We start from the raw sequence: 72,089 nt of genomic DNA on the forward strand, positions 1-72,089 counted from the left end.
TACATGTGCAAACCAAAAATAAGATTCAGAAATGATTTACAATGAGGTCCAAAAAACTGCATGCATCTAATATTTAGAGAGATTAAATCTTATCAGACAGGGTTATATGAAATTAAATATCAAGACAGATCGGTAAATGGCCTAGTACTTCAAAATAACCCTCACAAAGTACACCAGAGTTGTAATGTAATCCAGCTCACGAGGGCCCACTATAGGTTTAGCTAGGGTATAATGATTTTAAGATAGTCACAAATTACTTTGTTTCATTGAACAGTGTCTAGAGTTCATTTCTCCTGGTTCTAAATGAAGTAGAACATAGTGGCTGCCCTTTTCACTCTGACTAATAACATCTAGTGGAGGAAGCAAGAGTTTCTGGCTGATTAGAGCTAGTAATATATTTATTAGCATTTGCAGGACAAAGTCAATCCATCATAGATAAGGTATGCAGGATAAAAGAGAAGAGTGATTGATTTTGGCTTAACTCAGCTGATCCGAACAATGAATCAAAGATGCAGTGTGGCACGATAAAATGACTGAGACGCAACCTCCCTTTTTAACTTCCCCTGCATTGACGCTCTTCATTCTTCTGCCTCGCATAAATAATGTTTTTGAAATAATAGTCTGAAATATTTAAACACTTTGAGGTATGTACAAATCTTTAAACTTTCAAATGAGGTGTGTTCAATTCTCCCATCTTATAAAGTGCAGAGGTTGGAGTTGATCCTGAAGATATTATGATCTGCTAACTTTTAGATTAATCAAAATTACATCAACTCTGTCACACAGCTGTCTTACAGATAATTAAATTAGTTCACTTTCAAATTAAAATTTCCTGATAATTTACTCACCCCCATGTCATCCAAGATGTTCATGTCTTTCTTTCTTCAGTCGAAAAGAAATTAAGGTTTTTGATGAAAACATTCCAGGATTTTTCTCCTTATTGTGGACTTCAATGGAGCCCAAACGGCTGAAGGTCCAAATTATAGTTTCATTGCAGCTTCAAAACGTTCTACACGATCCCAGACGAGGAATAAGGGTCTTATCTAGAGAAACCATCACTCATTTTCTAAAAAAAAATTTAATGTCATACGTTTTAACCATAAATGCTCATCTTGAACTAGCACTCTTTTTCTTCTCTATTTGAATTCCAGCAGTTTAGACAATGCTAAGTGTATTACTGCCCTCCACAGGTCAAAGTTTGAACTAAATTGTCATATACAATATGCTAGTGCAAGTATATAACAGTTAGTTCAAACTTTGACCTGTGGAGGGCAGTAATGAGCGCGAAGTGGAGCTGCAATATCAAGGTCCTGCCCACACTCCAGCAGGATCAGTTAATACTGCAGAACAGCTCATTATGTCTGCGTGAAATAAACAGTTCTTGAAATGTAGAAATTAAAGTTATAGCTCCAATCTCCACCTGAAGACCCAGAAAAAACTGTTGGTGCTTCAGTGACTACTTCGCTCAGAGAAGCTGTCAATCATGACATCAAAATCCACATTTTTATTGCATCAAATAACTAACTAAAAACAAACTTATTTAAAGAACAAACACTTTGCATAAAATGACAGAAACCATCTTTGGAAAAACATATTTGATGTGTGATTTAACTGTTTAGTTTGTCTCACGTCCCATTACATTACATGGAGAGGGCGGGGTTTATGCTGCATCCAGACACCTGGGAGCGATCGAGATGCTTTGGCTTGACTTTTCCTGACTCGTGTGGCATGCTTGGATAATACTAGTTGCTCTCAATTATCAGTGCAACCTTACAGAGTTACTAGTTGTAAATATAATACAGTACTTCCTCAGGCACTCTCTGTGTTTTCTGCTTGTCTTACGGTCTAAATGGAAAATCCTGCCAATCTACATAATATAATATAATTAAATTGCCTTGTACATACATTTTTCTTATGTCTTTGTCATTTGGAATGGTATAGTATTGACAACCCCAACTACATGCATATTATCTTACAAGAGGGATTTATTTTACTTTATTTCATGCTGTAATGACGTCTCCACACTTAATTGGTTTGCTAGCCTATAGCATTATACCACTGAGATGAAGAAAATCAAGATTAAAAGCAAATAAAAGTTTTTCTGTTACAAATAGCTCAAAGGGTTTTCGAATTCTGAGTTGGACTTGAAAATCCCCTAGTAGATGCACATCAGCCTAGAGCCTTCTCAAGATTCCGGTCATTTGCTGTTTTTTTCCCCCCTGCGGTGAATAAAATGGAAAGATTGGAACCTTCAAAGAAACATCTAAAGTGTGAGCACACTGAATTAGAGCTAGTTCGAAGTTTTAGAGATTAGTTTGCCGATGCAAGAAAGCTCAATGCATGCACCAATGTGCTGCACTTTGTATTGGATTTCATGAACTTATTCTAAATAGAGGGCAGACTCCCAGCCGAAGGTATGAAGTGGCAGCCTTTTTTGTTAGTGTGCAATGGATATTAGGCATCTACTTTAGCCATTGTAGAAGCAAACAGTTCTTCCTCAGTTGCTTTCCAACAATTTGATATGCTTGTCAAATGTCTGAATACATTTCAAATGTCTAAATGGGATCTGGAAATGTTGGCAACCATGTCCTCTTTCCTGAGATCATTCCACCAGATATACAGCCAGTAGTGTGGATCACATAAGGATTAAGTAAGTGTACCTCTCATGGAAAGGTGGGCTTCTCTCTGAATCTGTCACTTGCTTGAGTTCTGCATTAGTGGCAAATTGATTTCTTGGTGCAGTGAAGGCACAGCCTGTGGGGATGCGGGCTCAAACCCAGAGGGGACTGCCATCTGTGGACACTCAATCGATGTGAGATTGTGGAGTGGAGAGAAAAATTGACAGCATCAGAAATAACGAAATAGGGCAAGCATGTGAGCCATGTGATATGGCTTAAACTTATAGGTGGGAAGTTACAGAGTTGAGTTCAATCCACAGTCCTTTGTTATGGGCTTCAAAGGCATTTAGATGACAAACATTTGCACAATATGTCAAAATATTCAGTATAGTAAAAGTCTGCCAAAAAGAGTTGGATTCAAAATATTTAATAGGTTATAGGATATTGGACAAGAGATTTCAGCTGTTGGGATATACTGAAATCATTTTCTGCCTAAATGACTTTCACAAGGGTAGAGAATTTTGCTAATTACTATATACTGGTTCTAGTGACCTTCTTTTGTCAAAGAAAAGAATTAAAAGGAGAGGAGTGGGCCCTTAAAACCCACTTTTAGCTCAGTGAAGGTCAGAACAAAGTGGCTGTGTCCCCTCCCAAGACTATCAATAATTTATACATTTGTAAAGGTAAGTCTCAGTTTTAATACCCAAACCAATTTAAAGCTGGATCTATTCACATGAGGCATGCAGATATATCCAGCCTTGAGGGGTGCACGGATTTAACCCATGGCTTGACAAGAAAGAAGACTTTACAAGCTAGAAACAGTCACTGATATGTTTGAAAACCACGTTTGATATCTTTTGTAAAATATTGATTTCTATTTGTATATTAAAACCATAGAGGAAAGGAAACTTTAAATGATTAACTGGACCTAAAGTGTACTTTTTTAAAAATAAATCAAAGCTCTGAACCATTCATAAAAAGGGATTTGCATTCAGGCATCTTAAACTGTATGAGATGTGTGCAGTTGCTCTGAACAACCAATGACTAATTGGCTGTAAATAGCTTTATTCAGCATTTGAATAACTGACTCTGAAGTTAAAGAACATATGGGAAAATATTAAACCTTCAGTACAGGACTACCTAATCATTAACTTAATTTCACAATTTCATACAAACCCGATTCCAAAAAAGTTGGGACACTGTACAAATTGTGAATAAAAAAGGAATGCAATAATTTACAAATCTCATAAACTTATATTTTATTCACAATAGAATATAGATAACATATCAAATGTTGAAAGTGAGACATTTTGAAATGTCATGCCAAATATTTGCTAATTTTGGATTTCATGAGAGCTATACATTCCAAAAAAGTTGGGACAGGTAGCAATAAGAGGCTGGAAAAGTTAAATGTACATATAAGGAACAGCTGGAGGACCAATTTGCAACTTATTAGGTCAATTGGCAACATGATTGGGTATAAAAAGAGCCTCTCAGAGTGGCAGTGTCTCTCAGAAGTCAAGATGGGCAGAGGATCACCAATTCCCCCAATGCTGCAGCGAAAAATAGTGGAGCAATATCAGAAAGGAGTTTCTCAGAGAAAAATTGCAAAGTTTGAAGTTATCAACATCTACAGTGCATAATATCATCCAAAGATTCAGAGAATCTGGAACAATCTCTGTGCATAAGGATCAAGGCCGGAAAACCATATTGGATGCCCGTGATCTTCGGGCCCTTAGACGGCACTGCATCACATACAGGAATGCTACTGTAATGGAAATCACAACATGGGCTCAGGAATACTTCCAGAAAACATTGTCGGTGAACACAATCCACGGTGCCATTCGCCGTTGCTGGCTAAAACTCTATAGGTCAAAAAAGAAGCCATAACTAAACATGATCCAGAAGAGCAGGCGTTTTCTCTGGGCCAAGGCTCATTTAAAATGGACTGTGGCAAAGTGGAAAACTGTTCTGTGGTCAGACGAATCAAAATTTGAAGTTCTTTTTGGAAAACTGGGACGCCATGTCATCCGGACTAAAGAGGACAAGGACAACCCAAGTTGTTATCAGCGCTCAGTTCAGAAGCCTGCATCTCTGATGGTATGGGGTTGCATGAGTGCGTGTGGCATGGGCAGCTTACACATCTGGAAAGGCACCATCAATGCTGAAAGGTATATCCAAGTTCTAGAACAACATATGCTCCCATCCAGACACCGTCTCTTTCAGGGAAGACCTTGCATTTTACAACATGACAATGCCAGACCACATACTGCATCAATTACAACATCATGGCTGCGTAGAAGAAGGATCCGGGTACTGAAATGGCCAGCCTGCAGTCCAGATCTTTCACCCATAGAAAACATTTGGCGCATCATAAAGAGGAAGATGCGACAAAGAAGACCTAAGACAGTTGAGCAACTAGAAGCCTCTATTAGACAAGAATGGGACAACATTCCTATTCCTAAACTTGAGCAACTTTTCTCCTCAGTCCCCAGATGTTTGCAGACTGTTATAAAAAGAATAGGGGATGCCACAGAGTGGTAAACATGGCCTTGTCCCAACTTTTTTGAGATGTGTTGATGCCATAAAATTTAAAACCAACTTATTTTTCCCTTAAAATGTTACATTTTCTCAGTTTAAACATTTGATATATCATCTATGTTGTATTCTGAATAAAATATTGAAATTTGAAACTTCCACATCATTGCATTCTGTTTTTATTTACAATTTGTACAGTATCCCAACTTTTTTGGAATGGGGTTTGTAGACATGTTTGTTCAACGGTAAAAAAAACTGTAATGGCAACATTGTAAAAAAACAATGGCAACATTTCTGTGGATCTGTGTTGGTACATTGACCATTAAGCTGTCCAGAAAACCAAACTCAATAAAATACATTTGTGACCCTGGACCACAAAACCAGTCATAAGTCGCACGGGTATATTTGTAGCAATAGCCAACAATGCATTGTACGGGTCAAAATTATGCCAAAAATCATTAGGATATTAAGTAAAGATCATGTTCCATGAAGATATTTTGTAAATTTCCTACCGTAAATATATATAAAAAATCTATTTTTGTGAGTGGATATGCATTGCTAAGGACTTCATTTGGACAACTTTAAAGGCGATTTTCTCATATTTTGATTGTTTTGCACCCTCAATTGCCTCATTCTATGAAACATTTTTTTTTTTTTTTTTTTTTTAAACCCATTCTTACAAATTATTATGCACTGAATTGTCAAACATATAGGCTACTCTATGTACAATTAGAAAAATAAATGAGTTACCTACTTGACGACAGAAGCAATATAAACTGAAACATCTCCACTTAAATCTTTAGGTTTTGGGTTACTAATATTTCCAAGAATTAAACACTTTTTATGTTTACATAGACTACCACTCCAACTCAGTCACATAGTGATGGCATTATAAAGACCTATTGAAATGTCTGATAAAACGACCACCCTTACTCAATGGAATTTCAGAGGTCTTTTGATAAAAATCCTGAGATTCTGATACAGGTCATTAGACTTCAGCTGGCTGGGACCAGACAAAGTGACCATAAGCCATCAGACTAATCAAATGATAGTGATGTGACAGAGTAGCCATTGTGACATTCCTTTTCTCACTTCCATTCCACAGAAGATGAATATATCACCAGTGTTTCCCATTAGCAGGGGCCATGAGCTCATTTCTGTATTCACGCTGTCATTCACCCTTCTTTCTTTCTGAGGTTAAAACAATTTGTACTTTCACTCAGAACAGCTGAAGGTTTCTTATCCAGCATTTAATTGGAATTCAGTGGTCTATTAGTGATGATCCTAGCCTTTATCTTTCTGTACTAAAACTGTAGTCTAAATCTTGAAAAAATATTGCTATAAATGTCACGTGTATGTTCTGTTTTGGTTTTGTTGTTATTGACATATAGGTCAATAACACCTCTGTAATAAACACAGAGGTGTTAGCCCTGTCCGAATCGGTACATGAAATCACAGACGTTGAGTGATTAAAAAAAAAAAAAAAAAAAAAAAAAAAAAAAATATATATATATATATATATATATATATATATATATATATATATATATATATATATATATTTTTTTTTTTTTTTTTTTGCATTACTGTCTTTGTTTTTGGTTTGTGGCTGGAATTATATAAATCTCCTTCCTTCATCACCAACCTTTGATGTGACAATAAATAAATATGCACATAAATACATCCATGTTAAAATTTAATTGAAAATTAGGGAGAATGTTAATATATATATTTTTTCACTTTTAAAATAAAATTGCTATAAAACTAGGAACTATTTGTGGTTGAGTGCTAGGTTGGTAAAAGTTAAAGAAAGCTGTTCATAATACGTTGTCCATTACTGGAAATGATTCTAGGGGAGAGATAAGAAGAGATAGAGAAAAAAGAAAAAAAAAATTTGCTGGTCAGATTGCTTTGATGATACAGAGCTGACTTATGCTTAGGTGGCATTAGAGGCAAATAATTCATTCAGGCTTAATGGCTTCTTGAATTTAAACTCTGCACCTGCTATGAAGACTTTTTGAATCTCTTTTTGATTTCATAGATTTAGGGCCGTTCCAACAGAACATATTGTTTTCAAAAAACGGCTAGACACAGTGGAACAGAACAGAGTGTGGGGTGTGAATGTGCATGCATGCGTGTGTGTGTGTGCGTTTGTTCATTTATTTGTTCATTCATTCAATTAGACTTATTTTAAGTTCCGAAAAATCTTTAAAATGCAGCACTGCACAATGCTGTGAATAAAACAGTGAGGTGTGACAATAAAACATTGAGTGAATAAAATAGTGAATAAAACAGTGATAATCAAAGATGCCTATATAATTACAACCTATTTTTATCCAGTGTTAATTTAAACACATTTTCCTTAAATTTAATAAAACAAGTGTTAGAATAAAATTAAGACTTTATTCCATATAGCATTTTAAAGCAAGCTTACAATGCGCTTACACAAGCTTTCCTGAAAAAAAGTCTCAGTGCATAATTTATGTAATTAAATAAAAAATGCAATTAATATAATAAAACAAATCTTTCTTTTAGTTTCAGTTTATGTATTATATTATCTTAATTTGTAAGGCTTTACAGAGTTAATTTAGGATTAATTAATTAATTTCTTAAATATAATAAAAAATAGAATAAAATTAAAACATTATATAATATATACTGTATACCGTGGAGGTTAATGTGATTTCAAGTAGAACATGTTCCTGGATCAACATCCTTGGTGATTGCTGGAAAAAAAATTCCAAGATTGGAGGGATTGTTTTTTAGTTAAATTTCAAGTTTAGACTTAAAACAAAGGTTAGGGACTTCTACACCATTCTTATTCACTTAACATTTTCCTCTGATTTTTGGGATAAATTAGGTGTAAAGTTTAGGGGTAGGGTTAGGGCAGGAATGTTGCAGTATCAACAATAGATGTTGATCCAAGACCATGTCTTACTTGGCAAATCGCGGAGACCATGCAATTCAAGCTGATTTTAGTTGTTAAATTAATTAATATATATATTCAATATATGACAAGCCATAGCATAAGCAGGGCATTGAGTGTTTCAAAGATATATGTGCACAGTGTTCATTTCACAATGTAAGTAAATATGTAAGGTCAAGCAAAGACCATCATCTCTGGACACTTGTTCAACCAAGTGCATTCGTAAAGCGGTCTGAAAATTATTTTTAATGGGCCATTTCCTTAAGCTTTCTAAATATTTAATTATGACTGATTGTGTCCTCTGCTTTTCCTACAGTCAATAAAGAACATTTATCTTCTTGGAGGTTTGACAGCTTCCCAGACTTGTGTGATGCTGTTACAGTGTGTGTTGTGGTTGGTGGGGCGAGGGGGGGAGGGGGGTCTGTTTTTGTGTTCTTTGTCCTCTGCTTTGCTTTGATTTCTGATGCTTTGGTTTAAAGAACCCCTGCATGGGCACAAATGGTCACACTATTTAATATGTTGACATAAAAGAGGAATGACTTTATTCTAACACTATGCACAAACAACTGAAATGGTTTTCACTGTATAGAAAAAGAAGGATGATCGATAGCAGAGGGCCCATCTTGAGCCAGTTGCTATGTGTTTGATCTAACTCCAGTGATCATTAACTAATCCCTTCCAGGTGTCCAGTTTGCACACAGACTTTTGCAGAGTAGCAATCAACAGTGTTTGAGACTCTCCTAGGAGAAAGGGAGAGAAAACTTTTTAACTGTCTGGCTTTGTGGCAATTAATTTGCTTCTAGCGCTGACAGGGAATGGGTGGATGTTTTGAACATGCTTCACCTCCGGAAATGTCTTTGTGTTCTTCCTTGCAAAGGCTTGGACTTAACACATGGGAGGTCTCGTGCCCTGGTTTTTCAATTCAAAAATAGACTACTCCTTTTTTAGAGCAATTTTGACAAATTACACCAAAGCCGAAAACCCCTGGCCACAGAATTGCTTTTTAGTTAAATCTTGGATGTGACCTACAGCTCAGGGGAATTCCCACTGAAATTAATATCATTACATTCATGCATTTGGCAGACACTTTTATCCAAAGCGACTTACTTTGCATTGTATTTAAGGTATACATTTTATCACCTCTCGTTTTCCCTGGGAATTGAAACCAATGACCTAGCGTTGTTAGTGCCATGCTCTACTGATGAAAATAAAATATATAAATCCAAAAATAAGTAAAATTGAAAGTGAAACTGTAAAGAGAATCAGAATGACAATTACGTTAAGAGGATAACACCACTGACAGAGATACATTGCCACTGAAATATATCCACATAGGTTTAAGACCGACTACGTTAGAGCAGCAGCTTCATAAAGAGCATTAAAGCAAGTCTGTGCCCTCAGGAAGTGACCTGTCAGAAGGAATAATGGCTGCCCGCAGCTTCTCCAGCAGAGATACGAGTTATTTGTCACCTGGATGTACTTCCTTGGCTCCTCTCCAACTCCCATGTTAACTTAAGCAAGTCTCTTTATTCTTGCCATGATTTGACTTCAAACGAAGCAATAACTGACACGCTTTATGTACAGTCTAACGGTTTCATTTTTTTTGCCCCTGTCCACTTTTGTGTATACCAAACCATTCCTGAACAAGTCATCAGATCTATAGTATGGCAAATCCTGTAGACACAGTGATCAACGCATATTGTACATCAGTAAAGAATTGCCTCTTATTGCAAAGGTAATGGATCATTTGGGTAATCAGAAGTGGCTTGTCTCGTTTTAGGATGATAATGGGATGGGTGTGGATGGCAATATTGTGAGCTGTCAGCTCTGATGGATGGCAAGGTTTGCTGTCAATATTTCCTCATGGCAAAAGATGAATGATGCATTTAGCTATAGATAAACTATTAGCCTGTGATCTTTTGTGTGACAGCAGGGCTAATCTGATACCTGAAATAAGTTATTGAAGATAAAACAAAGCCTCTGAGGACCTATTAAACCTAGGTTGAGGGTACTACTTCATTAAATATATGGCAGCAGTATTTTATAAACAGAACAAAGCAAACGAAAAAATCTTCATATGGTTCACTTGCAATCATCTAAGTATTCATGCACGGCCTGTACTTAGACCACACAATATTGAGCTTTATCTCTACTGGAATACAACTTATATGCATTTTTCAACAGGTATAGACTACACCGCCGTGTTTATCAATTAAATGCGATCAGCTGGTTCCAAGTGAATCTCCATAATTTTTAACGCATGATGGATAGAATCATATTGTACATTATTTGACACAAATGCAGGATAATGAATATAAAATAAAGTGCTTAAACATTGTCCAGTTTTAGTCATGCCAAGTCAACCATGAGTAGAGTGGCTGGCTGGATTTGGACAAGTTAGGCTATAAGCATCTCTTTAGCTTTAAATGGAGAAAGATGGGCTTTAGTCCAGTATCAAGCAATTCCCTGTTTTACTGCACAGAGTGCAATCTTTCTTCAACCCAACCCCCAAAACCAGGCTCTGAGTATATCACTCACACACACACACACACACACACACACACACACACACACACACACACACACACACACACACATATATATATATATATATATATATAAAATGCAAAAGTATTTTAAGGGGATATCTTCATTATAAATAATTAAAATAATAGCGCATCAACATCCTACCACACACTAGTGTAATTTGTCTCTCAACACTGCACAGTGAAAGCACTCGGCCACTTTTTAATCGACATCTTTGGTGTGGAGGGACCCTGGTGCAATAATGGCAACATAATGCATGCACCATGTTCCAACGGCTCAAGGCACCAGCCATATGCCAGCCTTTATCTCAGGAGTGAGGCAGAGAGTGTGATCGATAGGGCATATCTCACTCAGGGGAAATAAGTACCTTTCGTTTCCTGCTGGAGCTACCATGCATTGAAAATCATGCTGAAGTCCACAACTTCCATCCCCTTCCATCCCTTTTACCCCCACCATAGAGCAGTGTGGAAACGTACAGGATTCCCCTGATCACTCATAATTGCCATCCTGACCTAATTAGTTGAAATGACTAGTCCATCTCACTGGATGCATTCACTTATGGACCTTCTGTATTTGCATGAAATCACTTGAAGATCTCTACAGGCTTTCTCTTTAAAAACTCTGGTTTGAAATGGAGTTTGATCACTGCATAGTTAATTTGATTAGATCTAACCTTTTAGTAATGAAGGTTCACTGATCCAAATTAAAAAGCCTTAAAGTTCACCCAAAAATGAAAATTCTGTCATCATTTACTCATTATCATGTCATTGTGTGCACTGTAAACCCTAACGCTCAAAATACTTAATTCGTTTGAGTAGGACAAACTTAAATTAAACAAATTAGTTCAGTTAAATTAACTATATACATGCAAGTATATATTGACAATCTCTTTGATAGTTATAATAGCATGTGTTTTTTGCTAACTAACACTTAACCAAGATCTGAATGTGATGTTTATGTAAATTAACTACATGTACTTGAGTGGGGCGAGGCTGAGAACTGTGGGAGTGAAGGAATGCCAGTGATGTGATTGCTGGCCTTGCTCCACTTCCATGGCTCTCGGCCCCACCCCAATTGCCACAAAAAAATGAAATTCTACTAGCTTAAAAAAAATAAGTTAGTTAACTTAAATGTTTCAAGGTAATAAGTTTCTTCAAATGTTTTGAGTATTCTGAACTTATTGAGTTTTACAGTGTGGCTGTGATTTTTTTTTTTTTTTTTTTTTTTTTTTGGGTACATACAATGAAAGTCAGTTGCGTCTACAATGTTGTTCTGGACAACCACTGACTTGTATTATATTGATAAAAGCAATTCTTTAAAAATATTTTATGAGGGTAAGTAAATGAGAGAATGTAAAAAAAAAAAGAGAATTTTCATTAGAAGTATCATGCTCTCAGAAGCAACAAGTCTTTAAATAGGTTAAAACATTAAAGTGGGATAGGTCACTAGTGTTGAACTTGTCTAACTTGACACAACATTTGTGTTAAACGTGTGCAAATGAAACATTAGCCCAGAGGACACAGGTTTGGCCCTTCAGAGCTTTTGGAAACTCAGGCGGCACAATGCCTAATTTGCATTACAAGGACGCAGCTCCCCCCAGGCCAGAAAGATGGCAGAGTTATGCTCCACACCCACACTGTTCTGATGAATAAATAATATTTCTCCACCTCACATTTGAATGATCAGAGTGTAAGTTCTTCAGGATGTAAATAGCCAAGTAATGGAGTGACATCTTACAGTAAGTATTTCTCTGTCAAGGGAAGAGGGTTGGGTCAGGTTGATAACAATAGTTGGAGGTTTGGGAAATCAGCGGAAGTGATCCTTAAGGTTTCCCCCTTAAGGCTTCACTGAAAGTAAGACATGTCTCTTGAGTGTAAAATAAAATGATGTGTATCAAAATGGAAATGGTGCAGGTGAGAAGTATGAGTCTGTTTAACTTTTAAGCAGTGTGCAAAAAGTGTTCAGACACTTTGCCTCTAAATGTATGTCAATATTCAGATCTCAAGTGATTTCATGCATTTTTACACTATACGTTTAAGCTTAAAAAATAGTCTTACTTACAGTTGCGTTAGTGTAGTTGAGTGGGTGAGTATAAACCCTGTAAATAGTTGCATCCATTTCCACTGGCTAATCTGAGGACAGAATGTAAGCATTATAAGCAGGAATTATGTCAGAGACATGGTCAGCTAATCACAGAGCCTTTTTTTGTGGTGACCTTTTTAAATTGTCCTCCGAGAAAGTATTCCTCTGTGAAAACTTTTCCAATCGCAGAGTACAAAAATGAAAGCATAATTAATTCATTGGCAAGTTATTACTCACAATAAAGCACATCAAAGTTATAACAAATGGTCTACAGCCAAGAGTGTAATGAAGTTGTGGTCATATGCAAAAAAAAAAAAAAAAAAAAAAAAAAAGTCTGTGTATATACAGGCATGTCAGTATAGAAAGTCAGTCCATCTAAGATTTTATTTATTTATTTATTTATTTGACAGTGTGTGCAACTTATTAACCAACTTATTACAAGCATATTATAATGACTGACCACTGTACTCTTCATAAAGTATTTTACTGGGTAGAATTCACTAAACAGTTTTGAGCTGAAGTTAGTACAAAACCCTGCAAATTGCATTCAGCACAATTTTTGGGGGCATGTTTGTTGCATTACCTGATTTGCATAATTCCTTTAGTGAATCTGTTACTAAAACAATGCAGACAGCACGTGCAAATAAATGACTCTATCAGTGGGGCACAATTTATTCTGAATTCCCCCCTACAGAAACTACTTTTTCAAATGTTCACTCTAGTTTTAACAATTACTGAGCAGTTTTGAATATTGATTCTTGGAATTTAATTGGCCTATTTTCATTGTCAATCTCCCAGGTCCTAAAACTGTTATTTCCCTGTAGCCCAGTATGTTATTGAAAAAAAAAACAAAAAAAAAAAAAAAAATACCCTGGAGAAAGGGCTTCAGAGGTCAAAGCTTCACATCACTGTCATCTATTAAAGATAGCTGCTCTGTAATAGCCAAATGGATAAACAACACCTACTGTTTCAATTTTCATTGAATGCAGTTTACTGTACCTTACTATTGACAATTTATTGACAAAGACTATAGTTTACACAGAACGTGTTTTTGTAAGTTAAATGATGCAGATGCTGTAGATGTAGATGCTGTAAGTTAAACAAAGCTTTTAAAAACACGTCACGTTATGTGGCGAATGGTCTTGAATCTCTTTGGTGGTCGCAATAAATCAAGATGATCAATTATGATCGATTATAATTAGATTCTAAAAAGGTAATTAAATTCTTGTCCTTCTATATTGCTCAATACTAAGACTCTTCCTGGGTGTCATCCATCAAAAACACTGCCTCTACCTACAGTATAAAAATGTCTTGTGTTTTATCCAAGGTTATCCAAAGCTAGAGTGCGCACTGCAGCTTATGTGCTGCGTTTGTCACTTCCTCGACACAAATGAGCACATGAAAAAAGTGTAGGCCTATATGCTCTTAGCAAAACCTGATAATGTATGAAAATAAAACATGACAACGAGCGCTGTTCATCCACTGGCCTCTCCCAACCGACAGTCATAATAATAGAGTTCTTTGTTTTGCAGATGATGCACTCGGTATTTCAGGTGAGTTGGACAGTTAGGTAGCCTGTAAGCATTGGTAAGCAACAACGAGACAAGACAACTGAAGTGTGGAAAGTGACTGCTTATAAAGGGAGTGCTGGTGATTGGATGCAGGTGCAGAGAGTTAGTATTCAGGTGATTTTGAACAACGCAGGGTGGAGCTGTGCGATCCAGTGTGTGTTGACTGGCTCTGTTAAGAATGTCTTTTCTGTTTTGTATGTTTGGGGTTATATATATATTGTATTTTAGGTTACAATTCATTTTGATGGTCCTCTTTACACACTCTTCTAACTTTAAGTAATGTGTCAACTAACTCTCATTAGAGTATTAGTAGACTGTCTTAGACTGTTAGGTTAAGGTTTGGGTTAGTAGAAAACTGACAGTTGCAAAGTTACTTATAGTCATTAGAATGTCTGTAGGGGGACTATCAAAATAAAGTGTTAGCAGATATTAAGCAGACAGTCAACTAATACTCTAATGATAATGAGTTGACATGTAGTTGCAAAGTTAGTTAGCAGAATGTCTAAAGTGGACCATCAAAATAAAGAGTATTTTAAATTATTGAGCTTTTAACTGTGATCTGTGATTTGTGCAGAGTAGCAGACATGTTTATGCAAGGTTTAGCTCCAATACCTGAACCAGCTAACCAGGGCCTGTGCCATGAAGCCAAATTAGCTGGCTAGCCAGGTATGTTTCAGATTAGTTTGCGCCAATCCTGGGTTTTAGGTACCATGAAATTGACTTGGCTTTTAGCGGTGTTCATCACCATAGTAACTTACGCTCCACGACTAACCTGCTCCGGGGCAGGTTTTATTTGGTAAGAGAGCTCAAACTGAAATTGGACCAATCAGATGTGAGCAAAGTGACACTGACACATCCAAGTCACTCCCCCAGATTCTCTTCCTCCAAATTAAAGGTCACCTTATAGTAAAAACAAATATTTAACAATTGTCTGGCTTTAATGATAATTAGAATTGTTTTATGATTTATATACTTATTACATGATCTATATTATTATGAATCCATTACACACAAGCAAGTTTAGTTTAACGGTTATTATTAAGCATTTAGTTTAAATGAGTATTATAGAGATCACATGTACAGGGGTGCACATAAGTGGTGCGCAGGTGCGCATGCGTAGGAAGCGCATTTGAGTACCAACTTTGGGACCAGTTCGCAGGGACACATTTACTTACTGGAGTAGGATATTCCTCCATCTGTGGTAAGATAGCAATCATGATGATAAGTGTGTTCTTTAATTATTAGGGGTGCAATGGATCGCTGTTAATCCGTGATCCGTACGGATAAGGCCCAACGGTTCGGCACGGATGTGATTCGCAGATTAACTGCTAAGTTTAACCATCACAGAGTGAAAGTTTATCATTTGTATGTGTTTTGTCTCACCAATTAACACATTCAAATGATTTTAAAAGCGGAAGAAGAGGCAAAATTCGGGATTCGCGAGCTGTTATCTCAAAGCGCACACACGCAGAGAGAGAGAGCGAGAGAGAGGCACGTTTCAGATAGCGCTAGAACACTGAATTGATTCCTCTTTCGCATTTAATTTCGCTTGAAGGGAAACAAAATTATGTCAAAATACCTGTCTCGGCAAGTATTCTCTCGGTTATGTCATTAGCAGACAGTTGAGAAAGAATATGGGTGTGTGTCAGTATTTTCAGTCCATGTGTGCATTCCGTCTTAAAGGCAGGGTAGGTAAGAAATTTTGTTCCAAATTTGTTTAAACTTTCTATATATATACATGCATAATTAAAATGTAAGAACTCTGATAAAAAGAGTATAAAAATCGAGTGACTCTAGACCGTTTAATCTGTATTAAACACAGCTCATTATTTCCATCCGGGACGAAACATAGGATTGGCTTAGGCGGCTGTCACTCTCTCGCAACCATGGCAACCACCCTTTTGCCACACATGACCTGCCCACTTGCGCGCGCACGTTTGATTTGGGGAATCCAAGAGGCACGGATCCTAGGAATACCAAAACAATGGCAGAGAAACAGCAAGCTAAATTCACAGTATCGGCCTATGCAGTTAGTGAAGGCAAACCAGGCAAAAAAAGGAAGACAGTAACAGTACAAGAAAAGGCAATGAACAAAAAGTCTTTGGATAAACAAAGAAATAAAACGCGAGTTAATATCGGCGTGGCTTTCCAGCGATGGCGAGAACTGAGGGAACTCAAGGGGCTGAAAAGTGACTCCTTGATGGCTTTATTTCTGCTGGACAGGTAAATCTTTCTTTTTGTATTTTGATCATACATATTTTTTTGTTTATTTTTTCATGAAGCATGTGTCATTAGCACACGTAGCTGCGTAATATAGCTAACATAACATTACTTAGCGAGCCGTAGTAGAGACGATAAATAATGATAGCTATAGTGTTGAATTGTGCATAATTTTACCCTCTGTCTAAGTCTTTTACCATGTTCACCTGCAAGTTTACCTGCACGTTTTTTTCGCCTTTGTTTTGTTTTTATATTCTCTACCTATGTTTACTGATGTCTTTATCTTGTATCTGTGTGTGTCGTACACACTTTGTTGTATGTGTGTGTTATTATTTTGTGTCTGCAATGCAGTTGTGAGTTGATATTTGAGTGTATGTTACTCTGTTGATCTGTAGAACAACGTATATGTTATGAATCTTACACGAAATTCATCTTCATCACAGTGTAAATGATGGTAATGGAAAAACGTGTATCATGCAACCTGTTTTTAGCTTTGCCTTATAGATAACTAGCTCGTTAGCGAATCAAAAAATATATATTTTAAACTTTACCAATATCAATATGCTAGCTTGATAGTGAGTACTAAAATACATCTTGTTTGTTTATCTTCATAATTTTAAAGTTATTTTTATTACATGTGATTCTGACATGATGTCACTACATGCACTGTGCTCCTTCCTCTCCGCTCGTCTCAGGTAAATAATGCGTCTTCCAGCTCAGTGGTCGGAGTCACACGTTCATGCGTTTTGGGGGCGTGGCTTTGGAAGGAGCCCAGAAGGGAGGGGGTGGAGTGAATGGAAATAATGAGCTGTCTTTAAAACAGTCGTGAGAGGTCTACAGACACTCGATTTTTATACTTTCTTTTTCAGAGTACTTACATTTTAATTATGTATTGATATATAAATAAAGTTTAAACAAATTTTGAAAAAAAGTTTTTTATACATTTTTTTGCCTACCCTGCCTTTAAAGTGACAGCAGCTTAATATTCTTGCTGTTGTCTGTGTTGTTAATGTTAATAAAAAAAACGAAAAAAACAACAACAACATCATTATCATCATCTACAATGTTCGAGAGAAAATAAGATAGTGAGGAGAGCAAAGTGTTGAGTACCAAGCAACATCTCCAGGTGCTCCCTTGAGAACCAGACCAAAACATGTTATGTGTACCCCTGCATATGTAATATAAATATGCTTTAGAATCAATAGATAACTCTTTAAAAATGACTACATTGTTGTGACCTTACATGTTTGAATCTCCATCGCTATATACTGTATTATCAACTATAAACTAACTTCACAAGTTTCACTTGCACTGCTAGAGCAAGATCATTTATTTGTCCTCTTTCATTGACAAGTATTTTCTTTAGTGTAAATGTGTTTAAATTCTTAATTTTCTTCAATCTATTAACGTTCAGCAAAATAGTTTTTGAAGTGAATCACAGTTTCTCTCTGTTGCAAGGCATGAGATTGGCTGTTTGGCACTGCCACATGAATGCATGACGCAAACTCAGGATCAAAGGCTGAGTTGACAGAGAAAGCTGATGATCAGCATCAAGCCAGATTGGAGTGATTTGGTTTTGTCAACTTGAAACTAATCCTATAACCCTGAGTTTGTTCAACTACCATCATGACTAGGTGTGTTGGAGCAGGTTGGATAAGCTCTGCAGGAAGTTGGACCTCCAGGAGTGGGACTGGACACCTCTGGTATTATACTGTAGATGTAAAATGGGCCAAACCCTGTTGTAAATATGCTTCGTTGTTTTATCTTTAGTATGGTAAATAGTGTTTAGAAGAGATGGCACTTGCTGCTGTGCCCTTTCTGTTGTCTACAAGGTCGCTGTAATTATGTATCACAAGGGATTGTTATTATTCATATTTGCTGCCATGAAAAATTGCTTCAGAACCACTTTTCGACCGAATGCAACGAGCGGCACAAATGAGTAAGTGCCTATCATCCCTACCATCGTCAAACACTCCAGAGGATCCTCTGCCTATCTTCACCCAAAAGAAGGTCAACACATAATAATTGTGCACTCCAAATGGCCTTTTTTATTCATTTGTTTAGTCTGACATCTGAAAGTTAAGGGTGTATGGCATTTGAGTTAAAACAATAAGTGATCGATTTATTGTGAGCTTCACGGACTTTACTGCTCAAATAACACTCACTGGAGTGAAGACTTTGTGAGCCGTAAACTGACACACATTATTGTGCTGATTTTTAGAAGCCCTTGATAGGGAGCGCTCCTTTATAGGTGGACAAAAGCCTGCCATCAGTGAGCAATGCTAACTGCCTGAAGGCTTCTCTCTAAGACACAGCAGCATTATGCTAAGTCTGCTTTGGGGAAAAAAAGGAAAGGGAAAGAGAAAGGAGACCAAGAGAAGATTACAATTCTGCTCTGCAGCTGCGCAGAATTAATGCACTCGCGATTGGTTTCAGTCGAGTCAAAGAAGAAAGCCCTTCACCGGGGCTTTGCTCGTATTTCATGTTGTCTCCCTTTGTGGCTGACATCAGTGAAAATTAACGTATTCAGAGATGTCCTGAGTGCTTAGCAAGTGATTGATAAGATGATGCAGCTGAGGAGGTTTAAATGCTACTCAGGGAACAACTGTAATCCCAAGAACGTAACTGTCATTCCCTCTCTTTTCTGCCCCTCTTTTTGGGGATTAAATGGATGTTATTTATTCCCACTGCATTTCAGTAACTGCACTGGCTGGTGATAATTCTTGCATTAGCGATCCTGCAGTTTGTTTATTCCATTTTTGTCCAGACCGGTCTAAATGTGTAAACACGAGGCCGTGTTCTGTGAGACCTCTTGCTTCTGTTCAGAATGGCACTCAGATTTGTTTACATCCTGGTGTTAATTGCATGCACACTGTAAAAGTTTTTGTGGTGAGTAAATCAGGGGCAGCAGCTCGATCCTGGCTTGTTTTGATACCTGTGTGTTTGGGTTGTATTGATTGCTAGGTCAGCTTTTAGCGGTGGGAAGATAAATGACCGTGAACATCGTGGCCTGCGGGTGTTTTAGCCACTGACGTGAATGATGCAGATTTTTACTGATCAATACTAAACCTACGTGTGACCCTGTCAATAACAATTACATTTTAAAATCTGACCCACACTGGCAGATAATAGATCATAGTTCAGGATATAGAGCACAAAAGCACGACCTACTATATGTTTGAGTACGAAAACGAAATAAGTTACGCTTTCCATGCCTGCGAGGACAACGGGGACGTGAAAATGAATATAAATGCGAGTAGTTTTGATGGCTCTCTAAAAATCATTCTCATGCAAACTCTCAGTTTTGAGTGTGGACAGGTGTGAGAGTGACCTCTGCTCTCATGTTTAAAACACAAGAGCTCTCCTCTGCACATAAACACTTTAACAGCTTTTGTTAATCGCTTGCCAGATTCACACTTCACTTTTCACCATGTTACTGTTTCTTTTGCAAATTTATCCTAGAGATCCTTGTTACTGCGATTTTATTAGATTATAAGAAAAGCCTTTATTAATTTCCAGTATGGTAATTAATTAATATCAATAACATTTGTGACTAGTTGTTGCTAAAGGGAAGCAAAATAAAATCAAGATAATGAGCAGTCTCAAAATTTGCACATAGCATATCATGTGCATTGTCATAGATAAACTAAAAATACTAAAGATTATTAAAAATAAATAAACAAATAAATGAATGAAAAGAAATGCATCATATTCTGTGGAGAAAAAAAAATTGCTTTCCATCAGACACATTTAATATTATTATTACATTTGATTCTGTTAAACTGTTAAAATTTGATTCTTTTAACTTTGTTTGTTCTGTTCTATTATTATGTTATTTTGTTCTATAGTGATTATATAAATACTGTATAGCCAAATAACTCTGCCTCGTTTGATTTGCCTATTTTTTTTTATTAATTTCAATGAATAAATGATTAATAAATAATTCAAAAATTCAGGAAAGGTATTTTTTTCCTAAAGCATGGTGAGAAGAGATTGAAAGATAGCTAATCCCATTATGCATGGCGTTTTTTCGTATATATGTAAAACTCTCCAAATACTTGGACAGAGGTGCATTATGAGAATAACATGCACATATGCATATGCAAATGATCCACGAATACAGAGCTTATGAAATGCTAACTACTCCCACCTCGTCATGGCGATGGATATGATCCCACTGGAGTGTTTGAGTCATATCAGCTTCCTTTCTTTTGTTCTTATCTGCAGTTCCTGTGCATGTCTGTCTTTTAGGGTATGATTTGTAAAAGAGCTATCATAAATGAGTGGGTTGAAAGTAGGGGGCTAAATCTCTCATGATATGTAGCTTGTTCTTATCGTCAATTATAGAACTGAACCTGGTTGAAGCTGTACATCTGACAGAGTGTTGTTTTGTTTATGTGTCAAATGAACGGATGCCAGAGTGGATCTTCCTCGCTATGCCCTTTGAGCATAACAAAGTAAAGGGCATGACTGGAAGGACACATTCATTTCAGGGACGGAATAACAAGGTTATGAATGCCACTGCGTCTTCAGAACACTGCAACTCTCTTCAGTAAATGTGTTTCTTTGTAGAGCCTATTCAGCTTGGTTCAGAAAACCAACGGCATCGTAGCAACAGGCCTATGGATGGCAGATGAGAGTAAAAGGGGACAATCAATGGCAGACACAAAGCAAGGTGCATGGACTAAGTTTTCTTTTCACAGGCAGCCTGTCAGCAGAGAGTGCGAGGTTAGCAGGGACCTGTTATGAAAAAAATAATCCATTCAGGTGTCTTTCTGTGAATGTCAAAGACAAGCTTTTTTAATACATAATGGTTTGTGCTATTGGCGCAGGACGTGAAAATGATAACTGCGTTGAACTGAAACTAGCAAAAAACACTTGCGTCGCACCTGCCGCCGCATTGCTCCGAGTGTATGATAGGGCCCATACATTGTACTTAAGGTCAGCTTGCTTCTTTTGCTCAAGATAACGATTTATTAAGTCCACATGTCATAAAAACATGAAACTATGCTTCTAACCACAGCTCGAGAGCTGCCGTTCCAACCACACAAGTTTGCGATGCAGTTTGCAAATATTTGTTTGAACTATGGTTTCGGGAAACACCAAATCACTGAACAATGTTAGTAACGACGGATCTTGCGATGTTAGTTGGCTAATGATGCTTTTGGGAACGCACCCCTGTGTGCAAATCTTCTAAATGTACGTCTTAACATTTAATATTTTTTATTTAATGAGGCCTAATAAAGACTCTTAAAGGAATAGTTCGCCAAAAAAATAAATAAATAAATAAAATACTGTAATTTACTCACCCTCATGTTGTTCTAAACCTGTATAACTTACTTTCTACTGTGAAACACAAAAGAAGACATTTTGAAAAAATGTCTCAGTGTTTTGTTCCTTGTTCTTGGATGCCATTGACTTTCATTGGACAAAATCATTCTTCAGTATATCTTCCTTTGTATTCAACAGAAGAAAGACAGATATAGGGGTTTGGAACGGAGTGATGCAAATGATGACAATTTCTATTTTTGGGTTGAAGAATTTTTTTTTTTTTTTTTTTTTAGCAAAAACAAGGACATTTTGTTTAAAAGCTCCAAAATGCTGTTTCTGTGTTACAGCACATCTTGATAGTTTATGTGATTAGCCCCTCTTTTCAAGGAAGAATAGTCTTAAATGATGTAAGCTTATTGTATTGTATGTAAAGAGGTGCCAGTTTCACCTCACAAAGACACAGCTGCTTTCAGAGCCCCTTTTCAGGAATTATGAGTCAAAATGGACCCTCTAGCTCTACACTACAGGCACTACAAGCGCATAACGGTTCTCTTCAGCTGTTACCCAGCAACAGAAAAGATAAGAGCACACTGTCCATTTAGAATGACTGAACAGAATATACACTGTTATTGATAATTCATGTAACCCTTTGGCATATATGCTGAAACTGTTGCTCCCAGAGGAGCGCCGTTGTTGTAAAGCACAACGGCTCAAACGAGAGCTCTTGACACAGCCCCGGGATTTGTTGTAAGCCATTGCATATTCACAGAATCAACTCAAGGTTTTTATCCATCCTCATATAAAGTCTGGGTAACAAAGGCAGGCTGAGCCACCCGGCTTTGAAGCCTGTTTCATTTAGTGCCATTCTTCAGCCGCCGCACGCGTCGTCCATTTAAATGCACTGGTATTGTTCTCTGCAATGTCAGCTGCATTTTGATCAGGGTCATGATGCAAAATATTTTCTCATCTGAAAGCTGCCCAATAGGTGAAACAAACAAAACAGAGAGTAAAAAATGAGGAGACGGTTGCTGTCGTGTTGTGCAACCTCATGCTAGGGCCTGTTTTGCATTTTAATTAGTTTCTTTTGCACTATTTGAGCTAATTTCTTAGTACTATAATGCATTTTCAGCATGGCACATTACGACATTGCACATGTCCTCCTCAAACTTTTAAGTGTTATCTTTAAAATTTGGGATTGTGGTGTGTTTTTGAATTGTGAATTTCCAATCGGCTTTTCAAATTCTTTGATTATAATACTATGAAAACCATTAGTCAAATGATTGGTAGAGCCACAAATGATTTCTCTTCATGCCCCATTCCATTCTTTCAGACCAGTGGGCGCCTAACTGTACCCAGAACTCTCCACAAGAGATAAATTTCTCCCACTGAGTGTTGAGGTTGTGCCAGCATAATTAGTCCCCCATGCACTCTCCTCCAGCTTGAGTGAGACACGCAAGAGACTTTCTTTGTTGCTTATAGTGGCTAAGCATTAGCCCTGGAAAAGAATGCAACAAAGGCTTCATTTATTTATTTGTTTGTTTATTTATTTATTTAGCAAGATATGTTTTAAAGTAGATGAAGCGTGCTTGTTGGATTTATGAAAAACTGATCCAAGTTTCCGATACTAAAAGATGGAGCTGGTGAGTAAAGCAATTCCATCCTCATGGATGTCTCCCCTTCAACTTGGCAAATCTCCAGTCCAGTTAGTCTTGCACTGTCCTATAAAAATTAATGATTTTCATGCCGTGCATATTCTACTTTTGTTTCTGCATAGTTGGTGCAACAAAAGCCAGTTCTGCAAAATTTCACTTTGATTACTCTTTTTATTTAAATGCATTTACATGAATTAGATAAAAAGAGCAGTGCTTGCAAACGGAATTAAAAACCCAGTCTCCAGGCTTCTCTTTGATTTATCTAATATTATGATAGACTTGACTTAAAAAGTGAAAATTGGTAAATTAGCATTGTTGTTTTTCAGTCTTTGTTTTTGAAACCTCAATAAATAAATTAAATATCTAATCTAAAATAAATTGCTTTTAAGATGTTTAATATGTTTCATTACCATTTTTAAGGCAAAACTCTTCTCCATAAATAAATGACAATATGACAGCAGTCCATATCATCATCATGAACATAATTTCTGTCACCTATCATCAGCGCTGTTATCATCATCATTATCGTACATTGTTAATGTTATAATATGTGAAAAGACTAGTGATATAGTGGCCATTAAGCATGTGTGCAAGGGAGTCTTCCTGTGAAAAGGGATATGATGTGACCCGCGGTGTGTCTGGATGAGAATGGATTTGAGTATATGATATTGGATGGCAGCTCTCAGGTGCTAGATATAGTCTGTCAGCCTTGATGAATGAGACCGTATATTCCTCTTGGAAAAGCCTGAAACTCTAGACCAGATTACCAGATTACTAGCAGTCTGTTTCAGGTCTGTTTTCCCACCTGCTGCTAAAACCATCACGGATATCTGGTGGTTTTGCACCATTGTACTGATGATGAACATCCAGACTGTGTTTTGGTGTTTGTCTTTACGAACACATTTGTGTGACACTTGCGGCGCCATGAGCATCTGTGATGCTCAAAATGAATCTATGATTCTCAAAACAAAACAAAAAAACAAAACAAACTTTAAAATGCATCTTTTTGACACAAAAAAAAAATACATTGTTTTGGTGCTAGAACAAGTCTCTACGGAACCCTGCACATGACATGCAATAAATCGCGCGCACGATTTACTATTTCGTTCCCTCGATTTATAAATCATGTGCATGATTTATAAATCGAGGGAACGGAATAGTAAATCGTGCGCACGATTTAGTAAATCGAGGAAATGAATTAGTAAATTGTGTACACGATTTAGCCTACTATTTTTTTTCCTGCATGTCATGTCCCGGGCTCCGTAACTCTCTAACTACCACTCAAAGTAAAACCCTCAAAGACTGTTTAGTCTCTAGACAATATGCAACCCATACTGGAATAAAATACAGGGGAATCTAAATGCCCTTTGATGGGACACAGATTTAAAGGCTTTGAAAAACTACAGCTGTAATGTCCACCTATATGTTTAGTTTGTTATTAGTTACCTTAAGTGACTCATACACACTTAAAATCTCACATATTCCCAAATGAAAGGATTAATGTGTTTCTGGGAAGCTGTGAGTCTGGTTGATACAATCGCCTGGATACCAAAGTAAGTCCAATAGTGACTCACATATGTGGAAATACCAGAATGGATAGCCACAATAAATGTCCAGATGGCCACCAAAACACATTCAGCATGTTCTAAGTATCAAACCTATGTTTCCCTTCTGTTGTGTGTTGTATAATTTCCAGTCTTTCTTGCCTGCCACTGTCTTTTTTATTTTCTTTTTTTTCCTACCACGTCTGTACAAATACATCTGTAACTACTCCGTCTTGTGATCCCATATTCAGCAATGACTTTGCATAGCCAAAATTGTTTGAAATGCGTGTGCTCTTTAGTCTTTAATATGCATTTAAGGGCCCTGAATACAGTGTAGGAAATAAACTATTCAATCCTATTATTTGGTTTCCCCTTCATTGGGAAAAAAAGAAAAAAGAAATTGATTAGTATCTTGACAGGTGGGGATGGATTTGCCATCTAACATCAAAAAAATAGATTAGGCATACTTCCATCTCAAATTACATTCACATATTTCAAATATGTATGAGGAACATTATGTCTCACGAGATTATTTTTCACACTGACCTCATTGCCTTTGCTCACACCCAATCTCATTTTGACTGAAAAGTGAAATTGAGTTGTTGGGTGAATCAGCCTCATTGTGGGACACACAATGGCCGATTTTGGGCAACATCAAAATGCCAAATCAATCCACAAAGCATCTTGGAAGGTTTGTCTTGAATTATGGCAGCCGGCACAGAGAATACCGAACAAGCAGACACATGAAAATGTTCAGATGCTCCGGTGTAGTTTCATATTAATAGTTACTACTTTACAAAGCTGTTTATTGCAGGCCGAGAGTATCATTTCTGTTGTCTGACCCAGAGAAATATACGCCATCAGCTTGCAGGTAAAGTCTGAGTTGCTGGTTAGAGGTCAGTCTATAGACTTAACGTCTTTGAGCAAATGTGTACTCATGTAAAGATGGATAGAGCCCCCAGAGACCCGGAAGCCTCTTAGCTGGATGCTCCTGACAGCACAGTCCTCTCCTGTAACCTTGTTCTCTCATCTGCACTGAAGCGAGCCGCCATGGCAGAAGAGTTTTAATGACCCATGCCACTTCAGAGGCTGCACTGCCCGCTATAGGGTGGAGATCAAAAGGCCAGGGTTTACCTGTTTCTCTCTCTCTCTCTCCTTTGTTGTGGGATGAAAATTTTGACAGATATCAGAACCAGATCAAAGCATCTCAGTCTGCTCATTTACTTTGGTTGAATTTTGAGCGTATGAGAGAGAGCAGCATTGTAAATGGTGCTCAAAGGCAACTGCTGGGGAGTGAAATCCCTGTGCTCCTGAAACAAAATCAAACCTGCATGCAATGCCAGATTGTTTTTGAATCATGAACAGCATTTTTCATCTGTGTGCCCTATTAATACCTGTAATCCTGACTCAATTTTTAACAGAAATGTCGACTACTTTTGAGCATGTACACAACCATTCAAAAGTTTAGGGTCGATACGATTTATTATTATAAATGTTAACGTATCCTATGTTCACCAAGGCTTTATTTGATTAATGAAAAAATAGTAATATTGTGAAATATTAAATATATAGTGAAATATTATTGCATATATTTATTAATATATTTTTCCGCAAAGCTTTATTTTCAGCAGCCATTATTTCAGTCTTTAGTATCGTGTGATCCTTTAGAAATCATTCTGATTGCTGCACTTTTTTTTTCTTTTCTTTTTTTTCACAAAATATTTTTGTGAAAGTTTTTGATGAATAGGAAGTTGAAAAGAACAACATTTATTTGAAATGCATATGTTACCAGCGATGTGTGAAATCCGGCATTGTACAGAATGCCTAGGGAATATATAGAGTGCCTGAAGTCTAGGCAAAGTATGAATTGGTTTATATTTCACACATTTCCTAGGCATTCTATACAATGCCAAAGGGCCAGTCGGCTTGTATGCAACGTAATCACAAAAAACAGACATTTCATACTTTGCCCTACAAACTTCACACATTCTATATTATATTCCCTAGGCATTCTACACAATACCTGCTTTTCACACATTGCTGGTAACAAACATATTTTTTGTATTATTTTTTTTTTTTTTGTCTTTATTGTTACTTTGGATCAATTAAATCAATCCCTGCTGAATTAAAATTCTTAATTATTACTTAAAAAAAAAAAAAAATCTTACTAAGGACAAACTTTTAAACGATAGTGTGTATCACGCTCATGTTTGTATCTAAGCAAAGAGGTGACCAGTTACATGCATTATCATGTGCCTTTTGCCTTTACCAATTACGAACGTTTAAAACAGTTTTAAATCTTTGAAGTTTGACATTTATGCATTCTGGGGGTTGCTAGGGTTATGGATTGAAATTGTGAAAATGGAATTTGTGAAAAACACGCTAATCCATGTTTGTACAATAACAGCATCTGCTTTTTGTCAAACCAATATAACATAATTATTATGTATTATATATATTTAGTTTTACTTACAAAAAACTAATGTTATTTATTTTCAACTATATAGATAAGAAAATTTCATTATTGGCAGTTTGTGGTTCTTTGGTTGCATTGAATTAATGTTCCTATTGGACCTTGACATATCCTTATATTTACTGGCTAAATTATATATTGTACAAAAGCAATTGCCTTTTCTTTGAGCGTTTTAGGCATGTGAAGGATTTAATGACCGTTGTGTATTAATGTTCTTGTTATAGTATCAGAGATATTGGATAACTACGATCATTACTTTTGAGTTTCATGTTCAGGTTACATGTTGTATTGTTTGTCTCTTCAGGCAATATTATCTAGTCTGTAGTTTGAAATCTCTACAGGCCACAAAGCAGCATGAGCAAACTGTTAATATTTTCATATCACAGTTTTGAGCTGATCTGCAGCAGATAGTCTTTTTTTTTTATTATTTAGCTTTAGGCCATATTTTTTTAGAAGGTGAAAATTATTAGTGTTCCATCTCTCTTGTGACATCGGTAGCTCCTAATCAGATGACACACACACGCACCAGTCTTCTAGTGTTGAAACGAATCCCCTAAAAGTGGTGAGGAAACTCATTAGCACTGGGCTTCTGCAAGTTTACATCAGAAAGATAACGCAGTCTGGACTTCATTAGCTTTAAGAATAGAGGGAGACTTTCTCTTTTTCTTTCTGGTATCTTTTTATCCCGTTTCATAGAAGGGCCTCTTTAAAAACAAAAATAAACAACCAACAAAAAACCTGTTTTTAAATACCATACTTTTTTTCTGTTTGTTCGTTGTGATTTTTTCATCAGAATGTGTCTCCTCAGTTTGAATGCACAGGGCGCTTTTGACTGTACATTTTCACATGGATATGTGTAAAATATAGATATTTTTCAACATTTTTTTAAAATATTACTCTTGGTGAAGTGCTACCACTGACTATTATAAGATTGACAAGCAGTTAAAGCAAAAATCATGTACCGATATTTTTAAATCACATGTACTGACATTTTTAAATCCAAATAATAAGTAAATACAATATTCTTAATCATCAGAAGTAGGAGGTGTAGACTTAAGAATTATTTTCTTCTCTTGCATGTAATTATTTATAACTTTTTTTCTTTTTTTGCTCTGTTGAATCTAATTTTATTTTATTCTTTTTTTTTTTTTTAGGGTCAGGCTCTTATAAATGGTGCTGTGCAGTTTATTTTGTGATATATAATATATTGTTTAAATTCCTTTTCATTATATTTCATTGACTGATCAAAGTCAAATTACACCTGTATACAAAGTGACTAAAGAAAACATCAAAAATGGTGCCGTAACATGTTTGCGACTGTATTGCTGCCGTGTGAACGTATAGCATATAGACCAGATATAGATTTTTATTTGTCACAATTCAAGCATGGCATGATTCCAGCTCAACTTTAACAGATTTTAGGTGGGGAGGCATCCACACTTTGACTTCTCAAGGTTGCAACCAATTTCTTTCCATCAGTATTCTAATGACCTGGGGGTACTTCCTCTAACGTCTTTGTTACAGTCACTGTGATCCCAGCCAACTGCTCATCAATTTGTCTTATCTCTCTCTTCCTGCTTCCATTCCTTGCCAGTGCTCAGTAGGTGGAATAAATTACTACCAGTCAACATAAACTATGAAATAGCACAAACATCTTTTCCTTGGTGCTACTGAATGATAACAGAGGGGAAAAAAGAGAAGTGACTGAGATAGAGATCCAGGCTGAACATTTTCACTGAAAGTTCTCTATCGCTCTCCTTCGTACTAGTAATGACACCGTGTAATTCCTTGCAGATAATTGCTAGTGGGACCCTGCATGTAATGTTATTCTTCACAGGAAAAGAATGACAGCAAAATTGGCAGTAACCAGAAATGTTCAGAAGTTCAGATATAGCCATGTTTTACCAGGGGAAATCTGGAAAAGTAATTAGGAGCTTAATAACACAATAATGTATTACTCAGAATAGTTACTGCATTCCATAGGCGTACAAACCATACTTTCTATCGCCCTAAACCTACCCATCACAGAAAACATTCTGCATTTTTACATTTTTAATAAAACATTGTTTAGCATGTTTTTAAAGCTATTTTAAATATGAGGACTCATGAATTGTCCTCATATTTCATGTTTACGTCGTAATACCAGTGTAATACCCATGTCATTATACAAATTTGTGTCCTCATAAATCACAAAAACGCACACACACACAAATAAAATTATTGTAGCATTTATAGTCTCATCTGTGAGAATGAGCAATTATTCTGTACTTGGAGCACATTTGAATGTCATAGCATGTGTGTGTGAGTGTGTGTGTGTGTGTGTGTGTGTGTGTGTGTTTCAAGAGGACACTGTTTTCTGAATGCTTTAAACAGCTTATCTAGTGTGCTTTTAAGATGGATTACAGTTGTGTGTTAGGGAATCAGCCTGTCCTTCTCCTGTGTGACTCCAGGGTTCCAGCCTGGCTGTGAAATAAAGAGACACGAGAGTGTCCGCAGAAGCCTTTCTTACTGCACTCAATGCAGATGAGGTGCTTTAACAAATAGAAGGGCTGGTAATTTGGAGTGAAAATAAATGCAAGAACAGGCTGTGTGTATAAATGAGATCTCTCTCTTTATTCTCCAGATACTGCTCTTGCCGTCAGCGCTATAAACACTGATGGTGTCACTGAAGCAAGGCAGTCATTAAAATGTTCAAAATAAGGGTGAAGGTTAAGTGGATGCCTATGTTATCTCAGTCATTGAATTTTAATTCTCAGCACAAAATTATAGACCAGCCAATTAAACGTGCAATGAGGACAAATATTATAAAGGCTTGAGCTTTGGGGGGCTAATTTGAATAACTGCTGGCCATTGAGATCATCTCTTCCTGGAATTATTAAAAAAATTATTTATTCTTCTTCTTCTTCTTCTTGAGACATCAGTGGGAAAAGATGCTGGTCATGTAAAAATGACGCAAAAATGGCAAGCTTGTCATGCTTGCAATGTCATCTGCATTATTTCATTTGTGTAGTGTGTGTCTGTGCGTGTGCGTGTGTGTGTGTGTGGGGGGGGGGGGGGGGAGATAAATGTATATACCATTATTACTATTATTTATAGCAAAGTTGTCTCTGTGGCTATGCTGTCATTTGTGAATTGCAATGGTAAACATGTTCTAGGTCTGTGTTTTCTGTCAATTGCACACTGCTTTCAACTTCAGCCTGCTGTCACTTAGAAGAGAACCCATGGGATTGCCAATGGCAATAGTGAGATATTGTCAACAGAAATACAATATCACACACACACACACACACACACACACACACACACACACACACACACACACACACACACACACACACACACACACACATTTTTGTGAATTGTGGGGGCATTCCATAGGCGTAATGGTTTTTATATTGTACAAACCGTATTTTCTATCCCTCTACACCTAAAGCTAACCATCACAGGAAACTGTGCACATTTTTACTTTCTCACAAAAACTCATTCTGTATGATTTATAAGCCTTTTGAAAAGTGGGGACATGGGGTAATGTCCTCATAAGTAACCTTTTTTTGTAATACCTATGTCATACCCATGTCATTATACACATTTGTGTCATGATATGTCACAAAAACGCACACACACACACACACACACACACACACACACACACACACACACACACACACACACACACACACACACACACACACAAAGGCAAATTCTGTGGTAGGTACATGAACAGTCTGTCAGACATAGACGATTGTGTGTATAAATCATTCTAACATACTGATTTGGTGCTCAAGAAACATTTCTTTTTATCAATATTGAAAACAGATTATCTAACTGTGATAACATTTAAATGTTTAGGTATGTTTAAGTAAGATTAAAAACAATAATAATAATAATAATAATAATAATACATTTTCAGCATGACAATACTTCTATTCCAAATAAATACTGTTCATTGAACTTTCTATTTATCAAAAAAATTCTGACAAAAAAAAAAAAAATGCATCACACAAAAATATTTTCAGCACTAATCATTATTTTTAATATTTGAACACCATTAACGGTCCCACTTTATATTAAGTGGCCTTAACTACTATGTACTTACATCAAAAAATAAGTACAATGTACTTATTGGGTTCATATTGAATTGCAAAACCCTTTTGCTGCTTTTGAGGTGGGATACATGTAAGGTTAGGGAAAGCTTTGGTGGTATGGGTAGGTTTAAGGGTAGGGGTAAGGTGTAAGGGATGGGTCAACAGTGTAATTATAAATGTAATTCCAGAAATTAATTACAGATGTAATTACATGCAGGTGTTTTTAAAATATAAGTACAATGTAAAAACATGTATGTACACAATAAGTGCATTGTATCAAATAATTAATTTAAATGTAAGTACATAGTAGTTAAGGCCACTTAATATAAAGTGGGACCCCATTAACAATTGATAATAACTGAGCACCAAATGAGCATATTAAAATGGTTTCTTTTAAATATATTCAAATAAATTTCAAATCTCATTTAAATTAAAGTCTCATTTTAATTCAGTGTTCAGAGTAAGTGTAAATACTTCACTCACAGACAACGGTCATCAGTCCATAATGCACCGTCTGCACCATATCACAGTTCAGCAACAGTGTTGACAGTATCATGGGAGATCTCACTTTGCCAGCCATTAGTGAAAATGGAGAATTACAGGAAAGCAGCCAAGGCAACCAAGCATGAGTGCCATTACTCAAAGTTTTAAATCCTTCTACTAACTGTAACTGCATATTCAAAAATCTGTCATAATCAAGAAAGTACAAGGGAGCAAAATAAACATTTATAGGATAATCTCTCACCATAAGGGGCTTTTAAAAAACACATTTATTTTATAGTACATTTTTCACTAGGGTTATTTGCAAGGAAAGAATACCTCATACCGATTAAGGCACTTAAAGCAAGGTCAAAAAGAGAGAAATTGCTTGACTGAAGGATAAACAACTATATTCATAAAGAAAATGAATAGTCTAAGATTTTGCATGAATGTGCATTTGACTGTTGTATAGTTTGAGATTATGCATGAATATGTATTCTTCTGTGATTCGTCAGTGATGTAACAAGAGTCCACTAAAGGCGAGTTGTTGGTGATCTGTGAACCCATGAATCATGCAGATTCACTGAGATCGACCCCAGCGGCGAACCAAGCGGTGAAGTTTTTATCATTTTTACCTGATCTCTCATAAGTTTTATACGTTTGTAGACATTTTAATGAGACATTAGTATAATTAAAAGGAATAATAGTAGTTAATAGTCTCTTACTGGCCTGTTTAGCTGAGCCATCCATGGAACAAACATAACAAGCCCTGAAAATTGATAAAAGAAAACATATTATACAGACATTTAATCTTATTAGATGACTATTTAATTGCATTTCATAGATTTTACTTTCAATAAAACATTTGCTCTGGGTTTGTAAAAGGTGTTTTTATGCATGTTTGGCCTGAGTTTTTGTTGCATTTACACTGTTCTGACCAGAAGGGGCCACCAGTGTATGGTGTTTCAAATGCTTCGAAACAGAATCATTTTTCGAAGCAACCGCTTCAATTGATTCAAAGCTTTGAAAAGCTTAATTTCTCCTATCACTAAGCCGAACCCATGTGCAGTTTATTGAACATGAACAAAATAAACAAAGACTAGACTTAACTAAACTAGACCATGAACAGAAACACAAAACTCACCAAACAGAGGTTACACAAACAAAGCTAAACAAGCCAGACCAATCGACGTATGGCATCAAAGTACTGTGAGAGCAATTCAAAAGCATAAGGAGTCATACGCTCTCCAATCGCTGTTAGCAGTACTTTGATGTCATACTCCGGACAAGCCTTTTTATATACACAAGGACTAATTACTAAACAAGGAACACCTGTGAACAATCAAACAATGAACCAATGAGAACACAGGACAAAGGACTAGACCAACCAACGAGAACATAACACATGGACAAGGGGAGCACATGACAGGATAACATAAGGAGCAAGGGAAGCGCATTACAAACAGGAAGCATGACAGTGAGAAAAAATAAAATAAAAACAACATGACAGGAGATTTGTCTCATTTTTTTTTTTTCACATTGCGTAGTGTGAAAGGCCCTATAACTTTGACCACTGCTATCATCCAATGCAAACTGTAATATCATCACATCAGAAATTAAAAAAGAAAACACAACAACAGAGGATTAAGTGCCACTGTGAACGGAATAAAGAGAGAGCTCTCTATCGGCATGCAGATTGGTTACCAGTGGGGCTCTTTCCACTTTAATCTCGGTTTCTCTTTTTAAAAGTGACCGCCCATATTCCAAAGGCGAGTGCTGTCAATTGTAGAGTGAGCTAATGACCTTTTTTGTGTTTCTAGGAGCTTAAGATCTCTACTTTTGACGAGCACTGGCACCTGGGGCTTTGATAAACAGATCCTCTAGCTGCTGCTGTGCATGTGGGAGTCAAATGTTTCAAGGTTGAAATCATTGGCCTCATTTTTTTCAACATTAAATGGCTTAGGCTGTTGACATGTACTGTGTAGCTTTCTAAATTCTTACATTGATTATAAAACCCCTTGTTCTGAATGAAATACATTCTTCCCTCGTGTGTTTCTCTCTCCCACTCAGCACAATATACTTCTGTCATATGGTGTCACACTCACATATAGCATTCATAAAATTCCTGCTACCAGAACTCCCTGAAATGTTTAGGTGAGGTGTTTTGCTAACACATTAACACATTTAAAAAATAGAAACAGATTTTGACCCTTCAACATGCAGATGAAAGAATAATCTTTCTAGTTTTCCTTATTATCTTATTTTTATTTTTAGTTTTATTTTTTAGTTATACCTTTGGTTAGTAATTAATCTTTGTGTCAGTTTCAAACTAAATATATTATAAACCCTGTGTTAACATTCTTATCTGCTTGTTTGAGGTTACATTAAATACAGCATGCTACCTGTTTTTTATTTCTTTCTTGTCCATAGGAAATGTTGCCACATAAATTCTTGATTATAAAATATATTAAGAACAAACAGCAGCATTTATAGTTTCTCTTTATCTCTCAAATATATATATATATATATATATATATATATATATATATATATATATATATATATATGATTGATTGATTTTATTTTTTTAAGTTTCTGTTACTGTACAAAAATCATGAATTTTTAATGAGGCAAACACTGAGGCAGTTTTATTGGTTGTGTGTTGCTAAACAACTTGCATTTTAATACTCCACATTTTTTCACACTTCACACAATTAGATGGCAAAAGTTCTGCTCTTCACAAACCTCATTCTGGATTAAAACGGGTCTTTACCAGGGGTTTTAAAAAGACGTTAACCTGCGATTAAATGTAGTGTGAAAAGCACTTTAGATTTTTTTTTTTTTTTTTTTTTTTTTTTTTTGTGAGTTTACTGATAAAATGTCCAATGTGTGTCTCAAGCTGCTTATTTTTGTTATGAGGCAGTACTACCTGTCAACTTGACATTTTCACTAGCATTTGAACCTAGAATATTGTGTGGTGCTGTCTCTTGAACACATTTCATATGATGATAGGTTAGCATTACTGGAACAGCCTTCAGACATCATTCTAACCATGCATGACCAATAAACCAAGTAAATTATTTCCTAATGTACTACTTCCTTGGGTGTTATTATGACATGTCCCCTGCTGCGATCCAATATCTGGCCAAGGACAAACATTACTAGCCATGTAAATATGTCCAAAAAGTAACAACAATTAGTAAGGAGTTAGGTATGCAGTTGTTGATCAGTCATCAAATAATAGCGAATCAAATCTTAATGTTACAGTTTGTAGGGTAGAGGGTAAACAATATATTTATGGCAAAACATAAAAGAAATACAGAAACACCTGTATGCCATTATTTTCTAAATTCATGTGTTGCCGTGTGGCTGATATCTGTAAAGGGTGAAAATATTATAGGATGAAGTGTGACAATAGGGGAATTTGAGAGTGGATCATGAGTATGTCTATGGGATATATATTGGCCTCAAGCAGACAAACTGAAAATAATAACTGCTACTCAACACAAACATTTATTTTTCTTACTGTAGTGGAAATGAACTGATTAGGTAATGGAAAGTGCATGTTACATATCAGAATGATACCAGCAAAAAAAAAAAAAGTAAGCTACATTAGGAGACTAGAATGTCTGTATTTTACAGTGGCTTAGAGAGCTCAACACACTGCAACCGAAGAAAACTCATGCAAATTGATAAAACACCAGCAAATTAAGAAAACATCTTCATGCGTTTTCTTCAGTTGCAGTGCATTGAGCTCTGTGCCATTTGCAGTGCATTTCTGTATTTGGTTGTGTTGTGAGTATTTGCAGTGTGTTCTGTATTTGTTTGCATTTTGAGTATTTGCAACATGTGTTGTCAAACTGATGAAGATGTTTTCTTAATTTGCTGGTGTTTTTTCTACTTTCATGTATTTGATTCAGTTGCAGCATTTTGAGCTCTCTCGGCCACCATACTATTCACTATATTCATAAAACAGTAATCGAAAAGTACCTAGAAAACCTTCTATTGCCTGCAAGTTTTTGAAGTGCGCATAGAAAGGACACTTTATTATCCCATTAAGCCACAGAGAGAGAGTTTGTAAATGGCATGGAAGCATGCAAATTACATTGTACATCACATTACAATGCCAGCATGGCGGATGTATGTCTAGATTGCATTCATATATAGAACATACTTTTTTTGTTGGTTGTAAAGTAGGGCTAAGTTTTTCAATTGTTGTACCTACTTTGGTAGTATGTACAACTAGTTAGAGAATACTGACATAGAAGAAGACTATTATGCTAACAGCTATAGTGTTTCTTTTTGCAAATACTGAGGCTAAACATGAAATTGAGGTTGTGTAGCTTGTATTTGTGTTCACTTACCTAGTGTGTTTTCAAGTCATGTCGGAAAGATCGCATTTATGAGTTGAATGCACATGAACGCCACCACAATGTTGTTAATATGAGTGGGAAGCTCGGGATTTTATTTAATCCCTGATGCTTACGAGTTGCTAGCATGTCAGTAAGAAACATGGAGGGATACCACAATACTTAAAGGTATTTAGCAGTGATGTCAGACTTTTATATTTACAACAAAGTAAGCTCAATGCCTGCACAAAATGTGATAGCATTGTAATGTAACAATATAATCTGTAATGATGAAGTTTACAGTGGCTTCATAAATTAATTAAAATCATAAAAAAGCAAAACACACCTGGAGCACATTCTTTGTTCCTCATTTTTTACTCTGATGAAAGTGACTTGCACTCAACTTCCTAGGAGGACTTGAACATACAATATGTTTTAGGTCTAAAAAAGTGCTTATACAATAACACATGTATAAAAGCACTTTTAAAAAGTTAGTTGTACCTGTCAGCCAAATCAAAAACAGTAGAAAATCTTTGGTTTGAACATCTAGTATCTCAAGTAAAATGACTAAATAATTATAATAATAATAATTCTATTATTATTATTATTATTCTAAAACTGCAATTTGGACCTTCAACCTGTTGGTAGCCATTGAAATCCACAATATGGAGAAAAATCCTGGAATGTTTTCCTCAAAAACCTTAATTTCTTTTCGACTGACAAATGAAAGACATGGACATCTTGGATGGGGGTGAGTAAATTATCTGGAAAAGTTTATTTAAAAGTGGACTAATCCTTTAAACAGGTAAAAAGTACTCAAAAAGTATACTTAACCGAAATACAGATACTGAGTGAAAATTTTACTAAATTAAGTATCTGGTCAAAAAAATACTGGAGTAAAAGTAAAAAAAAAAGTACTTAAAGTACACTTGTACTTAAATTGTACTTAAGTATTAAAATAGTAGAAGTACCACAGCAGAAATAAAATCAAGAGAGGAGATTCTCATTTAATCACTTTGAATCACCATCTCAATGCAAGTGAATTAACTGCATAAACTGGTTTGTCAGACAGACATACAGACAGATTTGGTTGAAAGGGGAAAAAAAAAAAAAAAACCCATTGGTGCATAAGTCAAAAACATCTGTTGAGTGAATTCAACAACAGTATTTTATACCAAATATTTTAAAATGAACTGAAATTACTGACTTTTGCAAATTTTATGAATTAAAATCACTGAAAATGGCCTGAATATTACTGAATAAGAAAGTCTGTGTAAAGTCAATTATGAGAATTGTTTGTAAATACATTATACATGTTACAAATGTATTGCTGAAACACAGAACTACTGAATTGTGGAGTTAGACCACAATTAGACCACCCATCCCAGCCTTCATCCTCCCGTGTCGTGGCGCCGACATCTGGGAACACAGTAGCACAGTAATATTGTGTGTTGGAGAATTAGGTTACACTTTAGTATATGGAACACATATTCACTATTAACTATGACTTTTTCCTCAATAAACGCCTAGTTTACTTCTTATTCATAGTTCTTAAGATAGTTGTTAAGTTGGTAGGATTAAGAATATAGAATAAGGTCATGCAGAATAAGGCATGAATATGTGCTTAATATGTACTAATAAACAGCCAATATTCTAGTAATATGCATTCTAATAAGCAACTATTTAAAAGTCCCTAAAATAAAGTGTTACTGAGAATTACAATATTTATTACAATGTTACAATATGCTAAAAATTCAGTAAGGATGGTGGTGATGACAATAATGACTTAATAATAAAAATAACTAGGTTTCATAAACAAACCAATCAATCAATCAATCAATCTGGCAAGCCCATATAAATTCCATTTGTTAATGGGGACATTTGAATGTTAGCTCCTTGAATTTGACCTTATAGTTTAAAGTCAATATTTAGAAATCACCAAGGTGTTGCCCCCTTTGACAGTGAATGTTTCCCTTGCAGGATTAAAGAAATTTGTAAAGCTACCATCTGCTGTCAGAAATGTCATCCCCGTTCAGGATCAAACATGAGAAGTGCTCAGTCTTGCATTCCTCTCAGCACCCATAGAATCCTAAAGTGCCTCTTTCAGGCCTGTTATAAAGGCCACTTCAAGGTCAATGGACATGTATTGTGCATAACAGATCCTTTGAGGTTGGTAGACAAAGGCTGACATTAGGGAGACAATCACCAAACTAAAGCATTTTAACAGTAGATTTGCAGACATTTAGCGCATGTGGATTGATTCTGAAGAAGTTACTAAAGCTCTTAAAGAGCCATCTATTCAGGGCCGGCGACTGTTTAAAATTAGACTTTTTAAAAATCACAATTGCCAAGTGAATAGGCTTTAATACTGTGAATACATTAATACTGTATTAGGCTACTATTGCAAATTTTTGATAAAGACAGTGTTTCTTAATCACATTTTGAATGGCACATTTTACACCTACTGTACGAACTTCCCATGGCCACAAAGAACGCAGCTCTACTGAGTATGCTAAAGGTGTGTTTTTTTTTTCCTGTTTAGAGGGCTAGATCATTGGCCATAGTTGCATAATTATTTCACTGTATTGTTATTGTTTGTCACCTGTTGCAATCCATGCCTCTGTCCAAGTTAACATAAAATATGCATCTGTTAAACGTGTCGCAATGAGAGTGTGTGACATTAGTGAAGCATTCGCAACAGCGTGTGTTTTATAGTAAAGCAGAAAAAAATATTTACTTTTGGTTGTGGTGGTATCATGGGAACTTGTCTGTATTCATGCTAAAACCACTGAAATTGTGTATCTAAGATGTATTTCTATCTGGTTATCCAAAACATGTTTATTTCATGATACCGATGAGTTGAATTTTTGAATATATTGGCCTAGGCAATTTTCCTTTTTGTTTTATGTAGTGATATTATTCAGTGCTTTGTATTCGCTCAGTAGCTTTTAGCTTCATAGCCCAGTTGTAGTAGCGACAGGTTTGTTTACGGTTTGACAAATACATGAATGGGCCACATATATGTATTTTTTTTTTTTTCTAGCTGGGGATACTGCATTACATCATCATCCCCTTTCATTAATTTAGATGCCCTCTCTTCACTGCTCTGCTGGAACAGTCTCTGCATCTATTGTTGTACAGTACTGGGGAAAAAAGGGACAAACATTGCACCAAGAGGTCATGGTTTGATTAGACAGCATGTTCGAGTGAGCCCTTGCTGGTAGGTGCCGTGGCTGCTTTGATGGCTATTCAAATCTGTGTATTATGACAATTATTTTATTTATTATTTATAATTATATAAAACCAAAATATAAAATGTTTTGTCATTACATACATTTTATTATTATATGTTATTTATGTTTTGTAATTTTATTTTTTTATATAGCTTCATCTATGTATTGTAGACATCCTTACACTGGACAGAGAGCAATCATATTTTTGTTGACATGGAACATGTGTTCAAATGCAAACATCCTATTTCTATGCTCTTTAAGAATCTCAGATGAATAACATAGAGAGAATATCCGCTTACATGGAATTAATCCAAATACAATAAAACCATCCACATCTAAACTACTAGAGCTGTTTCTGACACAAAGCTACAGTTTTTCAAAGCATAGAAATGTTGGCTGAAGCTGTTATGAAGAAACATTACCACAGCAAATATGCCGTGTCCTCAAAATGCTTCAGTTGAATGAATAAAGAGTATTTTGATCCATAAAAAAGAGAAAAAAAAAAGATAAATCATTTGATTCTTTGCGTTGGTCAGTGATCGACAGTGTTAGAAAAGGATCATTGTTGTTATGTCAAAAAAAAAAAAAAAAAGATTTGTCAAACAGATGGCCAACTGCAGTGACATTTTCATTTTGCATTAAGACCTCTCTTATCCTCAAAAGCCCTTATTTCACAGTATCTTAAACACAAAGCTAGACCTTTCATTACGATTTTCATATACAACTTTGTGTTGTCTTTATGAGCATACAGGGTCAGCATCTCCTTTCATTTTATCTGAGGCAAATTATCTTTTAAGTCAATACGTTTTGTTTTGTTTTTTTTTTTCTCCAGAAGAGGAGTCAGATATTAAAAAACAGGATGTTTGGTGGATTATAGGAGATGTGTCAGACTAATCCATGGATTCAACTAGCACTGAACATATTAAGAATATGCTATCAGTGGGGTGAGCCTAAGCAAAGTCCCTTTCAAGGAAAGTCTGTTCACTCAGCGGCCATATTTGCAACACCTCTGGGCAGCTATTTTGGGCATCCAAGACCAAGTCCTATGAATGTACTTGAGAAACCTGAAATCTCAAAAACTGCTTGCCGAACTCACAATTAAATAACATATTTCAAATCAGCAACAAAATTGACATGAATTTTCCCATAAATTGTTTCTTATGCTCAAATCATGTTAAAAAGTGTATTTTTCAGGCTAGATGCACCAATGAGCATGTGGCCAACAACTGCTTGTGCATAAAATGTGAATTATGGCCAATGGCCAGCATTATGTCCAAAAGCAGCATAATAAGCAGCATACAATTCTAGACATTGATAAGCAGTGGGGGCAAATAAGGCCCACAGTAATACTGAGAGGTGGCCAAAAAGGTCAAAGAGACATCTGGATCAAAAATCTGTTTCCTTTCTCCAACCTGTCCAACCTCCAGCCCCAGAGAGGGAGAGCCAAGACTGCTCGTCTGCTTCTGTTTGTGACTGGTAACTACATTCCCTTGAAAAAACAACATCCTGCTATGTCTGGCAATATTGTCCTGAGTTCAAAGGTGTTATTCAAAGGGAGGGCTGTTCTGGGTCACTCAGCCTTGACCACAACCCCACCTGCCATTTGTTATTAAATGTATGTGACATGACAGGTCCACTCTGGAGTTTTGCTTGATGACCCCATTACTGAAGGGCTTGACTCTCCATCTGTCAGGTCCTCCTGATGTGCTCTTCTTAAAGGTTCCTTCCATTAAAAGTTTGAGAACACAGACGATTAGAACAGGATATTCATGGGGCATTCTTGATATTGTATGTTTTGTTGAATTGTAATTCAACTACTGAGTTTTGTGAGGAAATTTGCTGTTTCATAAAGGCTTCTTTTCATAAAGTTCTTATATATACACTAAGGATACAAATAAAATACAAAGTTCCCTTTCAAGGGAACTCACGCTATGTTGATGATGCTTTGGGAATGCCTTTGCGTGATTCTGTCTGAAGCACTTATGTCAACCAGTCCAATGTTGAGACGTAACGTCACGGGCGGGTGACGCCATGACCAGGATAGCATAAAAGCACCAGTGCTGTCTATCTGGGATCGGAAGTCCATGCCGCGGCTTCTTCTGCCCCGTTAGAGAGCCTGGTGCTTCAGCAGTCACTGTAGATTTAATCACTGATTTGTCACTGTAGATCTCAGGATACATACTTCCATGTATCCATCCTTCCACAGAGAAGTTCCTGAGGTTCACTTTTGGGTGCGAAGCATACCAATATTGGCTTATTCCCTTCGGTCTAGCTCTATCACCCTGCACTTTCACGAAATGCGTGGATGCAGTTGGGTCTGATGGCAGCTGTGCCAATTATTTGGCCTGCTGTGGTGGCTCAAGACCAAGGGGGTTTTCCCTGAGGGGGAACCCACTCCACACAATCAAGGTCTTTGCACCTTGATAATATGGAGGAAGCCTTGGTTCTTGTCACAAAATCCCGTGTTAGGAGCCCATTGTCATCGCTTTATGCTCACGACAGATGCTTCCCTCACGGGCTGGGGAGCGGTTATGGAATATTGGGAAATTTTTCGGCCAAGCAGAAGTGGTTCTGTCCGCGTCTCAGGATACGACGCACTGTCCACTTGGTTTCTCCCTCACACACCCAGCTCCCTTGGGGCTGGGCATTATGGTACAGACATGGCCGAGGCTACGTCTGTACACTTTTCCCTTTTTTTTCAATTGCTCTGCTCCCTGAAGTTCTGGTGAAGGTCCGCCGGAACGGAATAAGTCCACTACCAGTAGCGTTGCACTGGCCAAGCCGACTATGGTTCTCGGACCTGGTGTTCCTCCTCGTCGGCTCTCCCTTAGAGATTCTGGTCATGAGCGTCCTTCTGTCTCAAGTGGGAGGCGTGATCCTTCACCCCTGCCCAGAGATATGGAACCTGTGGGTTTGGCCTCTGAGGGGGCCCAACTCATAAATTTTGATCTCTCAACCAAGGTTGTGAAGATCATACTTCACTTCAGAGCTCCTTCCACAAGGAAACACTTTGCATTGGTGTTTCACTTCATGGTGCGAATCTCGACTGTGGGACCCAGTTAACTGCCCCATTGGTACAGTGCTGAAGTTACTGCAGGTTTGTTTTTCTGCAGGGTTATCCCCTTCCACACTGAAGGTGTATGTGGTGACCTTAGCTGTCTACCATGTCCCTTTGGGTGGTGTATCCTTAGGGAGAAACACGTTGGTGACACGTTTCCTCTGTGGTGCTTTTAGGCCAGGACAGGAGTATAGCAGCTTAGAAAGCTTTATTATATAAGGAGGTATCACTACAGGATGTGGTTTGTGGAAGGCTGGTCCTCTCTGCTCCGTTTTGTAAGGTTTTACAACCTGGACCTGGAAGTTGTTCCAGGTTCACAGGTGCACATGTCTTAGTTGTGCAATTCCTATGCACTCAATTGGTGACTCTCAAACAGCACACCCTATTTAAATGCAGCTTCAGTCTGCCTGCTTGGCTGCTTTGACTGCATGCTGCTTTGCAACACACCTGCTCCCCAGCTCCTCCTTCAACTTGTGTTTAACTTAACAATGTCATTCTGTTGTCATTGCTGCATGCTCTGTTTTTAACCCCAGAATCTGCTGCTGTTCCCTGTCTTAGCTTTTCAAGAAGCTTATGAAAAGGACGGGGAATTTAGAGCCATATCGCCAAATGTACCTTTAGCAAAACATGCCAATAAAAGCTGACTAAAATAATTGTTTTTTTTGTTTTTTTTTTTTGTTTGTTTTTTACTTGTTGGTCCTGACTAAACTATAGGTAAATTCTTTCTGATGTTTCATAGTATATATTTTAATTACAAAATGTTTTTTTTTTTTTTTTTTTTTTAATGACTATAAAACTGTTATAAAAACAATTTAGAGAAATATAATTAAATATGTAAGCAAATTTTGTTGTGTTCCACAGAAGACAGAAAGTCATAAGTTTGGAATGACATGTGGGTGAGTAAATGATGACACAATTTTCATGTTTGTATGAATTATGCCTTTTATAGTGAGTAATCTGTTTTATTTCTATATTTTTGGAAGACTGAAATAAATTGTCACTTTTTGGGGGAAGTTGGTTTGGTTTTGACACATAAAATCAAACAAAAATAATAATTCAACATTCTGAAATAGGTTAATATTATAACTGAGATGGACTGACTGATTATTTAAGTAATTTAAAAAAAAAAAAAAAAACTGAAACCATTATAAAGGGAAATTGGTTGAAATTTGTTAAAATTAATAATACATCATATATTAATAATTAATTAAAATTCAAGTCACACAAACATTTAGTGGTGTGAGTTTGGTGAAGAATTAAAACATTTATATTCTGTACTTTTTTTCTTCCCTCTAAAAATAATACAGTGTGCCAACCTAACATAACAGAAATGCACAATAACATATTATGACATCCATAGAATATGTTTTAAAGCTTTCTTTTCTGTTTGTTCCACCACAGATATTCAACAAAGAGTTGACAAGAATGCTACAAATGTAATGATAGCAAAAACAGAGCAGTACGATGGAATGTAAACATTTTAAAAGAAGATCACATGGGAGAAGAGAATATTGAATGTTTTATGTCAGAAGTCTCTTCCCCCAGGTATCAATTCATAATTGCTTTAGATAATAGGGACTCAATCATTTGTTCCATTTAGGTCTTGGGAGAATTGTCAGGAAAGTATTATATGTCTTAATCTAATTAAGGTGTGAGTCAGACCACGAGGTAGATGGGGGAAAAAGGGGAGAGTGGAAAAGAGAGCAGACACAGACTGGTTATAGAGGTGTCTGCTTTCTTGCAAATAATCTTGTTTACTTTAGTGAATTTCTGTGATTTACATAATATCACAATCATATAATATATAGCGTTTTTGTACTCTGATTTCCATTGAATGTATTTTTGTTTGGTACAGAGATATAAGAACAACTTTAGATGTAGTATTTCTGTCTAAGGAGACACTCCACCTTATGGCTTCCCCAGAGTGATCTCTTCACCAACAGAAAACATACGATAAATATTAGTTATGGCCTCTTACCATCCTACTGAGACAGACTGTCACCAAAACCCTATTTACATCCTGATGTATATGAAACTTCAGTTTGTGATGACAGCAATTTCAGAAGGGAAATTACCTTGTAACAAAAGAGACTGGTGTTGTACTCTGATGAGGTGGTAAAGAATGACAGAACTGGAAACAGATTTTGATTGACAGCATACTTGAATAAGTAACGACGGCAAAGAAATCTCTGTATAGGATTTGAAGAAGTATGTTAGTGATATCTCAGAAAAGATTTTTGCTTTTGAGAGGACTGAGATTGTTTTGAGAGATATTTTTTATTTATTTTTTTTTTTTTTCCCGCCCACATCGGCCTTCAGTAACTTTGATTTGCCCATAGCTAAAAACTAAAAGCAGTTTGCGTTATCAAGTCTCAGCAGTGCACAAGTCAGGTTTTGGACTGTGGGAATTGAGTGAAGTAATGTTAATGTTAGCTGGTATTTTTTTTCAGTAAACACAGTCCTGCGTTTTGAATGTTGCTCTGGTTAAGTGCACTGTTTAGGGCTGTGTTTCTCAAAAGCACAGTCGATCGTTGAGACCATTGGTGGCAAATGCTTCTACGATCAACTTAGGGGGAAAAGCAACCCTGCTAAATGTGATTTTATTTGGTCTATGTATTAAAAACTAGCCGCTAACACTATTAAGTTTACAAAACAAAACGACAAACTTGTAGTAAAGTTACAAACATTCTTTAATTGCAGGCTGAACTGGATGCTGAATATTAAAGAGTGAGCCTCAACACTTAAAGTAACTTCTGTTGATTTGACATGCAAGTTGTGTGATGTCTCCTCAGATAACAGGACACAGACTAGTCTTTCTCTTTTACAAATCCATTGTTGGTTATATACTTGTGTGTGTTTGTGATTTTCTAGGTTTGTGCTGAGTTTCACTCTATCAAAGAAAGCGACACACACCAGCAAGATTTCAGAGATGATGTGTGACATTGAATGTTTATGATCTTCCGGTGAGGACGACCCACAGTTTTTCAAGACTTGGAATATAAGTATTCAATGCATTAACAGAACTGCTATTAGCAGTAAATATAAATGTTTAGTTTTAATCTCATAAATTAAAGGATTAGTTCAATTCAAAATAAAATTTACTGATAATTTACTCACCCTCATGTCATCCAAGATCTTCATGTCTTTCTTTCTTTAGTCGAAAAGAAATGAAGGTTTTTGAGGAAAACATTCCAGGATTTTTCTCCATATATTGGACTTCACTGGGGTTCAGTGGGTTGAAGGCCAAACTGCAGTTTCAGTGCAGCTTCAAAGGGCTCTACACAATCCCAGGAGAGGAATACGGTCTTATCTATGCACATTCGCTTTGTAGACACTGGATCGGTACTTCCACCTACGTCACGCGTGACCTTTCCAACGTGATTACGTCATGCGTGGCGAAACGAAGAGCAGTGTAAGACGAGCATTTGTGGTTATAAAGTATACATTTTTATTTTCTATTTTTTTTAGAAAATGACAGATCGTTTCACTAGATGAGACCTTTATTCCTCGTCTGGGATTGTGTAGAGCCCTTTGAAGCTGTACTGAAACTGACATTTGGACCTTCAACCCGTTGAATCCCAGTGAAGTCCACTATATGGAGAGAAATCCTGGAATGTTTTCCTCAAAAACCTTAATTTCTTTTCGACTGAAGAAAGAAAGACATGAAGATCTTGGATGACATGGGGTGAGTAAATTATCAGAAAATTTTCATTCATAAGTGACCTAATCCTTTAAATTTACAGTTTTACCCTCTATGCCTATTCCAGGAAGAGTTGGCCGCGCCAGACATCACTGACATCAATTCACACAAACATCTCTCCTGTTGATTTTGTCATCATGGACAACGAAACCACTAAGTCCTGCAAGTCCTGTTTGACATGTGCAGAAATACACAGTCACAAGGTTTTAAAAAAAGTTTGAATAAAAAATCTTTAATTGTATAGCCAAAGTTGTGTGTGTTAATATTTATTTATTTATTTATTTATTTATTTATTTATTTATTTATTTTTGTGAACTTCAGCATGATGAATTAATTATTAGCCTGAGTTATGCATAGGTGTATTTTTTTAGTTAATATTTGTATTTAATAAAGTACCACTTCATCAAAATAATTGAGAAATGAAAAACATTAACATTAATGGTAAACAATAGATTTAAGTACAGTGCACTTAAACATTAGAGTAAAAATTGAGTTTGACAATTGTTATTTATAATTATTGTTTACTTAAAAAAATTAGTTGATTTACTTAAAAGTTTTGATGCAATCGTGTCTACAAAATTTTTGAGTACTCTTAACTTATCTGGTTTTAAAAGTGTGGCTCGTACACATACATTTTGTATGTGTGCATTTTGTATGTCTAATATGTAAGCATTTTATATATGAACAACCTTAAAAATGTACAAATGTTTACAAATTCTTTTAGGTTAACAGAATTGAATTGAACTGAATTCATGGGTTGAATAAATAGGTTGAATTAGTTAATTAATAATAATACGTACAAAGACCAATGTGTTGCAGTAATCAGCTAGAATGCCCATGATTAAAACCAGAGGTCACTCCACATCAGACTATTGTCATTCCCTCACAAACTACATTTCCCATAATTCTCAGCCTGGACTCATCAGCACTCATTGCAATCAGCTGTTGCTCATTAGCGCATTACCTCTGATATACAGTATAAGCCTGGTTTTCTCATTCATTCCTTGCGAAGTCTTGTATGTGTCTATACTGCATTTCTGAGTGCGCCATTGATTATCAAATAACAAATGAAGAGTTTGGTTGGACTTTTGGTAGGTTTTATTGACTAACTTTGATAAGCAAACAAAAGCCTTCTCTGCAAATGGCAAAACTGTGTTTTCTTATATCTTCTTCAATCTTTGTAGCAGCTCTTGGATATATTATATTATGTAAGGAATAATTAATGGCGGGCCGTTGAAATATTAGAAAATAATGCACACCCAAGGTGGTAGGCTAATGCTCCCTTTGGTGTGCATTATTTTCTAATAATTCAACAGCCCAGAGTCAGTTATTAATTTTTACTAAAGTTACCACACCTCAATGCACTGTTCAGATGTTGCATTTCAAGAAATTAAGATTTTTGTCCTGTGTGTGGGACTAATTTCTTACGCATCTCATCCCAAGCCTCCATTGCTAATTCATAAACATCATTTTAGAGCTAGTAACGGAGGCTTGAGCCATTGATAGCAGACTGCTGTGATTAACACAGTTATATGAGAGAGAGAGAGAGAGAGAGAGAGAGAGAGAGAGAGAATAAGAATAGGAATAAGCATATGTGAAATAACCTACCTGAGTCTGTACATCTCTCAACAGTGTTTGGCAGCATTGTCTCTTCTAATAGCGAAACTGTAAGTTTACATACCTCAAGAACCATTATTACCTCGCTGGTGAGAAATGTCATGTAGCTTTTTACTGATCAATTCATCAGAGCAACGCTAACAACACGTCTGTGTGAGTGTGTGTATGTTCTATATGTGTGTGTTTAAGTAAGAGAGAAAGCGGGAGAAAGACAGTATGACCTTTCAAGACATAAAAGTATTTTGTGACAAAAACCATGACAATAATTTATTGTTTTTATCCTATTGTTTAATATATTTATTTGCTTGGTCAGTGTCATTGTGTTTTTTTTTTTTTTTTTTTTTTTTTTTTGTAGTCTTTAAGAACCTTTTGGCTTTAAAATCATTTGGTGAAGTGATATGGAACTGTAATCTATCGTTTGTGCTAGGAACCTCACCAGTCCTTACTTAATCTTTCCTGTCCATATCATAAAGGATTCTAACAAACTCCTATTTAAATTTATAAGTAAGTATTTTGCAATGAATGTGGACATGGCAAACTCAAGGGTGCTCAAGACGTCTGAAGAGAAGGGATTGAAATGATAATTATGTGCTCAAATCAGACAGAATCAATAAAAATAATGATTATGCAGAAAAATAATTACTAAATAAACCTTTGAACTACAAAGTTCTCCAGGTGGAAGAATGTTGACTAGCAGTTGTACAGGGCCATTTTCTATGTGTGCAGGTGATGGGAAAGCCTTGTTGAAGGAACTCACAGCAGACTTTATCAGAGTGGAGAGGAACACTGCAGTAGCTGCCCTCAGCATGTACATCATGCCTCCTCTTTTTGACAGCACCATTACTGCCTCACCGATTTGAGGATAATGATTTTCTAAATGCTGGGCTCTTTATTTCTTTATCACATACCTTGCTAAATATAGAGTCTTTCTTCATTCTTTCTAGTCCTCATTTTTATGTGTTTATTGTCATGACTATTTGTATTCCACATGTTACATGACAAAGGTAAACTATCTATGCAAATGACGCTTACATGGAAACTAACAGTAAAAATAAAATGTACAAATTAATATTGATTCACAGTTTGCAAACTGCATTTTATATTCTGCAAAGGGTAATGGAAAACGCCCTATTTAATTTTTATTGTGGCTGGCTGGCTGTTTTGGTGCTGGTTTTGTGGTTGATTTTAATATTTATCTTTCCAGGAAATGCCTCGAGTCTGCCCCAAGGATGTTGGTTACTGGTTGTTGAGGCTTCTTCACCATTTGCTGTGGTTTGCACTTGATTATTGGTTCACAAATTTTGCAGTGTGTGTACTAGCGTGCACATCATAAGTGTTACATTTTGGGCAATGTCCCTGAACTGTATGTTTCTGGTGATCATCTCTGGCCTTATTGATTTATTCCTCTAGTGTGGCATGTAACTTATTTTACTACCTTGATTATTGCACATGGTCCACTAGACTAGAGTGACACCCCATGGCTCTATTACATTAATACTGAAGCATTTAATAAATGTTTCATATTACAACTGTCAATGGTAGTTATGCAAGAAGAGCACAAAAACAAATAAATCAGGAAACAGTTTTTAATTCAAACACACTCAAGTCTCTATTTGACTTTTTTTTTCTGTAAAATTAGTGCACACATATTCAATGACATACAGTATAATGACCACTGTGCACATTTTTTTTTCTTTTCTGTGCTTTATTCTAGAATCATCAGAAAGTAAATGGCACAGCATGTGCTGCTCAATCTATTTTTTTTTATTTTTGTTGTTTTGGTTTTTTTAGCTTGAGGCATTTAAACATCTCATACTGAAGTTTATTTTATTTATTTATTTATTTTTGCACATATGTGGTGTTTCTCCCTCTAGCCAAACCCTGGGGTGCAATTTTTGGATGCTAACACCAAAATAAGCCATCATAAAAAAAATAAAAAATAAATAAATTAAAAAAAAATCCATATGTTATACATGTGAGAAAAGCATATTAAAAAGCTCTGTAAATGTTCCTGCAGCAGAATTTAAAGTAAATGTTAAGATCTTATCTTAAACATACATTTGGATACCTTTATCCATCTGTACACATGACATACAAGTAGTGGGACACACACTCACACACCAAACAAAAATGAAATGGGATTGGATATAAATTATGCCATTTCAGAAAGAGATCTTAAAGTGCATACATAAATGCCTGTTTTTGATTGTTAAATGGGTACAAGATTTATCCTTAGGATTTGTTGAACGTTTCCCTTCTGAGTAGCCTAAAATTGTTTCAAATTGTTTCAAGTACTTTTCCTCAGAATCTTTTGCTTCACACAGTGTTTGAGTGCTTCCCTGAGCTTTAGCGCTGAGACGCAATCAACTTCAAGTGGACTCAGATGAACCCAGATGACCCAGAACAGACATGTGATGATAACCTGACATGAGTGGGAGGCTGTCATTTGTTTAAACTCAAGTAGCATTAAGTAGTCTTGGTTATGTCATTAGTATTATTAATATTATTATTATTTATAATTATTATTTATAATGTTTATATTTCATTATAAACATAGTAAACCCTTTGGGTTATGGTTGGGGTTTGATGTCAGAAATTATGTTCATGCTCTGATATACCAGTCATAAAACATGAAGACAAGAGAACGCACTTCATGTCAGAGAAATGTTAATTTGGTTCTGATACTGAGAATTCTTGCTCGACGTGGAGCTCAACTTGTTAAGATCCTTGAAAACATAAAGCCTGAATACTGTCAAAAGAGAAATGCCAGTATACTCTTGAAGAGAGTTGCCATTATTTTGAGGAAAGGAGTCTTCTGCTATAACAACACTCTTTAATCAAGTGACAGACAATAGAGCACGTCAATGAATGAGTTCACAGCCTATTTAATTGGGTTCTCCAACTGTAAGGAGATGCAATACATGCAGTTTCCTTTTTTTCTACTGCCAATTGTCAAAAATAAAGGGGCAATTTCTCTTGTTTTCAAGTGGTATGAATAAAAACAAATAAACTGCACTTTTGCTGTCCATAACAACAATAATTAATCTAATTATTAAAGGCACAATATAAAATATCAATAACAATTAGAACAATGTTATATATTTTGTTGAATGACATTATCCCAAATGTTTCCAGCAATGTTTAAATCAGTACCTACCCTTGATTTCCTTAGAAACCATGGAAACACCAAATACACTTTAATATGTTATGCATTCTATTAGACAGGTGAGCAACTTTCATCGACAGAAAACTAATCATTGTTATATACCTCAGCACGGTTAGTCTTATTGTTTGAATATCATTTTCTTGATTTACCACGAGTAACATGTCTGTACCATGCCTCAGAGACAATGCTATTTTGTCAAGTGGTTAACATAGCACAATCAGAAAGAGCTTTATTTGTAGTAAAAGTAGTACAGCTTTATTTCCACCATACAATATATTTTAAAATTATATGATATTCTAATATCCATCTAGCTTATTGCAATGTGCTACAAGTGTCTCATACCAGCCACCGAGTAAAAGCACAGAGTAATGTTATGACATAACTTTCAACACACTCAAACATATTTTAGTATGATTGTTTTGACCAAGTAAAACAGCACTGCGTTCGTCAGATAAAATGACCTGTATAGTATAGTAATTCAACACTTGCAACTGTTTCATTAGAATGAAATAAAGTAAAGTGAATTTAAATGTAACTGTAACAAAGTTCAAGTTCAGGGATGAAGGAGGTGGATGTTAATCGTAAATTTAATCATAAAATATGCATAAACAAAAAAGAAAAAGGAGCAGCAGCAGACAACTGCGGCATAAGCATAACAAAAACAACAACATAACATATCCTGGGCTCTCTGTCCCACCCTGCTTCTTACCACAGTAATGTTGATAACACTTTAATACATTAACTCATCCCATTTTTATGAACCCAAAAATGAAAATTCTGTCATTAACAGTCACCATGAAATTTTTTTTTAGCTTTTAGTATGAATATGTTAGCCTTACTGTTATCTATAAGCTAGTGTGCTCCAAAAAAAAAAAAAAAAAAAAAAAAAAATTAGAAAATATAAGCATTCAAAATCAAAAAACCACAAAACTCTCAATACAAAACTTGTACACTCTCAAATATATAGTGATCTCATGGCTCTGCTCTCACTCAGATGTTGCATATACGTGATCAAACTTTGTCCTGTGCTCGCAAATCTCTATGTGCTCTTGAGTTAAATGCTTATTGTTAACAGGTATTTATTAAATTATTTTATTTAGTGAACTGATTTATTAAACTGATCATCAGGTAGGCCTATATCAGTGAGATAGCTACATATTTTAATATATAAAGCTATTGATTCTCTTAAGAAAATTTGACTTAACCATTCAATTCATATGGATTAGTTTTACAATCTCTTTATGAACTTTTTGAAGTGTCTATGGAGGGACAGAAAGCTCTCAGATTTCATCAAAAAGATCTTAATTTGTGTTCGAAGATGAACAAAAGTCTTACGTGTTTAGAAGACATGAGGGTGAGTAATTAATGAGATAATGTTGATTTTTGGGTGAACTAAGCCTTTAACCTCCTACAAGAATGTATTAATAATTTAATGTGCTTAAAAGAGACTTTAGCTGTTTAGAAAATGCTGACATTTTCCAGTAAAGATAAAAATGTAATGCTGCAATAATTGGAAATGTAGGCCTTCATACATTGACATTGCTGTTGTCATTTTATGTTTTCTGTTTGCTACGAAATGAAGTCACCTGTTGAAGAAAAAAAAAAAAATAAATCCGTGCCCTCAGTTTATAAACTGTGCTCACAGATTCTTAAATTGTTCCCTCGGTTTATCAAATCGTGCCCACAAATAAATAACCAATACCCATGCAGTACTTGCGCTCAGATTTGTAAACTATACCTTCAGTTTTTCAATCCGTACCCACAAATAATCTGTGCGCACATTTTCGCAATCCATTCCCACAATTTTGTGGGATTTGTGGCCTGTCCCTCATTTTAGAAATCTGTAGTCTATTGACACAAGAAGAGTATTGCGATGGGTCGAGTATTGGTAAACATAATGACCGCTCACCGATGTCAACGTTTTTTGTGCCTCTGATTCATGTCGTCATGTCACTCCGCAAGTAGTCCAATCATTTGTCACGATTGAAGTTCAAAGTGTACGAGCACCGTTATGAATGCGCACACACCCAACCGCGCCCAACCATCTACTCACGTGAACAGCTTCAGTGAACACGGATGATTCAGGTATTCAGGATTGACCAATCTATTGATAATTTTTGTCATGATTCCATAACATGAATGTTAAACGATTCTGGGCTAATTTAGCAAAGTAACGGCAAGGCTGCCAACTCTCACGCATTCATTGACCCAATTCTCACGCTCTCACGCCACACCCCCATATTCTCACGCAGACTTGTGCAGAGTGAGGAAAAAAATCGCGCCGCATGATCTCGCAAAGCAACGCGCAAAGAGGCCAGACAGACAGTGTACAGAGTTTTTGTGACAATTGTGAGGGAAATACACAATTTATAAACTGTGTAGTCAGCCGTTCTCCCTCCCATCTGCACCGTGTGAATTGTGAACGCAGGCAGGTCAGTGAGTTACAGGGCGCTCCGTGTCTCCGTCCAGTTTAGGCTAGTAACTAATAGGCCTATGCTGTTATATAGTTTATAGGGGTGTGACGAGAGAGACTAAATTGTGACGAGATTTCTTGTCGAGGCGAAAAGTAGTCTCGTGATGTTGCCATGACAGAGTTTGGATGATTAGGAAAGAATATGCCACCGCTGCGTTTACATTATGCCTCCACTGTAGTTTTGCTTTGTATTTAAATAAAAAACATTTAATTCAGTTGGATAACGGTCGCCGCCGCTCCACATTCACAGAGTACGCGCGATCACGAAAGTGAAAGTAAACGCGAGCGCGCATTCAAACGCGATTTCAATACCCCGCATTTGAAAGCGGCTCCCTGATACAGATATCTCTCAATATGAAAGCTATTTTAGGCTGGGCAGTGTAGTTGTAACCATCTCTTAGCTCTGTATCAAAGAAAAATTTGGTCTTAATTGCACTTTGAATATTGAGAGAGTGTGATTATGGTTGCACTTATTGTAAAGTGTTACCATAAAAAATGAATAACAGTTTTCTCTTAATCTTATTAAGCACAAACAATAAGGTTTCATTTGTTAACATTAGTTAATGCACTGTGAACTATCATGAACTAACAATGAATGACTATTTTTATTAACTAACATTAACATTAACATGTTAGATTAATAAATACTGTAGCAAAGATATTGCTCATTGTTAGTTGATGTTGGTAATACATTAATGTTAATAAATGAGACCTTATTGTAAAGTGTTAACATTTTTATTTATACTGTTTTTATTTCTATGATCAGTTTGTGGAAAGGAGTTCAGTTAGGAGGTCAAAAGTTGTAGAAGCTCATAAATCATGTACAGTAAGGTCTGAAGAGACTGAAATCATACAGAAGAGAAGTCAGTCAGTTGAGTTAGTGGCAAAACCTTTTACATTACTTGAGTATTGTTGTCTTTTACTGCATATGATAATTCATACTCAGAAAGTAGAACTGAAATGACATTCATTACAAGATGATTAGTTAAAACATTTCAAATACACCTGCAGACTATTTTTTCTAGTCGTGTATTTCGCCATCTTGTCTCGTCTCGTGAACTCAATCTCGAGTTTCGTCTCGTGCGATACCCGTCTTGTCACACCCCTAATAGTTTATATAGAATTAAGTTAGCATTAGCAGAGTTGTCTGTTTTGCAGCACTGAGCAGTTATTTTACATAACTTTATCATAAAAAACAGTACAAAAGCAAGCCACGCCCCTCCATAAGCCCCTCCCCATAACAAAGCCCCATCCCCATGGTAAGTGCACCGTATATTTTCCTGCTTTTTTGTCCTTTGCCAATCACACCTATGACTGGTGCAGCCTGGACCACAAAACATAATAAACATGCTCCAGCCAATAACCGACAAGAATGATTTTAAATGCGCGTTCATGACTGTTTCAGGAAGCACGGAGAGGAGGGGGAGGAGGAGGAGGAGGAGGAGGAGGAAGGAGGGTCTAGCTAGCCTCTGTTTTGTTTGACAACACTTCGAATGTCAACAGGAAGTTACATCCACCCAGGATCACTTAGAGCACCTTTAAGTTAAATAACTGTCTTAAAGGGTTATTTCAACAAAAATGATGTAATGACTGAGGCAAATCAGACACAATTATTGGTTAGTTAACCAATAGTTTTAAGCTCACTCTGGAGTCTGTCCCCATCCCCCGGGAAGTTTTCAGTTACAAGTTTATTGCGCTGAGGAATGTGGTTGCCGCATGGAGAACAGAGTAGAGACACAGAAAATCTGCATCTTCCCTGCATTTTCCACAGAGAACACAGACTCTATGGCATTAATGTATAGACAGACTGTGCTATAAATGATTCCTTCTCAGGAAATGGTATCCATTATTACTGATGTTGTATTGTACTCATTGTATTTACATGTTTGATGATTGTTAAATGTTATGACCTGCACGGTAACTTCAATCATGCCATGTTTAGTGTCTATACGTTCGTAGCGGGAAGATTTAAATGTTTGTGTATGCGGTACATCCATACCTGTGCAACACATCAGTATTAAAAGAATATTTAATAGTTCTGATTCAAGAACTCAGCTTGTTAATCTTTCGGGGTTGTAAAAGCCCTGACAGGAGGGGTGTTGCCACCCGGAATTACAACATCTTCATTGGTCCGGTCAACAACTGAGAGGTGTGACTTTGACCAGAGGTTAAAAACCAGCGAACAGTGCCACTCCCTCTCTTCTTCTTCCTTGCTTCTGGACCGAACAAATCTCCTTGCGGGCGGCCTCTCTAGGCCCGGCCGCAAGGCTGGTAGGCCCCTGGCCTACAACACCCAGCCATGTGCTCATCACCCAACAGACTGGCAACAACTTCAGATGATAACTTCAAGAGTTATCCTCAACCTGCAGATCCGACGCTCTTCAGCCTAAAGGCATCTTGCAAGTATCGTACATTTTAATGCTAAACAGCGATTTAGTATTGATTTGTAAAGACTTTACCTTTGCTATTGCTAAAAGAAACTGATGAGTCCTTTCCAGATTGCCTTTGACATTTCATGTAGCTCTAGTAACAGCATCTCTTCCGGTTCAACACTATCATTACTCATTCTGACTTGCGTGTGTGTGTGTGACCCTTTATGTATGTTATGTTATGTGTTTGTTAGTTTAGTTATGTGTTTGTGAGTTAGTTAATAAAGATTGTGCACAATACACGTTTGGTTCTGACTCCGTCTGCTAATGAATTGCCTCTTAAGTGATAGATCCGGACTACGTGAGTAGTACAGTACAATAAGAAATATTATTTTTCCATAACTTGGAAATTGACATTTCTTAGAATTAATAAACAATCAACACTGAGCGTTCACTGGACGAACAGGTTAACTGATTGTAATGTTAATTTTAATGTAGCTACGTCCAGTTAATCTGATTAACGGATTTGCATATTCATAATTAATCATAATTAATAATCATAATGAGTTATGAATAATTATTAATATTTCCCCTTTGAGTTAATTTTCGCTACAATGAAAATTCATTAATTACTCACCCTCGTGTCGTTTCACATCTGTAAGATCTTCGTTCATCCTCAGAACACGAATAAAGATATTTTTAATGAAATATGAGAGCTTTCTGTCCCTCCATAGAGATCCAAAGCAACTACCACTTTCAAGGTCCAGAAAGGTAGGAAAGATATCATTAAACAGGGCCGTTTCCTCCGAGGAGGCAATAGAAAATAATCCATATTACATATAAACAGCACAAATATTACAAATTATGACATTAAAAAAAGCGCAAGTCACTCGTATTTCTTAAGGAACACTGCCCGATAGCGACACCCGCAGGTAAAGTTACAGCAGGAGTCATATAGCAACGCAATGTGTTGCTATAGATAATTATGTTTCATCCGTGTTAACAGTTGAGAAGGGTGTCCCGCAAGGTTCTTTACTGGCACCACTTCTTTTTTCTATTTTTATAAATGAATTAGGGCAGGGAATAAAATCCGCAAAGTTACACTTTTATGCTGACGATACAATAATTTATTCAGCTGCAGCCTCTCTTTCACAAGCTATTGAAATGTTACAGGATTCTTTTAATACTCTTCAGCATAATTTATTGAAATTAAAATTAATTTTAAATGTGAATAAAACTAAGTACATTGTTTTTCACGTAGTCGTTCCATGATCACCGCTCCGACTATTCTTACTGCTGATGACGTGCAGATAGAGAGAGTAACAACCTACAAATATCTGGGAATATGGATAGACGAGAAGTTGGCATTTGATGTTCATATTGATTACTTAGTAAAAAGATTACAACCAAGATTGGGCTTTCTCTTTCGGCAAAAAAAATGTTTCTCCTTTGGAGCTAGAAAGAAAATTATTCACAGTACTTTTTTACCCATTTTAGATTATGGTGATATTATTTATATGCATGCTTCTATATATTTATTAAAAAGATTAGATTGCATTTATCATGCTGCGTTGCGTTTTATAACAAATGCTTGTTCACGTACACATCATTGTTTGTTATATAACCGTGTAGGTTGGACCTCTTTACATCAAAGAAGGAAATCACATATATTAGTATTTACAGTAAAGGCATTGTTGGGTATGCTGCCAAATTACATTACTAGGCTTTTATGCCTGTATAAAAAGAACTATAGCACTAGATCATCGATTGGCATTAAATTAGAAGTACCTAGGATACACTCAGAACATGGAAAATCAGCTTTCTCCTACTTTGCTCCTTGGCTGTGGACTCAACTAGAAAGAATTCCTTCTTTGAATGTGTTTAAGAATATATTGCGATGTAAATTGAATGAAGTGTGTGGCTGTTTTAATTAATTTGGTGATATATGATTAATGTTATTGTTTTTACCTTATCTGTTTGGAATTTGTTATGTGTTTTGTAATTATGTGAAAATTTTAATACGGCCATCTTGGCCAGGACTCCCTGGAAGAAGAGATTTCTTTTTATCTCAATGGGACCTTCCTGGAAAAATAAAGGTTAAATAAATAAAATAAAAATACCTCCCTTTTCACTCATAGAAAACCATAGAAAACCAAAAGTACTCCATGTGACTCCAGTGGTTTAACCTTAATTGTATGAAGCGACGTGAGAGCTTTGTTTGCTCAAAAAAAATAAAAAAATAAATAAAAATAATTTCATCAAAAAGATCTTCATTTGTGTTCTGAAGATGAACCAAAGTCTTAGGAAAGACATGAGGGTGACTAGATGTATAATGTAGCGTCTGGACCAATCAGACACAATTATTCATTATATTTAATGAATAATGCAGAAAACTCTCCCTCACAAGTTCTGGGAAGACATCCCCCAAAACTGCAACACACAGGCAGAACCAGGTGTCCTGTTACAGGACACAGGAACACTGATAATAACCTTTTTTATGATCAGAAAGAATTTGCAGGTGCGCACCAAAAGCGGACCAAACAAGCGTAACGTAACTCCTCTTCAAGGAGGTCTCGGTACGATTTCAACTCTGGAGCGGTTCGCTTGAGATGTGAAAGCAATCCGACCCAGTTAACGGACAAACAAACCAAATGATATCATAATTCATAACAGGGAATGTGGTATATAAAGCGGTAGTGTCTGATTCTGTGAGTGAGCACATTATTTTCCATAGTTGAAAACCAATGAGCGACTCTTCATCTTGAATGTTGTGTAATTGCACTTCTCCATGCGAGAATGCTGTCCTGACTAAGCCTTTTTCCCGCTCTGCTTCATTATAACATATGGTCTCGCCACACTGATACAGCCTACTAGACAACACTGGGACATCCAGAGAAAGCATGTGCGTTTGTAATAGCCGCAGCATTAATATGAATGTAGTATATAATTTAACAGTGGGAATGACGGCTACGTTCATATAGTGTTCACGTGTGTCTCGACATTTACAAATACAGACACAATTAAGCTCATGGAGCAAACTTGTCAATCATTATTTATGGATGACACTGAGAAAACTCTGTCCAATAAGAGGACAGTTGTACTCGCATGTGACTTCCATAAACATGTTTTGGTATGCTTTGAAATGTTCCTGTGTGAAAGCAAACCGAACCAAGAAGAAAATGCAACATTGTAACAAATTTAGTCTCTGTTTCGGAATAAGACAAACGATCCATATGTGTGAAAACGCTAAGTGTATGACGTTTTAAGTTATGACTTACATAAGTAATGTAGTGCAGTGTTTCCTGCATGTATGAGCTTAGCGTAACTGCCTATTCACTATCACTCCAGTGGAGCAATCCGATCGCATGCTCTCACTAAAGTGCAGAGTTTATATGCAAGAGAAGTTAATGACAAGTAAGTTTTAATTCAATGTATATTGTTGTTAATGCAGATTGTTACGCTGTATTGCAGTAGTATTAGCTTTCACAGTGTTCATTATGTCCTTTATGCTTCGCGATCTTTCTGAGTGTAATTTGATCCTGTTTAACGAGCGAATTTGCCCAGCTAGCATCGTGGCTAGTATTGTTAATGTTTACTAAACTTATTCACTTAAAGTGTAACATTTCTTAGTAAGATAATATCATTCTGTGGTCACCATTATTACTGCCTGCATTAATAATACAGTCTCATTTCTCTATATAATTCATATTTTGTGAGTTTTGTAATCTTTATTACATATTACACTATGCAGTTTAATATTGCTGACTCATGCTGATATATTACTCGGTCATATTTATATATCAGTGCATTATGTAAAGTCATTTATCATTCAGTTTGTAATCTGTTGTTGTTTATATTTTGACAATGAGTATTTATTTCTGTTATTTTATTTATTTCAGAAAACTACCTCAAGTACACTTCTATGTGTAGATGGTCACTCTTGTGCAATAAACAACTAAATTCTATCTGATGACTCCATCTTCTATCTCTCCATCTACCAGAGTTCTGCAGTGGTCAATAACATATACACCAGCTTTCAATGGGGCAATCCCCAACAGTATTAATTCTCTCTTTTGAACTCTTTTGGTATTATTGTTTCAGAGTTGCATACTATGGTTAACTAAAGTCACATCACATGGGTAGCATGTTTGTTATCGATGACTCCAACTTTCTTTTCCTTTTGGTAATTTATGTTACATGTTGCTAACTCGGTGACACAATAGTATTATAAAAATCAAGAAGGTTCTTCTCTCATACATCCAATCCAATTTCTTATGCTAATATCTTACTAGAGAACAAAGACTCGTAAAAAATTGTATGTTTATGTTCAGTTATTTCACTTTAATGGCAATGAAAAGGACCTATTAATTGGCATTAAAGTGAAATTACTGAACCTATATATATATATATATATATATATATATACATACATTTATACAGTGTATATCAATATCGATATATATCCAAGTAATACATGAGTCTTCTTTGAAACACAACGTTAATCTGTCTAGTCTTCCTTATACTCAGTTTATTAAACTCTGGACTATGCTAAGTCTAGGACTATTTTAAACCATGACAGAGAAAGCAGATTTCTGTTATTCTGGTTTAAAGGGCCATTTTATTCTAGGACTAGACTTAGGCCCAATCCCAATTCTATTTTATACCCCTTCCCCTTCCCCTTACCCCTACGCCTACCCCTTCCCCTTCCCCCTTGAAACAGAGTGTCAAGGGGTAGGGCTGAAAATATTCCCTTAAGAAATGGGACACCACTACTAGACCGTTACACGTCATCACACGTTTTGCTGTGCATTTTGATTTCAAGAAACGCTGCTCGTTTTCTGCACGAAAACGTATGAGCCTGCGTGTTTCCTCAGGAGTCCCTGGTTGATACAGAACATACAATACTTATGAATAAGCACGCAAACTGAATGCACTTTTTGTTTATATCATGTAACGTACACGTATTTATGGACGTAACCACAACAAAACAATACATTAATCAGGCATGTGGCAAAAAGACAAGTTAGCTGCCACCGGATTTGAATTTATGTTGTCAAATCAACGCGGGTTTCAATAAAATATAAAAAAATATGTTGTGGAACTATCATAAAGTAAAAAACATTAGCGAACTTTTTTCATAGCGATTTTAACAAATCTTTTTTCAGAGAACATAACCGTATACATGAACACAAGATTAAAGGCAACATAAAACAAGTGATTATTTATTACTAAAATACTGTTTACCGTAAAAAAATACTTACATTTATGGGTCTCTCTGCTTGCTCGGTCGGCCATGTTGGAAATTTATCATACCCCTTTCGTCTGAAGTGTGGTCCCGAAAAATCTTCGTTTGAAGGGCTACCTGGCCCTTCCCCCTACCCCTTCCCCTCCAACCAAATGAGAATTGGGACACCCCTACCCCTTCACGTGAATGCGCGAAACAAAGGGAAAGGGGAAGGGGTAAGGGGTAGAATTGGGATTGAGCCTTAACCTCTGTCCAGGAAACCGCCCCTGAGTGTTCATTGGCCAAACAGGTTAATTGATTGCAATATTAATTTTATTACATTAAGTTAATTTTATTAACTGATCCAAATATTTATAATTAATTATAACTAGTTATGATTAACAATTCCTATTTATTCTGAGCTATTTTGCTATATATATTCTCATGATCCTATACTTTTGATGCAAAGTTGAGCCCGTATGGATGTCTTAAAGGTGCAATAGGTGATTCTATACAGAAAAATTTTTTTGTTATAATGGTTGAAAGTCTCATCATATACTGATAGCAATCACTATGTTAAGTCTAAATGTTTTTTTGTTTTGTTTTTGTTTTTTTAAACATACCCTCACACACTCTGTTCATGCAGACATCATACATCATCAGTGCGTTTCATGCTATGTTTATACAGACAGACCTCAGTCACGGAGCACCGCAAACATCAATTTTCTCACGTGGGATCCATAAAATACCTACCTACCAAGCTACCAGACAGCAGCCACCTTGTCTAGTTCCAACCGCAGTCTGAAGCAATCTGAAGCAAATCCACTTCTGCCGGGGACTAGCCTACAGGGCAGCCCATCAAGGCTGACTGCCTGGTAGCCAGTTTTCAGTGGCTAAACCATTCTAAAGAATACCCGCACAAAAGGGAGCTTGCTCACAGAGAGGCCTCTTAAGGCCTACTTATTTAAAAGCAAATCATTCATTCACCATGCTAGCTGAGTTTTCACATACCAAAGTGCTGGGGACTCGCTCACAGGGAGGCCTGTTAAGGCCAGCTACCCAGAGCGTGTCTTGTCGCTACAACATCCACACTAATGGGGCTGACTACAGAGAAGCCTGCTAAGGCTTTCTATCTGATGGCATAAGAAATAGCTACCAGAAAACCCATTTACTGGGGCTGCTAACAGGGAGGCCTGTTAAGGCCAGGTACCTGACAGCGCATGTGCTGGCTGCTAGGGGCCCAACATGGTGGGAACTCACTGTGAGAGGAGGCCTGTTAGGGCTTACTACCCTATAGCAAGTCTAGTAGCAGAGATAGTTTACTATTCAACAACGCCTGGGACCTACCACATCGCCAACAAGCGGTGAACTCAGTTAAATCACTTTTTACCCTTTAAGCAAGGGGAGTACAAACACACGCCAACATGCCCTGGAGGAGGCCCACCTGGGCCTACTACTCCAGATGAACATGGTCGTCAGCTCGTGGCAATGCTGAGCTACAAGGGAGTGTACTAAATAACCAGCCAGCAGTGAAGGTCAAATACCGATCGACATGAGCCACAATGGTGCAGGGCAGATAACAGAGCTATAAGCGAAGCACTCAGAAAACACCTTGTTTACAAGGGAGTACTATCCACCTAACCCTAAGAAACTACAGGGTGGAGGCCAGCCACAAAGACTCCATCATGACAGAAATAATATATGTACTCAGCCCCAGGGGAATAGGGGCTTTTCATAGAAAAACCACCCACACTCGACCCAACGCTTGAATTCTAGTTCTACGGGCTTAAGAGGAGCCAAGTGAGGGCCTACCTGAGCTCAATTTCAAAAATGCAGGCCACAGCAAGCATTACTAATCACAATAGAAAATTATTTTGCCTCTACACTAATCTGCACCATGTAGAAGGGGGGCGGGCCTTGGCCAAATGACTCTCAAATGAGAATAGGCCAGCACTAGGGATACAAAAGGGAACCTACACTCACTAATGAGGGGATAGAGGTGGAAATGTAAAACAGACCGCCTTCACTATCCCTAGTACTATCCTAGGTGAGCTATCAGGGTGGCCCAGGTGAGGGAAAATCACACAAAATGACACCGCTAAGGTGGTTAAAGAATACCAAAAAGCCTTAGCTATCCTAAATTATTCTTAGGATGAGTGACTCTAACCAGGTAATAATATCAGGTGGCCCCGTGGGCCAACACTAGACATTTAGTCTATCTGAAGTCAAAGTGCTTATCTCTTTGCAAAAGCAGTGATCCAAACCTATAGGAGAGGAGACAAACTACTCTACCCTGAGGTGGCTATCAAGGCGGCCTGAAGAGGGCCAGCCTGCAACAGAGCAGTGGCCTCAAAAACACTCTCAAGTGGGAGGAGGCCAGCTTACTCTATAATAAAGAGAAAAACAAAGGAGTGTGGTCTCACCAGAGAACACACAATAAGCAAAAACCAACACTCTCACCTAAGAAGACCCAAATGATACTTCTTTCTCTCTAACAATCGTACTAGCCAACCTATAGGGAACTTCAGGGCTCTAATTATTATATTTTTACAATAGATGCCAAAAAAAATAAAAACTTCCTTCCTAATTTAGATGAATGCCCAAGCACATCCTACACAGGGAACAGTGGTCTAAAGAAGTACATTAGTATCTCAAATAGATACAAGACCTGGTAACCGTTCCACCTGCGGCCACAGGGTGGTGACCTTCACCATAGAAACATGGTGTCCTCCACCCTTACAAGCCTGAAAGGATCTTCTCACTGTCAAAGCCAAAGGCAGAACAACAGCCACAGGCCTGATGTAAGAAGTGCCTGGGGTTGAAGAACGGAGCCTTCTGATCCCGTCCATGGCCTGGATGAGGACTCAGACCTAGCAGCATGCACGTCTTGAATGCCGCTGGTCTAAGTCGCTCAGCAGTTCAGCCTGGTGTGTATGCCACACAGCCATTGCGTGCAGAGCAGCACCAGATTGACCCGCTGCTGCATATGCCCTGCCATCTAAGCGTGATAACAGGCTTAGATGGCAGAGTCTGAGCTTTCAGTGTCAATGTCTGCTCCCTTAATTATTTTTTGCACGAAAAATGCTGAATAATAACATTTATTATTATTATCATGATTATTATTATTATTATTATAATAATCAGCCAGAAGCATTGACACATACCCATATTCCTTCACAAACCCTACACAGGGAACAGTGGTCTAAAGAAATACTTTAGTATTTAAATAGTAACCAGACCTAAAACAGTTTGACCTGCGGCCACAGGGTGGCGACCTAACACCATGGAAAACATGAAGGTCTTTCACCCTTATTAGGCCTAAAAAAGTTTTTTTTTTTTTTTTTTTAGGAATCGGGCTCTCCCATACAGCCTCAACCTCAATATGCAGGTCAGGAAGGAATGGAAAACTCACTTGAGCTGTAGGATTATGGCCAGAGAAAATTTGTGAATGCGCGGTCTCTCTCCTAACACTGCCATGGCAACTGTAGTCTGCCGGCAGCGCGTTCCATAATCTCTAATAGCTTAGCATACGTGGGACAGGGAGGCTGAGAGGATTCAGTGAACTCACCCTCTCTATCCTCCTCAGCCATCTCCTGCTCGGCTGGAAGTGCACTCGCAGCTGGACCTGAGGATGCAGAAGACAATGTCAAGTCAAGTCAAGCCCTCTCAAACTGTGCGGCGAGCTCCATCTGAGAGCCCCGTGATCTGAGTCTCCGCCCTGCCTCAGCACGAGCGGGACCGAACCACCAAGCCCAGATGCTGAACTCTCTTCCCTCGAGAAGAGACCCAAACGAGAACGGAGCGTTCTTAAAAGGAACACGCTCACAGTTTGCACAGGCAGCTCCCTCGAGAACTTACCATGCGTGCTCTTCCCCAGACAGACAACTCACAGCTTGTGTGTGTGATCTAGTGTCAGATAGCGAAGACACGGATCCAAACACTTAATAATCCTTTCTATGTATTTCATTTTGCCAGATAGTGCTTCACACAAGACAGTCACTGAAAATGATTAGAGGATAACATATTGTTTGGGCACCCCTTTTATATATGCGGGTCACATTGTTATGATGTCATGGGCTGTCGCCGGTCAAAATGATATTGCCGAGATTGGACATGTGTTTCAGACACCGGTTCCCGTGGAGGCGTTCCCCTAGTGTGTTTTACGCAGCGTTGAGTTTCCTTTCGAAAGGGAACCAGACTTCATTCGCCTCAATGGAAAGTAGGGATGTCCAGATCCGATCACATGATCGGAAATCGGGCCCGATCACGTGATTTCAGACTCGATCGGAATCGGACATTACCTCCCGATCAGGACTCGGATATATATGTATTAGGGGTGCAACGGTTCTCAGTAAAAAAATCAAACCGTACGGTTCTCCACTCTCGGTTCGGTACGCACTTGCACCGCGGTCCATCTCGAATGACGACGCATCTATTGGTTAATATGGTTTGTTTAAAATAGCAACGTGGAAAACAGACAGACAGAATTCAAATAATGTATGTTTCAGTCGATGGATGCGCAAAACGTTACAACAACGATAATCAGAAAGCGTGGACAAAACAGTCACTCTTTGTAAACTGTTAACAGCTAGTGCCGTATGCTCTAATGTCCAGTCATTTACGCCGTCATCACCCGGGTGTTGATACAGGTGAGACCTGAACAGCACACGTTGCTGTCTGTGTTTAAACTAACTCATTTAAGCCTTGCTGATTTAAACCTTCAAGAACAAGACGCGAAAGAGAACTCGCGCGCTGTGAGAAGATTTGTGTGCGCTCATCCGTAGCGCGCGCACGCTTATTTCAGTCAGCGCGCAAATACTGAGTTCTCTTTCAAGTCTTGCACTTCAGCGGACAAATTCATACAAAAATTATGTCAACATGCCCGTCTTGGCGAGTATCCTAGCAAACATAGTCGGTTATGTCTTAAGTGAACGTATATTAGTCCAGAAAGACAGCGCATGTGTAAGAATATATGTACTGGATTGTGCATGTCTTATAGGGAAAAAAAAACTATTCCTGCTGCCTGTTTTTAATGTTAAATCAAACAACAAATAACAAAGAAATCACTCACTGCTCTTGACTGAATAGTTTTTGTAACTTCAATAATGATTAATCTTTATTTATTTTATACAGTAAAGATAATATGCAGTGTTATTTTATATTTGATTATCCATTTTCTGTACTTGAAAACTACTGTTAGATACCTGAAAAGCACTGTTCCTGGATCTGTTTTTTCGCTCTTCTTTATTCTATTTCATGTATTATAGAAGTATCGGATCGGGACTCAAAATCAAATGACTCGGACTCGGACTCGAGGGCAAAAAAACGTGATCGGGACATCCCTAATGGAAAGCATATTTATACTGTATTGATCGGTCCATATCCCCTATATAATGCACTATGTGCCATTCACCATGTAGAAAATAGTAAATTTGTGAACAAGTGACAGATTTCAGCTTTTTTTATGCATATCGATGTCAACAGTATCAACAGTGAAAATAATCTGCAGCAGTCAGGAACAAGCTCTCTAAGTTGTTTTTGTTCATTATTATTGTAATGTTATTTTCTTTGAGACATGAGGTAGTTTAACGTAGTCTCTTGTGATGTTTTGGTGAGAGCAGCTGTGTGTGTGTGCACGCATTCCTGTGTTTTGGAGCAGGTGTGGATTTGGACAGCGATTTGCTATGGCGTTATTTTACTGTCAAATGTCGAAAGCACATTATTGTGACGCGAGAGCATATCAGTGTAATGCGGGAGCGCAAATCTGTCCGCTCGCGCGCGGATTTTCTTTGCTCTCGCGCAAATCTGTCCGCTCGCGCGCGGATTTCCTATGCTCTCGCGCAAAACTGGACACGCGCTCTCAAATATACAGGGCTCTCTCATGAACTGCCTCTCCTCTATCTCAGATATTGCGTGTGCACGCTCAAACTGTTTCATGCGTGCTCAAACGTGTCCTGCGCGCTGAAACTGCACATGTGCGCTCACAAATCTCTCCGTGCTCTTGCAGAAATTAATTTGCTTTTGGATTAAACGCTGTCAAAAGTTATCAACCAATCAGAAGAGACGACTGATCCATGTAAATGATACGTGGAATCTTATTGGCTGAGAGTGAACTGCGCCTGGAATTCTTTCTACAAAAATGGATATTTCATAATATTTATCAAATGTAACCTAGTCTAACTGCATCACATTACAGGTCAAACCCCAATTTATCTAAACAAACAAACAAAAAATGTTTCTTAAAGTTATTGTGGTGTGGTCATACGTTTTGTGTTGAAATTTATATAAAAAATAGGTAAAATTTTACAATGTGATCTTTAATGTTAATTTGTTAACATTAGTTAAATGTATTATCTAACATAAACTAACAATGTGCAATACATTACTGTAATTATTAATCTTTGTTAAGGTTAAAAATACAGCTGGTTGTTTACTTCACAGTGCATTTACTAATGTTAACAAATACAACTTTTGATTTTAATAATGTATTAGTAAATGCTGAAATTAACATTAACAAATATTAATAAATGCTGTAGAAGTGCAGTTCATTATTAGTTAATGTTAACTAATGCAGTTAAATAATGTTAATGAAACCTTATTGTAAAGTATTACCAACAAATATCTTCTGATTTAAGACCGAACAAGATCAGGTCAGATCATCATTCCCTTAATACTTAAAATGTGGAGATCACATATACCACCATAGTCAATTTCTTTTGAGGTCGGGTATAAAACATGACATACAAAAATACTTAAGCTCTTATGTATGCATGATTAATCAAAATAACACGATCTTATTCCTAAATGACAACGATTCGATGTCCATTAAACCTTTGAAATTACGAACATACTGGAATATTTAAACCTGGTTTTGCATTGCCGCTGAAAGCAGTGGTCATAAACTATATGTTTTAAACAGCTTCACAAAGCGTTTTCAACAACACACTATTGCTACTTCTGTGTTGCAAACATTAAATAATAATGCAAGTATTGCAATAACAATTTATAGTCCGAATATACACTGATTTTAGCAATAAATGACTTTTGAAACTAATGTTATTACACTGTTCTGCCAGTAGGCGGTGACCAGTGACTGTTAAAATGTATTTGATGATCAGAATCATTCATTCAAGAAATTCATTTAAAAACACTGGACGAATCATATCTTCATTAATTTCAAACGATATTGTAATTAATTCATTTAAATTAATACATATTTTTAAATAGGCTTTATAACATTTTACACATTTCTAAATAGACTGATTTATAACATTATTAGTTGTTTAATCTTTTGTTTTTAATTAATGTTTAATTTAATGTTTTGGTCCATGATATTGGCTAATATGATGGTTTTGGATAAATCGTTCAGTGGGGTTTGACCTGTAATGTGATGCAGTTAGACAAACAAGCTTATTAATATAGAAAACATCCAAGCGCCCCATTCCAAGCCATTTCTAAGATATGTCCTGCATTTTGATTAATATTATTAAATATTATTAAATTGTAAAGAAATGAAATATCCATTTTTGTAGAAAGAATTCCAGGCGCAGTTCACTCTCAGCCAATAAGATTCCACGTATCATTTCATGGATCAGTCGTCTCTTCTGATTGGTTGATAACTTTTGACAGCGTTTAATCCAAAAGCAAATTAATTTCTGCAAGAGCACGGAGAGATTTGTGAGCGCACATGTGCAGTTTCAGGGCGCAGGACACGTTTGAGCACGCAGGAAACAGTTTGAGCGTGCACACGCAATATCTGAGCTAGAGGAGAGGCAGTTCATAAGAGAGCACTGTATATTTAAGAGCGCGCGTCCAGTTTTGCGCGAGAGCATAGGAAATCCGCGCGCGAGCGGACAGATTTGCGCGAGAGCATAGGAAATCCGCGCGCGAGCGGACAGATTTGCGCAAGAGCAAAGGAAATCCGCGCGCGAGCGGACAGATTTGCGCTCGCGCATTACATTGATATGCTCTCGCGTCACAATAATGTGCTTTCGACATTTGACAGTAAAATAACGCTATATTTGCAGGGAGGATAGGATTGTATGCTCTCAATGCTAACAGGCTAACGTTTTCCCAGATCACCTATTGCACCTTTAACCCTTAAATGCATACCTCGGGTCTTTATCGACCCGGGATATCATTCACTACCCTCATCCTCATTCATTTTTTAAAGATAGACATCAACCTTCTTAGTATTCCTCAATAAATTCATTATAAACAATATAACAAGACAAAAACCCGACGTGTGTATAAGTGTATCTATATTTTTTTCTGCACAACAATAATTGAATGTTTGATGACGGAATAAGTGCAATTCACCTTTATTCCACAAGTCAATGTCTGATACACAATGATGAAGTGACATTTCATTCAGACAGAAAACGAGAGAATAGGAAGTATCATTAGCAAAATGTGAAATGGCTCAGCGATTTACTGCAGAGCAAGTACTGAAAGCAATCAAATATTAGTGACACTGTCACTTGATGGATCTGGTGAAGCTGTCAGCGGTCAAAATATTGATTTTAAAGATGTTGAAAATGATGTAGTTTTTTTTAGATCGCGAATGGACATATTCACGATCTCAAACATATTCTCAAAGCTATAATTTGCTGAACGTACTGGGAAATGAGCTATGACAAGGACAGTCATGATGACATAAAACATCTGCTCAAAATGAGCCTTTCCAAACTCCAAAAGGTAACAAAATATGCTTTATTTTATCCTTCTGTAATTGTTACTCTAATATCAGAGGAGTTTTATATTATCGCGACAGGTAGAGATCAATCCGTGTTAGATATAGATCCGGGTCGCTAAAGACCCGGATATGTAAGAATGATTGGTGAAACAGTCATGCATTTAAGGGTTAACAAACAACTATTTATGCATGTTTTGTACTGAAGGAATAGCAGCCAGCATAAATGAACTCATTCAAAACTGATAAAAGCACCAGGAAAACATTTGTAATTGTGGAAAGCTGTTATCCAGGCAAAGCATAGGTATTAATTTTATTTATTTTTGGTTTTCAATCTTGGCTGGACACAAGGGAAAGGTATGGAATAGATTTTCCCCTCAGTGTTCATTAGAGTGGTATAGGAGAAAGAGGAAGAGGCTGACTTGGCCCTTTCATTTGGGCCCTTCATCTGATTGCCAGCCCTTGCTTTCCATCTGGGTGCAGAACCTTTTTACTCCAATTAATAAAGCAGCAACACAAGGTTTCTTTTCCCCTCTTTCTTTCTTTCTTTCTTTCTTTCTTTCTTTCTTTTGATACCTTGTCAGCCTAACTCTGGCACAACATACGTGTTGTGCATGGTCCCTGTTAAATAAATGAAATGAACTAAACTAAACATGTCCTTCTCAAAAGTTAAATTATACACACATTGACTGTAGAGGCAAATTAAAAATGTCAATTTAAATTAAGAATGTTCACAATCTCTTTAAAGAAGAAGGTGCCTGGTATCAACAAGTTTACTTAAAACTAAGTGGTTTTATGCACAATTGGCTGTGAAGCCTGAAGGTGAGTTATTAATGCCAACTTAATATTTTGCACACATAATGCTATAATATTTAAATCAATAAACCTTGTTCAGTTAATGCCATGTGAACTTGCAATAAAATAGTTTTTGAGTTTTCAAGGTTTTTTTTTTTTAAGACGCTGTCATTTTCACCTTGTCATCAAGTTTCAGATTCAGACCTCATGTTTCAGTAATGAGCTTTCATTTCTCTATGCAAGAGAGTGGGACAGTGCTCACAGGCAGGTAATACAGTGAAGTGTCTCATCTTCTGTCTACAACCTGTAATAATTATCTGAGAATCACAGGGGAAATAACTCAGAATAAAGACAGAATATTTCCTCAGCAGGGCTTAATATAAATATAATATAATTATAAGATTAATATAAGGGCTAGGAGGGACAGGCTCCAAAGATGTGGGGTGCCCACCATTGGCTGCAATGATTGGAGCTGAATTTATTTAGCACCTTCATTGATAAGTGATAAGTTGATTAGTTTATACATGGTTGTTCTGTATCTAACACATGATAAAAACAGATTATGGGAGAAATATTCTGATTCTTCATTGAAAGTCCAAAAAAAAAATAAAATTGTTACCTATCTGTCAGTCACTTCGACGTTGTCTCAAGACTGACACTAGGGGTCATTCTTGGGAGCCCCAAACACCTCTGACATATTCAGAAAAGGCCAATGAAATTGGCGAGTGGAATTTGCATGCCAGCCATTCCTCCGGACATATAGGTATAAAAGGAGTGCTCCACTTTGTTTTGTTCTTCAGAGCTGAAGCATTGTGTCATATGCAAAGAGAAACAAATCCATTCACTTACACATGTTGCTGGATCAAAGAACACATTTTAGTCTCTCTTTCGAGTGCACAGATAAGTGTGAGGAGTTCCCCTGGGTGCTTCAGCGGCGGTAGAGGCAATTTCCTTGCAAAAAAAGAGCAAATTCCTCTGAAAGAGCTACACGGTGGATCACGTCTTTTTAAAGATGCTGTTCTGTACATGTGATCTTTCTCTCCCTCAGATGGCCATGATGGCTGTCTTGATTGCCTGGGGTGTGCTCACATTGAGACAGCATCTGTGGATGGTTCATGCTCTCACTGTGAGAGCATGGCCATGGGAATGTTGCGGTCACAACTCTCATACTTTTTCAAAAGGTAGAAAGTCAACTCAGCTTCTTACCATCCTGTTCCTTCTACCTCCAGGTACAAGGCCTTGGTGGTGAGCACGAAGGGCTCTCTGGGGGTTACAAAGGAGAGCTTCCACCTGGTGAATCCCCACGGGCCTCTCATTCCTCAGCAAGCTCGTGTCCCCCGGTCGAGTTTCTGGGTGAGTTCACCTGCGGGTGAATTTAATTTTTCATACGGGGATCGAGAGGATGA

The 72,089-nt window shown here is 36.9% G+C and overlaps 1 long non-coding RNA gene across 3 annotated transcripts; it reads left to right on the top strand.

Annotated features, from left to right (window-relative positions):
- The first annotated feature begins 15,349 nt into the window (after positions 1-15,349).
- On the top strand, positions 15,350-46,596 carry LOC125264906. 3 transcript variants are annotated; one of them, XR_007184163.1, is made up of 6 exons: positions 15,350-15,483; positions 39,400-39,576; positions 43,509-43,543; positions 44,049-44,192; positions 45,519-45,610; positions 46,415-46,590. It is a non-coding gene; the product is annotated as an uncharacterized LOC125264906 (long non-coding RNA). The 3 variants fall into 3 exon arrangements; XR_007184164.1 differs by lacking the exon at positions 44,049-44,192; XR_007184165.1 differs by lacking the exon at positions 39,400-39,576 and having other exon boundaries at positions 15,353-15,483; positions 46,415-46,596.
- The last annotated feature ends 25,493 nt before the right edge of the window (positions 46,597-72,089 follow it).

Source organism: Megalobrama amblycephala, linkage group LG3, assembly GCF_018812025.1.
Source record: "Megalobrama amblycephala isolate DHTTF-2021 linkage group LG3, ASM1881202v1, whole genome shotgun sequence".
Lineage (NCBI taxonomy): Eukaryota > Metazoa > Chordata > Actinopteri > Cypriniformes > Xenocyprididae > Megalobrama > Megalobrama amblycephala.